This window comes from Hydra viridissima, unplaced genomic scaffold, assembly GCF_058129835.1.
Source record: "Hydra viridissima isolate aposymbiotic clone 2 unplaced genomic scaffold, HvirCarnegie_v1 scaffold_40, whole genome shotgun sequence".
Classification (NCBI taxonomy): Eukaryota; Metazoa; Cnidaria; class Hydrozoa; order Anthoathecata; family Hydridae; genus Hydra; species Hydra viridissima.
Genome location: NW_028324330.1, coordinates 50,591 through 119,943, shown reverse-complemented (window position 1 = coordinate 119,943; position 69,353 = coordinate 50,591). Strand labels below are relative to the sequence as shown.

The following is a 69,353-nucleotide window of genomic DNA, read 5'->3' as shown; positions in this document are numbered from 1 at the left end:
TTGCAAAGCGTCAGTTTGAATTGCAAAATGTCAGAACTGTATTTAAAACTTCAAAGCGTACAAACCTGTCTGTAAGTTTTCGAGATTCTTGTTTTCTACATCAGAACTATTTTTTTGTGATTGTTGAAAATCTTGCAGATGATAACTACTTGTGCAATCGTTTAAAGGTGAAATATACTAAAAGCTTTTATACCAGCCCAGCGGATTCCAAAATCTTTGACATTGGTTTTGTTGAGAAGTTTGACGAAGTGGCATTTACATCCAAAAGGGTTCTGGTTCTTAAGACTGAACTTGTAAGAGTAAAGAAGGTTTCAGTATTGCCTTTCAATAATGGTTTTGTATATTTTCCTCTTTTGCATGAATCAGAGCAAAAATAATTTTTTTTTTGTGCATTAGTTGTTGTTGTTACTTTGTTTGTTTTTTATTTGTTTAGTTTTCTTTGTTTTTTATTAGTTTAGTTTTTTTTTACATGTTTAGTTTTTAACTGCAGAATTAAAGTTTTTCAAAATCAATTTGCTTATTTTAGCACTATGCAACCCCCCTAACCAATTTCAACTTGCTCAATTTTTATTCTTCTTCAATATGGGAATTTAAGAATTAGGTTACGTTGTAATGTTTTTCATAACAACAGTTTATTGATCATTTTAGTATTTCAAAAATGTTTTAGAATAGATTTATAGTATTTCTGAATTACATTAACAGTTGCATTACTTGTGATCATAATAATCAATTTAATATTGTCCTTTGTTTGGAGCTGTTCTCATCTTAAAATTGTTTTCTTTAGATTGATTAACAAAACTTAGTAAAAAGGTTTGACGAAAGATGGAACCAGTACCAATGAAAAAGTGGGCTTGTGCGGTATGGCAAGAGAAGAGCAAAACAGAAATAGGAGTAATTTTAAGAAAATGGATTGATACAGAAAAAAAGGTTGTTTATTGGCCAAGTGGTGTAGATGTATTACAGGCTGAGAGATACAATCTTTCACCAAGTTCACACTGGAAGCAGTTTAGACTTATAAAAATGAAATGTGAGGATGGTAGGTCTTTTATCATTTTTTCAAGTTGCTATTGCTTTTATTGTATTTGTGCGAGTAAGATTTTAAATCAGCTATGTGTTTGTTTTGTTTTTTTGTTTTTGTTTTTGTTTTTAAAAAGTAAATGTCTACTTTTGTTAAAGATGACGTTGAAGTGTGTAAACTATCAGACTTGTCTGCTTCAGAAGATGAGCATGGTTTTGTTGTTGACAATACATTGACCTCAAATGAAACATTAGGTTAGAAACTGCACCCTTTGTTGGATTTTTTATAATAGGTTTACATCAAATGCATGTCATTTAATACAAATACATGGTTTTTTTGTTTGTTTTTTTTTCAGACATTCCATTGATACCAGCTTCTGCTCCTCACAAAACCAAATTAACAGCATTTCCAACTCCACCATCTTCTTTTGTCCCTTCGTCCTCAAAAGTCAGTGAATCATCGCAAAGTTTCAGAGAAGCAACACGCTCTCGGTCTAGATCCCCTGTGACCAACAGGTAATTTAACTGAGTTTTATCACATTGAACTCTGCATGATTAAACAATGCAGTGATGTGATATTTTATTTCATGTTAAGGACACCTCAACCTGTTGCATGCAGCTCCTCCCAAGGTTTTCCTCTTGAAACTGCACGTAAGGAAAATTGTTTTGACTAAAGCGGTTTATTTTAAATATGATTGAGCTTGAGAGTTGCAATAAAGAATTGTTTGGAACATGTTCTGTTCAGGTGACTTCTACTCAATATTTTTCAATTTATTCTAACAGAGTTTCAAAAAGCTGTTCTTAACAATTTGGGAGAGATTGCAGTATTCATGAATGAGCTACGCGAAAGGAGAGCTGTCCATAATGACACCAAACAAATCTCAGCTCTTTTGAGCTTAGAAGAGTTTGAGACAGTAGAAGAGCAACTGAAGGATGAAAACTACAGAAAAAATTTGGTAATTTCACCACTGTTGTTTTTTTAACAATTATTGGACAGAAAATCTACTTTTTTTTTAAAGATAGTTCCTAATTTGCAGTTGGTCTTTGTATACAGGTAGAACAGCTCTCTCAAATTGGGGGTGTAGATGTCAAAGATGCAACTTCAAAAATCATTGACAGAATGTTTTCTGTGAAACTGCAATGTAAAATGAACATGAAAGGGAGTGGCGGAAAGTTAGCATTAGAAAAGTCTGGGTTATGGAGAGTTGTAATTGGTAAATATGCTTTTGTGTGTGTGTGTGTGTGTGTGTGTGTGTGTGTGTGTGTGTGTGTGTGTGTGTGTTTGTGAGAAACATCTAGAAAATTAGCTAATGCAGTATTTTGTGGGTAAATTCTTTACAGAAGTTAAGAGGAACTGAAACTAGTTTAGATTTTTTGCTTTCTTTAATTGTTTATCTAATTTACTTAAAGATGCTGTGAAAATAACATTTCCTGCTATGAAAGAGTCCAGTATGAGAGAACGTGTAATGGTTAAGCTAAAGAATGCGCCAGGTCGAAAAGATGGTACAAAAAACCAATAAAAGGTTTACTTCGATCAATGGTCTGATGTTGGGAGAATTGTAATTGGTAGTTATACTTTTATTTAAGACTAAGAAACAACTGAAATGGTAGCTAATGCCATGCATAGTTTGTAATGTTTTTACCAAAGAAATAATGAACTGAATTATTTGTTCTTTTAAAATTGTTTTTAATTTTGTTTTTTTTATTATTGGATTTTTTTTTAATTGTTTATCATTTTTACTGTTTATTTTTAAACTCTTTTTTGTATTTATAATTGAAATGCTGCCTGCACAAACTGCATTAGTCACACTATTTTCATTTTGAGATGTAACCATTTTAAGATTACTTGTAATAAACTAAAATAAGTTCACTGCTTTGTTTATTTTTTAAACTTTCTTGTCAAGAAATTCACAAGTCTGTTTTGTTTTTCTAAAGATAGTAAAAAAGATATAAAAAGAGAAAATAACTTAAATTTTATTGTTTAAATATATAAAATAAATGGTTGATGAATTTAATAACTATAAAATCCATCATGCATTTTTTAATATGCAGAATTTCGTTGCAAGAACCAATAGTATTGATTGTTTATTTTAAAAAATAAATTATTAAACAAATACTTTTGTTCAAAAAAAAGAAAGGATAAGCACCAAAATATCATTTCTATATTTTAAGTATTAAAACTTTCAAAATGTTGAATTAAAAAGAAAAAAGAAAATATCTCACAGTTTATTTTTAAAGAACAAAACAAGGATAACTTTGCATGGATTCTTTTTGTTACAAGATTTCATTATATTAACCCATTCATATGGTTTGCTTATTTCTCCAATTTTTTCTTCTTTTTTCAATTCTTGCAAAGCATCAGTTAATAAGTGTTATGAAATAGGGTAATTAATTATTATTCTTTGAAAAGCTCCATTGTACAAAGGTTAACCAAACAATACAAAATATATATTTTGTTTTGACTGTAGCACTTCTAGGCAAACAGAGTTATCTTCTCGTTTCTATCATTCTTGTTTTCTTTAATATAATCATCTAAAAATGTTATTACTTCATTGGGTCCTTTATCTGCAGCATTTTCTACATTATAATAGAAGGTTGTTTTTTAAGAAACAAGGTTAATGATACCAAAATTGTGTACCCATGTGTCTTTTGTAATATACTCCACTAACATTAGTTGCTTACTTGTAGTTAGTTACTTTTTGATAATTCGTACATAATACAAGACTGCTGTTACTTTTTGATAATTCGTACATAATACAAGACTTGTTTGTCCAACTCATATTTTTTTGTTTCATCATAGAAAACCTGTGCTTTTCAGATATGCATATCATGTTGGAGTGTGAAGTTTTTTGCTAGAAGTATACCTCCTTTCAAAAGTTAGCATTAAAAAGAGTAATCTAAATATAAATTTGATAAAGTTATCATTAATTTATAACAAATTTGCTATTAACTTATACATTAAAAAGAATTTAAAATGCAACTTTATTACAACTTAGAGACTAAATTTAAAAAGCTAGACTAGACTAAACTGAAACATTATTAATTAATGATTTCTTTAAGGTAACTTAAAATATTACTTTAGTTTTATAATCATTACATGTAAACATACATTCAATATTTTTTTAATTGAAAATATGTCCTTAAAAATAGATGAACAAACTGAATTCCTAAATTGAAATTTTATTATATATCTATGAACTATTATATTTTACTTATTTACTTAAGTTAAAGTCATTTATAATGTATCTATAAGTAAATTAAACAGTAAATAGTATTTTCTATGCTAAAATGTTAGTCTTTTTTCAAACATATTTCAAGTAAGGGATGAAATAGTTTGTAATTTAATAAAATAAACAATAATACCATGAAATATCATATAGTTATAATGACTGCTAATGGTAGTTACAACTTCAACAAAACAAATGTATAGGCATTACAAACACTAAAGATTAATAATGAAAGATTAATCAATAGCATGCTACAATTATCACAAGTGTTGATCCTTTGTTTAAACTTATTAATACAGTAGTATTGTTCCTTTTACCAATTAAGAGTTTCCATTATAATAACTGTTAATCATTATAATTGTAGAACAGATTTTCTTCACATTTTTTTTTTTTTATCTTTTTATTTGTATTTCTGCACCAGTTTTCTTCAACTCTTTTTCTTCTTTTGGATGCCATGATAGCTTGCTTGTATTCGGCAAAAATATTAGATCTATTTGTCACTTGTAAAATCCCTTATTGAAATTGATTCTATTTTTTATGCAGCTCAGATATTTTTTTTGTTCAAAATAGCTGGTACACATGAAAGTTTATTAGTTCATTATTGAAGTGACATAGTTATCTCTGTTTTTTGTTTTTTGTTTTTGTTTTTTTAATGGACTTAAGGAGTTTTTGCTGGCAGCACTTCATTTGCTATTGTTTATTATTTTAATTGTTTATTGTTTTTGTTGCAATTTTATTTTCTTTTGTATTTGTTGTTGTTATTTATTATCTGTACTCTCAAAGAAGTTAAGTTTTGTTTATAATTGTTATTGTTTGGTATTTTTATCACATTTTAAAATTAACTAGTTTATATTTTTAAGTTCTTTTTCTTACTTATTATTGCTATTGCTTGTTAACTTCATTTTTTATTGCTTTTGATATAATTTTAAAATCTTTGTATTAATGTTTTTGTTTTTAATCATTATTGTTAAGTTTTAAAGTTTTTTTAAACTACTTCTTTATTAATTATTGTTGTTGTTCTTTTTATTATATTTCTATGTTTTTTTAATATTTATTGCTTATTGTATTTACTCTTTAATAACTCTTATTGAATTTAAAAATAAATTTTGACTACTTTATATTGCTAATATTTGAGATTTTTTTTTTATTGTAAAAACCTTTCTTGCTGTTTATTATTGTCATTGTTTATCATTTTTGTGATGCTTTTTTGTATTAATTACTATTGTTGTTTATTACTTTTATCACATTTTAAAGCTCTTGCTATTATTTATAGTTGCTGTTGTTTGTTAGTTTAATTATATTTGTATAGTTTTGATTTATATTTATAAGCTGCACTTGATTGTTCCGTTATTTTGTTAATACATAGAGCTGCTGCAATTTTTTTATTTTTGTAGCAACAAAGCGCTGTTTTCAACTCCTCATTCAAATCAACAATCCCTTTCATCCAGATTATCCTCTCTCCTCCTCCCCTGCCTCCTTGCCAAAAATGAGGCCAGAATGATACATTTATTTTTCTCCTATGGAGCAAGATCCACAACATTCTGACACTTTTTTATTATCTTAATTATTGTTTTATCTTAAAGTTTTTTTGTTTTTTTGTTTTCTATCTTTTATTACTTATCACTTCTCATTGCTAATGTTTTTATCAAGCTTAAATTTTTTTTTTTTAGTTGTTCTTCTATATTATTTTCATCATCTGTTTAAGTTTTTAAAGTGTCATTTTTTTAAAATTTCTGTTCCTTTATTCACATAGGCAAGTGCTATGCTTTTTTTTTTTTTTTTTTTTTTTTCAATCACCTAGATGCTAGTCTCAACTCCTAAATCAAATCAATAATCCCTCTCATCCAGATTAATCCCTCTCCTCCATCTCTGCCTTCATGTAAGGCTGGAAAGATACATTTATTTTCATTCTATGGACACGAGATCCACAACATTCTGACATTTTTTTGTTATCATTATTATTGTTTTAACTTTTTTTTTTTACCATTTATCTTTTATTATTGTTAATAATTTCATCAAGCTTTAAATTTTTCTCTATAATTTTTAGTTTTTCTTCTGTATTATTTTCATAATCTGTTTCAGTTTTTAAAACTTCATTTATTTATTTATTTATTTTCTTTTATGTTTTTTTTTTTTTTTTTTTCAGGCAGGGTTTTTATTGTAGTTGTTGTTGTTGTTATTGCTGTGGTTGTTGTTGTTGTTGTTGTTGTTATGGTTGTTGGTGTTGTGGTTGTTGTTGTTGCTGTTGCTGTTGTTGTTGATGAGGTTAGTTAAGATTTCTATTATATTTTGCAACAACTTTAACTATTGTTGTTGTTTATTATCTTTGTTACACTTTTAAGTTAATGTTGTTATAATAAAAAATTCCTTTTATCCCTTATCACTTTTGTAATTGATTATTACTTTTATTGTTTATTGCTTTTGTTAAACTTTTTAAATTCTTTGTATTAGTGTTGTTGTTGTTGGGTGTTTTTATTGTGTTTAAAAATGCTTTTTATTATTCAATCTTAAAACTATTAACTATCTTTAAATATAGTTGTTTAGTTTTTTTTTTATTATAGGTTTGAATTGTTCTTACTTACTAAAAATGTTTACGTATTTTTGCAGATGCTGTAAAAGTTTACGTTATTAAAAGAGTCGTTATTGCACGTTCGAGCATTAGTTAAGCTAAAGAATTTATCAATCCGAAAAGATGTTATGAACTGTATTTGAGCGCATTACTTTGAGGAGTTTAATACGAATGTGGTTCGAACAAGTAGAAACTCCTAAAATTTTAACAATTCGTACTTATATTTTTCAGCCACTGTATTTGTAGGATAGAAGTAATATTTCTTGTTAATGTTTTAAATAAGTATGCTTGATATTTGTGCTTTTGCATTTCCATTTAAAAGTTTTATTTAAGAAACTCTATAATCTAACTGATATAAGAACAAATAAAGTTCCGTGTTAGTCCTATTTTTCTACTAATAATGAATAGTTAAAATAACACATTTCTCTTTGAATTTTAGTATGTATTACGGTTGTAAACTATTTGCATTTGAAAAATAAACATGTATGACATGAATAAATATGCGTTTTACTATTATTTTCCAAATAGATGATAACATTTACAAAGAATGTATTTTATGAAATATTCCTATGCATTAACTATTATTAACTTTATATTATTGAAGGACATTTAATTATAAAATTTATTATAAAAGTCCTTTCCGTAATATTGAGTTAATAATAGTTATGAAAAGAGATCATAAAGAAAAAGGTTACAGAAAAGCTAAGAAAAAGAGCTCTAAAAGACGCAATATCAAGACCTCTTTAAGAAAACTTTCCGTAAGCGTCTTATCGTCTCACGTTTTAGACGTCTACGGAGACGTTTTCAAAACCAAAAATATGCCTATAAAAAACATCTTTTAGACGTCTTTGTGCCGGCTGGGTTACCACTGAATTGCTTGATGCCCTTGGGCCTTTTTTTGCTCAGCCTGACAGGATACAACAAAATATGGCCAAGGGATGCAAGAGGAGTCGGTGAAAGCCTCGAATTTGGCCACATTCGGCCCAAATTTCGACGTTTTGTATGGAAATTGAGCCAAAAACGGGGTTTTGTCGCCGAATCCGGTACTTGCCAGCCTCTCTGTTGGTTGTCTTTGTCATTTTCGTGCTCAGCCTGATAGGTTACAACAGAATATGTCCAAAGGCTCCAAGAAATCTCGGTGAAAGGCTCCAATTTGACGAAATAATCACAGAATTGACATTACAAGCAAATTCTAAGCATTTCTGTGCATTTGTCGCAAAATTCGGTACTTACCACTGAATTGCTTGATGCCCTTGGGCCTTTTTTTGCTCAGCCTGACAGGATACAACAAAATATGGCCAAGGGATGCAAGAGGAGTCGGTGAAAGCCTCGAATTTGGCCACATTTGGCCCAAATTTCGACGTTTTGTATGGAAATTGAGCCAAAAACGGGGTTTTGTCGCCGAATCCGGTACTTGCCAGCCTCTCTGTTGGTTGTCTTTGTCATTTTCGTGCTCAGCCTGATAGGTTACAACAGAATATGTCCAAAGGCTCCAAGAAATCTCGGTGAAAGGCTCCAATTTGACGAAATAATCACAGAATTGACATTACAAGCAAATTCTAAGCATTTCTGTGCATTTGTCGCAAAATTCGGTACTTACCACTGAATTGCTTGATGCCCTTGGGCCTTTTTTTGCTCAGCCTGACAGGATACAACAAAATATGGCCAAGGGATGCAAGAGGAGTCGGTGAAAGCCTCGAATTTGGCCACATTTGGCCCAAATTTCGACGTTTTGTATGGAAATTGAGCCAAAAACGGGGTTTTGTCGCCGAATCCGGTACTTGCCAGCCTCTCTGTTGGTTGTCTTTGTCATTTTCGTGCTCAGCCTGATAGGTTACAACAGAATATGTCCAAAGGCTCCAAGAAATCTCGGTGAAAGGCTCCAATTTGACGAAATAATCACAGAATTGACATTACAAGCAAATTCTAAGCATTTCTGTGCATTTGTCGCAAAATTCGGTACTTCCCTGCCGGCACAAGCGCATTTTAGACTACTTAAAGACGTCTCCATTTGGTCTCCGTAAAGACGGGTATTTTATTTGCGTTTTTTATACGTTTTTAAGATATCTTATTTTTGGCTCTGAGAATGATATGAGCTTAATTGCTTTGAATGATGTTTTACTTGGGCTTGGTTTTTTTTCTTTGTGTACAAGTTCATTAATTTTGTATTTCTTTTCTGTTTTATCTTCTCATTAGTTTTATATATTTTTAACCTACGATATTTTTCGTTTGCATAATCATTAGGTAGGTTTAGTCAACAACTCTTTATGTAATAATGAAATGGATATCATTGCTGTTGATTTTGTATTATAAATAGAGAATAATTAGTTGGAACTAAAGAATTCAACTTAATCACAGCGCAAAAGTTCTTAGGGGCAATTGAAAGTGAAATAAATCTTGTATATTCACTCTTGAGAATGTTTTTGATTTAGCGTCTAAAAATTTGAAGTAAACTTAGCCTTTGGGATCTTTTATATAGCAAAGAGGAAAGGAGGGGCAGGGGGAGGGGAGGGAGAGGAAGGGGATAAGGATGAGCAGTAGTAATTTTTTTTATATGAGATAAACATAAATATTAACCTAAATTAATGAACAACATAAATAAAACTCACTGAAATATTTTTTAATTCAAAGCATCATATGTTTACAAAATTATAATTTCACCTGATAGTTATATTACCTATAATTATAATTTCACCTGCTTTACAGTCTGAAACACATAATTGTTATTTTCTTATAATGATGAGAAAATGTTACTAAACCAAACAAATAATTCCATTTAAATTTTGTTTCAAAATAAGAAAAAAATCAGAAAACAACAACACAACTAAATGAAACTTTTTTTAAACTATAAAATATATTTACAACTAGATCATTTAATGCAGATTCTTTGCCAGATGATGTTGCGACAGTGGTACATAAATTTTTTAAAAAAATATTGCACAGTATTATACAATTATGTTCAACCATATCCATTAAATAACAGTCTGATATCATCATAATTACTTAAAGTTTTTCTGCAAACATGATCTTTAACTATTTGAAAAGTTAGAACAAAGAAATTGGCAAGAATTAGCTGATAGAAATTTAATCCACCCTAATCCAAACAAAAACAAAAAGAAACAAACAAAACAAAGCAAAAACAAGTATATTTAAAGATAATCAATAATTACAACATTGAATAATAAAAAAGCATTCTAAAACACAATAAAAACAACAAATAACATCAATACTAACACAAACAATTTAAAAAGTTTAACAAAAGCAATAACCATAAAAGTAATAATCAATTACAAAAATGGTAAGTGATTATTTTTACAAATACAAAAATAATTTACAAATTTACAGTTACAAAAATGATAAGATAAAAAGGATAAAGAAAATTGATATTATAACCATGTTAACTTAAAAGTATAACAAAGATAATAAACAACAACAATAATTAAAAATATATCAAAGTGAAATAGAAACCTTAACTAAGAACAACAGCAACAAAAGCCCTGTAACAACAAAAAAAGCATAGTAACTGTATATTTGAAGAAGGAAAAAAAAAAAAAAAAAAAAAATTAATGATAAATTAAATTTTAAATACTGAAACAAATGATGAAAATCATACAGAAGAACAAGTAAAAATATCAAAAACAGAAAATTTAAATCTTGATAAAAATATTAGAAATAGTAAGTAACAAATAACAAAAATAAAAAGAACTTTAAGATATAACAATAATGAAGATACTAAGAAAATGTCAGAATGTTGTGGATCTCGGCCTTATATCTCTTGATGATGAACAATATGCCAAATAAGCACATCACTATGTCTGATGTTTAAATTTTATCTCCAATTATTTTTTGTCCAATAACCAAATTATGTTGCAAAATTACCTTTTTTTTTTATTGTCCATTTTCAAGGAACATAAAAGTCAAGTATCTTATCAAACTTTGACCAGGTTTCAACAGTTATCATTAGATTGATTGTTAAAATAGAAACATTACGCTTAACTCCATTATGAAATGTCTCAAAGTGAAGATTTTCATAAACTCATCATATTATGTATTTCTAATGCCACTTAAAGATATTATGGTAGTTCTTTGAGTTGGACCAGCAGTTGGAATCTGAGATAAGGGTACTCCCAGCCAAGGAAATGGAGCTTTTTTTGGTCGATGTTTTCCTCCACATACTGTAACTGTTTCAAATTTTGGAGGCCAGTGTAACTCACAGATAACAGTGCTATTGCTAACAACTGAATTAGAGATTGGAATGGCTTTTATCCGTTTTTCACGCTCAACACTGTAATTTAAAATATGATGCACTGATACACTTTACTAGCTTCACTCGATACATCTATTTTGTTCATTTTGATAATTATTGTGACAGGCATACACACAACAGTTTTTTTGGCACGATATAAAAACTTAATCTGAAATTAAAAATCTATGTATATCACTTGCTTTAAACGAATTCTAAAACTCCACGCTAAAATTATCCAAGTTCGTTTGCATTACATCATGCAACAGCAATTCACAACATATCATAAACAACATTGCATTTTCTCTTTTAAAACAAATCTAAACCGTAAAAAAATAGGCCTGCACAAAAAATTCTAGTTGCACGACGAATAGGCCTGTTGTAAGAGGGGTGAGGGGGAGCGAGAGGGGTAAAGAAAGAGAGAGAGAGAGATAGTAAAATTTTTGCAAGATAAAACCCCCTCCCCTTTGGTCACGTGAATGTCAAAAATTCCTAGGTTTGTGCGGATCCAGCGTCTATAGAATGAAATTGGTACATTCACGTGGGCCGTTTCCTGGTGTGTTATTGGCTAAGGCAAACAATGAGCTTGGAAGTTCGCCTCTGCCACAAATGTCTATCCTCCCACAAGAGGTTTGTCCTAATGAGCCAATTATGGGAAATACACCTACGTTAACTGGTCTTGAAAATAGACATAAAAAGGGCTTCTGTGATACAAGTTTCAAAATCTGCAAATGCCAGGAGTAAACTGAGTAAGTTTTTGTTTTGATTTTTCGAGTTGTTTGGCTGTTTTACAGAGTTACTTTAGCTAGCTTGAATAACCGGGGGACAATAATTTTCTTTGACGTGCTAGTTTTACTTTGCAAAATTTTATTTTTTTATGTTTTATCGATTTTCTCACGGTGTTTGTGTTTTTTTTATGAAGACGATTTGGAAATGTTGTGTTACTATTTAATAAGATAGAATTTTTAAAATTGATAAATAAGAATGCTTCCTGCAGATCTTGAGCTTTTGCCTTCTCCCTCCCCGGTTTCTTATATAGTTGTTGTTTTTTTTTAGTCTTAAATGAAAAAAAGTTTCAAAATCTGCAAGTATCAGGAGGAAACTGTGTAAGTTTTTTGTTTTGCTTTTTTGAGTAAGTTTTTGTTTGGCTGTTTTACAGAGTTGCTTTAGCTAGCTTGAATGACCGGGGGACAAAATTGTTATTAGACATGCTGGCATCTCTTTGCAAAATTTATGTTAGTTACGGTTTATCAATTTTCTCATGATGTTCGTGTTTGTTTTATGAAAATGATTCGGTAATGTTGTGTTGCGTATTTAATGAAAGAGAGTTTTTAAATATAACGAATAAGAATGCCTTCTGCAGGTCTAGAGCTTTTACCATCTCTTCCTCCCCGGCTTTTTTGTAAGTTTAAAGTTTGCCTTGCGGACGCAATGTATACAAGATTTTGATACAAGTTTGTTTGTTGTTGTTTTTTTACTTTTACTATCATCATTATGTTTATAGCACTGAAATGAACGAAAGAGCAAGAGTATACAGTAAAAAGTATAGGAGAATCCAGTCCGAGATTACCAAGATGCTAACTTTGACTGAACCTTCTAGTGGTGATGTTGCAGTACCAGACAAACATGATCTTCACGTTGATGACGTTTTAGCTTGCAGCGAAATTGTTAGCGATGGTTGCAGTGCTGATCGATCGAAGACATCACCTCTAAACATCGAATTAGCTAGGTGGGCAGTTAAGCACAATGTATCTCGTGAGTCCTTCAATGATCTGCTTTCAGTTCTCAATAGACATGGTTATGAGCATTTACAAAAGGATGCTAGAACGTTGCTAAAGACTCCCAGACGAATCTGTACTCAAGAAATCTGCGGTGGCTCCTATGCTTATTTTGGAATTCAGGAAGGTTTGATTCAATGTTTAAAAGAAATGGATGTGATTGATGTTACTGAGATTAAGTTAAATGTCAGCATAGACGGTTTGCCTTTGTTTAAATCATCGCTTGTACAAATGTGGCCTATTTTGGGCATGTTTCACTCTAATGTTTTCATTGTTGCACTATACTGTGGGAAATCTAAGCCCCATCCTGTAGATGATTTTTTGAAGGACTTTGTTCTAGAAGTCAAGCACCTCTGTGTAGCTGGTATAACCTTCAACAAAACAAACTTAAAGTTTGGTCTTGGTGTTTTTATCTGTGATGCTCCAGCTAGAGCGTTTTTGAAACAAGTTGTTGGACACACCTCAAAGCACGCTTGTGAGCGTTGTGAGATTGTTGGTGAGTATGTTGCTCATCGCGTGGTGTTCAAGCCCCAAAGTTCATATCTGTTAAGGTCTGATGCTTGTTTTGATCAGCTGTTGTATTTAAATGGTCATCAAGTTGGTGTATCCCCTCTCTCAAGTTTAGGTGCATCTTTGATCAATGACTTTGTTTTAGATTACATGCATTTAGTTTGTCTAGGAGCAACAAAAAGAATTTTGACTTTTTTAGTTCAGGGTCCAAGAGTATGCAGGCTGTCAAACTTTTTAATAAGCGATGTTTCTAACAGACTGTTATCTTTAAATGGCAAGTTACCTTCTGACTTTGCTCGCCAACCACGCTCATTGTCTGAGCTAGACAGATGGAAAGCCACAGAATTCAGGCAGTTTTTACTTTATACTGGTCCTCTGGTGTTGAAAGCTGTGCTTCAAAGCGACATGTATCAACATTTTCTTTTGCTGCATGTTTCTATTTCTATTTTGTTGAGTTCTAATAGTGAGTTCAGGCGTCATTACTTATCTTATGCTAGGGACTTGCTTAACTGTTTTGTAGAAAACGCTGCAACTTTTTATGGTGAAACCTTTGTGGTTTATAACATTCACAGTTTGGTTCATCTCTCAGATGATGTTGAAAATCAAGACTGTTCACTCAATGAAATGTCCGCTTTCCCTTTTGAAAATTTCCTGCAAACATTGAAGAAACAAGTTCGAAACTGCAACAACCCAATATCACAAGTTGCAAAGCGTCAGTTTGAATTGCAAAATGTCAGAACTGTATTTAAAACTTCAAAGCGTACAAACCTGTCTGTAAGTTTTCGAGATTCTTGTTTTCTACATCAGAACTATTTTTTTGTGATTGTTGAAAATCTTGCAGATGATAACTACTTGTGCAATCGTTTAAAGGTGAAATATACTAAAAGCTTTTATACCAGCCCAGCGGATTCCAAAATCTTTGACATTGGTTTTGTTGAGAAGTTTGACGAAGTGGCATTTACATCCAAAAGGGTTCTGGTTCTTAAGACTGAACTTGTAAGAGTAAAGAAGGTTTCAGTATTGCCTTTCAATAATGGTTTTGTATATTTTCCTCTTTTGCATGAATCAGAGCAAAAATAATTTTTTTTTTGTGCATTAGTTGTTGTTGTTACTTTGTTTGTTTTTTATTTGTTTAGTTTTCTTTGTTTTTTATTAGTTTAGTTTTTTTTTACATGTTTAGTTTTTAACTGCAGAATTAAAGTTTTTCAAAATCAATTTGCTTATTTTAGCACTATGCAACCCCCCTAACCAATTTCAACTTGCTCAATTTTTATTCTTCTTCAATATGGGAATTTAAGAATTAGGTTACGTTGTAATGTTTTTCATAACAACAGTTTATTGATCATTTTAGTATTTCAAAAATGTTTTAGAATAGATTTATAGTATTTCTGAATTACATTAACAGTTGCATTACTTGTGATCATAATAATCAATTTAATATTGTCCTTTGTTTGGAGCTGTTCTCATCTTAAAATTGTTTTCTTTAGATTGATTAACAAAACTTAGTAAAAAGGTTTGACGAAAGATGGAACCAGTACCAATGAAAAAGTGGGCTTGTGCGGTATGGCAAGAGAAGAGCAAAACAGAAATAGGAGTAATTTTAAGAAAATGGATTGATACAGAAAAAAAGGTTGTTTATTGGCCAAGTGGTGTAGATGTATTACAGGCTGAGAGATACAATCTTTCACCAAGTTCACACTGGAAGCAGTTTAGACTTATAAAAATGAAATGTGAGGATGGTAGGTCTTTTATCATTTTTTCAAGTTGCTATTGCTTTTATTGTATTTGTGCGAGTAAGATTTTAAATCAGCTATGTGTTTGTTTTGTTTTTTTGTTTTTGTTTTTGTTTTTAAAAAGTAAATGTCTACTTTTGTTAAAGATGACGTTGAAGTGTGTAAACTATCAGACTTGTCTGCTTCAGAAGATGAGCATGGTTTTGTTGTTGACAATACATTGACCTCAAATGAAACATTAGGTTAGAAACTGCACCCTTTGTTGGATTTTTTATAATAGGTTTACATCAAATGCATGTCATTTAATACAAATACATGGTTTTTTTGTTTGTTTTTTTTTCAGACATTCCATTGATACCAGCTTCTGCTCCTCACAAAACCAAATTAACAGCATTTCCAACTCCACCATCTTCTTTTGTCCCTTCGTCCTCAAAAGTCAGTGAATCATCGCAAAGTTTCAGAGAAGCAACACGCTCTCGGTCTAGATCCCCTGTGACCAACAGGTAATTTAACTGAGTTTTATCACATTGAACTCTGCATGATTAAACAATGCAGTGATGTGATATTTTATTTCATGTTAAGGACACCTCAACCTGTTGCATGCAGCTCCTCCCAAGGTTTTCCTCTTGAAACTGCACGTAAGGAAAATTGTTTTGACTAAAGCGGTTTATTTTAAATATGATTGAGCTTGAGAGTTGCAATAAAGAATTGTTTGGAACATGTTCTGTTCAGGTGACTTCTACTCAATATTTTTCAATTTATTCTAACAGAGTTTCAAAAAGCTGTTCTTAACAATTTGGGAGAGATTGCAGTATTCATGAATGAGCTACGCGAAAGGAGAGCTGTCCATAATGACACCAAACAAATCTCAGCTCTTTTGAGCTTAGAAGAGTTTGAGACAGTAGAAGAGCAACTGAAGGATGAAAACTACAGAAAAAATTTGGTAATTTCACCACTGTTGTTTTTTTAACAATTATTGGACAGAAAATCTACTTTTTTTTTAAAGATAGTTCCTAATTTGCAGTTGGTCTTTGTATACAGGTAGAACAGCTCTCTCAAATTGGGGGTGTAGATGTCAAAGATGCAACTTCAAAAATCATTGACAGAATGTTTTCTGTGAAACTGCAATGTAAAATGAACATGAAAGGGAGTGGCGGAAAGTTAGCATTAGAAAAGTCTGGGTTATGGAGAGTTGTAATTGGTAAATATGCTTTTGTGTGTGTGTGTGTGTGTGTGTGTGTGTGTGTGTGTGTGTGTGTGTGTGTGTGTTTGTGAGAAACATCTAGAAAATTAGCTAATGCAGTATTTTGTGGGTAAATTCTTTACAGAAGTTAAGAGGAACTGAAACTAGTTTAGATTTTTTGCTTTCTTTAATTGTTTATCTAATTTACTTAAAGATGCTGTGAAAATAACATTTCCTGCTATGAAAGAGTCCAGTATGAGAGAACGTGTAATGGTTAAGCTAAAGAATGCGCCAGGTCGAAAAGATGGTACAAAAAACCAATAAAAGGTTTACTTCGATCAATGGTCTGATGTTGGGAGAATTGTAATTGGTAGTTATACTTTTATTTAAGACTAAGAAACAACTGAAATGGTAGCTAATGCCATGCATAGTTTGTAATGTTTTTACCAAAGAAATAATGAACTGAATTATTTGTTCTTTTAAAATTGTTTTTAATTTTGTTTTTTTTATTATTGGATTTTTTTTTAATTGTTTATCATTTTTACTGTTTATTTTTAAACTCTTTTTTGTATTTATAATTGAAATGCTGCCTGCACAAACTGCATTAGTCACACTATTTTCATTTTGAGATGTAACCATTTTAAGATTACTTGTAATAAACTAAAATAAGTTCACTGCTTTGTTTATTTTTTAAACTTTCTTGTCAAGAAATTCACAAGTCTGTTTTGTTTTTCTAAAGATAGTAAAAAAGATATAAAAAGAGAAAATAACTTAAATTTTATTGTTTAAATATATAAAATAAATGGTTGATGAATTTAATAACTATAAAATCCATCATGCATTTTTTAATATGCAGAATTTCGTTGCAAGAACCAATAGTATTGATTGTTTATTTTAAAAAATAAATTATTAAACAAATACTTTTGTTCAAAAAAAAGAAAGGATAAGCACCAAAATATCATTTCTATATTTTAAGTATTAAAACTTTCAAAATGTTGAATTAAAAAGAAAAAAGAAAATATCTCACAGTTTATTTTTAAAGAACAAAACAAGGATAACTTTGCATGGATTCTTTTTGTTACAAGATTTCATTATATTAACCCATTCATATGGTTTGCTTATTTCTCCAATTTTTTCTTCTTTTTTCAATTCTTGCAAAGCATCAGTTAATAAGTGTTATGAAATAGGGTAATTAATTATTATTCTTTGAAAAGCTCCATTGTACAAAGGTTAACCAAACAATACAAAATATATATTTTGTTTTGACTGTAGCACTTCTAGGCAAACAGAGTTATCTTCTCGTTTCTATCATTCTTGTTTTCTTTAATATAATCATCTAAAAATGTTATTACTTCATTGGGTCCTTTATCTGCAGCATTTTCTACATTATAATAGAAGGTTGTTTTTTAAGAAACAAGGTTAATGATACCAAAATTGTGTACCCATGTGTCTTTTGTAATATACTCCACTAACATTAGTTGCTTACTTGTAGTTAGTTACTTTTTGATAATTCGTACATAATACAAGACTGCTGTTACTTTTTGATAATTCGTACATAATACAAGACTTGTTTGTCCAACTCATATTTTTTTGTTTCATCATAGAAAACCTGTGCTTTTCAGATATGCATATCATGTTGGAGTGTGAAGTTTTTTGCTAGAAGTATACCTCCTTTCAAAAGTTAGCATTAAAAAGAGTAATCTAAATATAAATTTGATAAAGTTATCATTAATTTATAACAAATTTGCTATTAACTTATACATTAAAAAGAATTTAAAATGCAACTTTATTACAACTTAGAGACTAAATTTAAAAAGCTAGACTAGACTAAACTGAAACATTATTAATTAATGATTTCTTTAAGGTAACTTAAAATATTACTTTAGTTTTATAATCATTACATGTAAACATACATTCAATATTTTTTTAATTGAAAATATGTCCTTAAAAATAGATGAACAAACTGAATTCCTAAATTGAAATTTTATTATATATCTATGAACTATTATATTTTACTTATTTACTTAAGTTAAAGTCATTTATAATGTATCTATAAGTAAATTAAACAGTAAATAGTATTTTCTATGCTAAAATGTTAGTCTTTTTTCAAACATATTTCAAGTAAGGGATGAAATAGTTTGTAATTTAATAAAATAAACAATAATACCATGAAATATCATATAGTTATAATGACTGCTAATGGTAGTTACAACTTCAACAAAACAAATGTATAGGCATTACAAACACTAAAGATTAATAATGAAAGATTAATCAATAGCATGCTACAATTATCACAAGTGTTGATCCTTTGTTTAAACTTATTAATACAGTAGTATTGTTCCTTTTACCAATTAAGAGTTTCCATTATAATAACTGTTAATCATTATAATTGTAGAACAGATTTTCTTCACATTTTTTTTTTTTTATCTTTTTATTTGTATTTCTGCACCAGTTTTCTTCAACTCTTTTTCTTCTTTTGGATGCCATGATAGCTTGCTTGTATTCGGCAAAAATATTAGATCTATTTGTCACTTGTAAAATCCCTTATTGAAATTGATTCTATTTTTTATGCAGCTCAGATATTTTTTTTGTTCAAAATAGCTGGTACACATGAAAGTTTATTAGTTCATTATTGAAGTGACATAGTTATCTCTGTTTTTTGTTTTTTGTTTTTGTTTTTTTAATGGACTTAAGGAGTTTTTGCTGGCAGCACTTCATTTGCTATTGTTTATTATTTTAATTGTTTATTGTTTTTGTTGCAATTTTATTTTCTTTTGTATTTGTTGTTGTTATTTATTATCTGTACTCTCAAAGAAGTTAAGTTTTGTTTATAATTGTTATTGTTTGGTATTTTTATCACATTTTAAAATTAACTAGTTTATATTTTTAAGTTCTTTTTCTTACTTATTATTGCTATTGCTTGTTAACTTCATTTTTTATTGCTTTTGATATAATTTTAAAATCTTTGTATTAATGTTTTTGTTTTTAATCATTATTGTTAAGTTTTAAAGTTTTTTTAAACTACTTCTTTATTAATTATTGTTGTTGTTCTTTTTATTATATTTCTATGTTTTTTTAATATTTATTGCTTATTGTATTTACTCTTTAATAACTCTTATTGAATTTAAAAATAAATTTTGACTACTTTATATTGCTAATATTTGAGATTTTTTTTTTATTGTAAAAACCTTTCTTGCTGTTTATTATTGTCATTGTTTATCATTTTTGTGATGCTTTTTTGTATTAATTACTATTGTTGTTTATTACTTTTATCACATTTTAAAGCTCTTGCTATTATTTATAGTTGCTGTTGTTTGTTAGTTTAATTATATTTGTATAGTTTTGATTTATATTTATAAGCTGCACTTGATTGTTCCGTTATTTTGTTAATACATAGAGCTGCTGCAATTTTTTTATTTTTGTAGCAACAAAGCGCTGTTTTCAACTCCTCATTCAAATCAACAATCCCTTTCATCCAGATTATCCTCTCTCCTCCTCCCCTGCCTCCTTGCCAAAAATGAGGCCAGAATGATACATTTATTTTTCTCCTATGGAGCAAGATCCACAACATTCTGACACTTTTTTATTATCTTAATTATTGTTTTATCTTAAAGTTTTTTTGTTTTTTTGTTTTCTATCTTTTATTACTTATCACTTCTCATTGCTAATGTTTTTATCAAGCTTAAATTTTTTTTTTTTAGTTGTTCTTCTATATTATTTTCATCATCTGTTTAAGTTTTTAAAGTGTCATTTTTTTAAAATTTCTGTTCCTTTATTCACATAGGCAAGTGCTATGCTTTTTTTTTTTTTTTTTTTTTTTTCAATCACCTAGATGCTAGTCTCAACTCCTAAATCAAATCAATAATCCCTCTCATCCAGATTAATCCCTCTCCTCCATCTCTGCCTTCATGTAAGGCTGGAAAGATACATTTATTTTCATTCTATGGACACGAGATCCACAACATTCTGACATTTTTTTGTTATCATTATTATTGTTTTAACTTTTTTTTTTTACCATTTATCTTTTATTATTGTTAATAATTTCATCAAGCTTTAAATTTTTCTCTATAATTTTTAGTTTTTCTTCTGTATTATTTTCATAATCTGTTTCAGTTTTTAAAACTTCATTTATTTATTTATTTATTTTCTTTTATGTTTTTTTTTTTTTTTTTTTCAGGCAGGGTTTTTATTGTAGTTGTTGTTGTTGTTATTGCTGTGGTTGTTGTTGTTGTTGTTGTTGTTATGGTTGTTGGTGTTGTGGTTGTTGTTGTTGCTGTTGCTGTTGTTGTTGATGAGGTTAGTTAAGATTTCTATTATATTTTGCAACAACTTTAACTATTGTTGTTGTTTATTATCTTTGTTACACTTTTAAGTTAATGTTGTTATAATAAAAAATTCCTTTTATCCCTTATCACTTTTGTAATTGATTATTACTTTTATTGTTTATTGCTTTTGTTAAACTTTTTAAATTCTTTGTATTAGTGTTGTTGTTGTTGGGTGTTTTTATTGTGTTTAAAAATGCTTTTTATTATTCAATCTTAAAACTATTAACTATCTTTAAATATAGTTGTTTAGTTTTTTTTTTATTATAGGTTTGAATTGTTCTTACTTACTAAAAATGTTTACGTATTTTTGCAGATGCTGTAAAAGTTTACGTTATTAAAAGAGTCGTTATTGCACGTTCGAGCATTAGTTAAGCTAAAGAATTTATCAATCCGAAAAGATGTTATGAACTGTATTTGAGCGCATTACTTTGAGGAGTTTAATACGAATGTGGTTCGAACAAGTAGAAACTCCTAAAATTTTAACAATTCGTACTTATATTTTTCAGCCACTGTATTTGTAGGATAGAAGTAATATTTCTTGTTAATGTTTTAAATAAGTATGCTTGATATTTGTGCTTTTGCATTTCCATTTAAAAGTTTTATTTAAGAAACTCTATAATCTAACTGATATAAGAACAAATAAAGTTCCGTGTTAGTCCTATTTTTCTACTAATAATGAATAGTTAAAATAACACATTTCTCTTTGAATTTTAGTATGTATTACGGTTGTAAACTATTTGCATTTGAAAAATAAACATGTATGACATGAATAAATATGCGTTTTACTATTATTTTCCAAATAGATGATAACATTTACAAAGAATGTATTTTATGAAATATTCCTATGCATTAACTATTATTAACTTTATATTATTGAAGGACATTTAATTATAAAATTTATTATAAAAGTCCTTTCCGTAATATTGAGTTAATAATAGTTATGAAAAGAGATCATAAAGAAAAAGGTTACAGAAAAGCTAAGAAAAAGAGCTCTAAAAGACGCAATATCAAGACCTCTTTAAGAAAACTTTCCGTAAGCGTCTTATCGTCTCACGTTTTAGACGTCTACGGAGACGTTTTCAAAACCAAAAATATGCCTATAAAAAACATCTTTTAGACGTCTTTGTGCCGGCTGGGTTACCACTGAATTGCTTGATGCCCTTGGGCCTTTTTTTGCTCAGCCTGACAGGATACAACAAAATATGGCCAAGGGATGCAAGAGGAGTCGGTGAAAGCCTCGAATTTGGCCACATTCGGCCCAAATTTCGACGTTTTGTATGGAAATTGAGCCAAAAACGGGGTTTTGTCGCCGAATCCGGTACTTGCCAGCCTCTCTGTTGGTTGTCTTTGTCATTTTCGTGCTCAGCCTGATAGGTTACAACAGAATATGTCCAAAGGCTCCAAGAAATCTCGGTGAAAGGCTCCAATTTGACGAAATAATCACAGAATTGACATTACAAGCAAATTCTAAGCATTTCTGTGCATTTGTCGCAAAATTCGGTACTTACCACTGAATTGCTTGATGCCCTTGGGCCTTTTTTTGCTCAGCCTGACAGGATACAACAAAATATGGCCAAGGGATGCAAGAGGAGTCGGTGAAAGCCTCGAATTTGGCCACATTTGGCCCAAATTTCGACGTTTTGTATGGAAATTGAGCCAAAAACGGGGTTTTGTCGCCGAATCCGGTACTTGCCAGCCTCTCTGTTGGTTGTCTTTGTCATTTTCGTGCTCAGCCTGATAGGTTACAACAGAATATGTCCAAAGGCTCCAAGAAATCTCGGTGAAAGGCTCCAATTTGACGAAATAATCACAGAATTGACATTACAAGCAAATTCTAAGCATTTCTGTGCATTTGTCGCAAAATTCGGTACTTACCACTGAATTGCTTGATGCCCTTGGGCCTTTTTTTGCTCAGCCTGACAGGATACAACAAAATATGGCCAAGGGATGCAAGAGGAGTCGGTGAAAGCCTCGAATTTGGCCACATTTGGCCCAAATTTCGACGTTTTGTATGGAAATTGAGCCAAAAACGGGGTTTTGTCGCCGAATCCGGTACTTGCCAGCCTCTCTGTTGGTTGTCTTTGTCATTTTCGTGCTCAGCCTGATAGGTTACAACAGAATATGTCCAAAGGCTCCAAGAAATCTCGGTGAAAGGCTCCAATTTGACGAAATAATCACAGAATTGACATTACAAGCAAATTCTAAGCATTTCTGTGCATTTGTCGCAAAATTCGGTACTTACCACTGAATTGCTTGATGCCCTTGGGCCTTTTTTTGCTCAGCCTGACAGGATACAACAAAATATGGCCAAGGGATGCAAGAGGAGTCGGTGAAAGCCTCGAATTTGGCCACATTTGGCCCAAATTTCGACGTTTTGTATGGAAATTGAGCCAAAAACGGGGTTTTGTCGCCGAATCCGGTACTTGCCAGCCTCTCTGTTGGTTGTCTTTGTCATTTTCGTGCTCAGCCTGATAGGTTACAACAGAATATGTCCAAAGGCTCCAAGAAATCTCGGTGAAAGGCTCCAATTTGACGAAATAATCACAGAATTGACATTACAAGCAAATTCTAAGCATTTCTGTGCATTTGTCGCAAAATTCGGTACTTACCACTGAATTGCTTGATGCCCTTGGGCCTTTTTTTGCTCAGCCTGACAGGATACAACAAAATATGGCCAAGGGATGCAAGAGGAGTCGGTGAAAGCCTCGAATTTGGCCACATTTGGCCCAAATTTCGACGTTTTGTATGGAAATTGAGCCAAAAACGGGGTTTTGTCGCCGAATCCGGTACTTGCCAGCCTCTCTGTTGGTTGTCTTTGTCATTTTCGTGCTCAGCCTGATAGGTTACAACAGAATATGTCCAAAGGCTCCAAGAAATCTCGGTGAAAGGCTCCAATTTGACGAAATAATCACAGAATTGACATTACAAGCAAATTCTAAGCATTTCTGTGCATTTGTCGCAAAATTCGGTACTTACCACTGAATTGCTTGATGCCCTTGGGCCTTTTTTTGCTCAGCCTGACAGGATACAACAAAATATGGCCAAGGGATGCAAGAGGAGTCGGTGAAAGCCTCGAATTTGGCCACATTTGGCCCAAATTTCGACGTTTTGTATGGAAATTGAGCCAAAAACGGGGTTTTGTCGCCGAATCCGGTACTTGCCAGCCTCTCTGTTGGTTGTCTTTGTCATTTTCGTGCTCAGCCTGATAGGTTACAACAGAATATGTCCAAAGGCTCCAAGAAATCTCGGTGAAAGGCTCCAATTTGACGAAATAATCACAGAATTGACATTACAAGCAAATTCTAAGCATTTCTGTGCATTTGTCGCAAAATTCGGTACTTACCACTGAATTGCTTGATGCCCTTGGGCCTTTTTTTGCTCAGCCTGACAGGATACAACAAAATATGGCCAAGGGATGCAAGAGGAGTCGGTGAAAGCCTCGAATTTGGCCACATTTGGCCCAAATTTCGACGTTTTGTATGGAAATTGAGCCAAAAACGGGGTTTTGTCGCCGAATCCGGTACTTGCCAGCCTCTCTGTTGGTTGTCTTTGTCATTTTCGTGCTCAGCCTGATAGGTTACAACAGAATATGTCCAAAGGCTCCAAGAAATCTCGGTGAAAGGCTCCAATTTGACGAAATAATCACAGAATTGACATTACAAGCAAATTCTAAGCATTTCTGTGCATTTGTCGCAAAATTCGGTACTTACCACTGAATTGCTTGATGCCCTTGGGCCTTTTTTTGCTCAGCCTGACAGGATACAACAAAATATGGCCAAGGGATGCAAGAGGAGTCGGTGAAAGCCTCGAATTTGGCCACATTTGGCCCAAATTTCGACGTTTTGTATGGAAATTGAGCCAAAAACGGGGTTTTGTCGCCGAATCCGGTACTTGCCAGCCTCTCTGTTGGTTGTCTTTGTCATTTTCGTGCTCAGCCTGATAGGTTACAACAGAATATGTCCAAAGGCTCCAAGAAATCTCGGTGAAAGGCTCCAATTTGACGAAATAATCACAGAATTGACATTACAAGCAAATTCTAAGCATTTCTGTGCATTTGTCGCAAAATTCGGTACTTCCCTGCCGGCACAAGCGCATTTTAGACTACTTAAAGACGTCTCCATTTGGTCTCCGTAAAGACGGGTATTTTATTTGCGTTTTTTATACGTTTTTAAGATATCTTATTTTTGGCTCTGAGAATGATATGAGCTTAATTGCTTTGAATGATGTTTTACTTGGGCTTGGTTTTTTTTCTTTGTGTACAAGTTCATTAATTTTGTATTTCTTTTCTGTTTTATCTTCTCATTAGTTTTATATATTTTTAACCTACGATATTTTTCGTTTGCATAATCATTAGGTAGGTTTAGTCAACAACTCTTTATGTAATAATGAAATGGATATCATTGCTGTTGATTTTGTATTATAAATAGAGAATAATTAGTTGGAACTAAAGAATTCAACTTAATCACAGCGCAAAAGTTCTTAGGGGCAATTGAAAGTGAAATAAATCTTGTATATTCACTCTTGAGAATGTTTTTGATTTAGCGTCTAAAAATTTGAAGTAAACTTAGCCTTTGGGATCTTTTATATAGCAAAGAGGAAAGGAGGGGCAGGGGGAGGGGAGGGAGAGGAAGGGGATAAGGATGAGCAGTAGTAATTTTTTTTATATGAGATAAACATAAATATTAACCTAAATTAATGAACAACATAAATAAAACTCACTGAAATATTTTTTAATTCAAAGCATCATATGTTTACAAAATTATAATTTCACCTGATAGTTATATTACCTATAATTATAATTTCACCTGCTTTACAGTCTGAAACACATAATTGTTATTTTCTTATAATGATGAGAAAATGTTACTAAACCAAACAAATAATTCCATTTAAATTTTGTTTCAAAATAAGAAAAAAATCAGAAAACAACAACACAACTAAATGAAACTTTTTTTAAACTATAAAATATATTTACAACTAGATCATTTAATGCAGATTCTTTGCCAGATGATGTTGCGACAGTGGTACATAAATTTTTTAAAAAAATATTGCACAGTATTATACAATTATGTTCAACCATATCCATTAAATAACAGTCTGATATCATCATAATTACTTAAAGTTTTTCTGCAAACATGATCTTTAACTATTTGAAAAGTTAGAACAAAGAAATTGGCAAGAATTAGCTGATAGAAATTTAATCCACCCTAATCCAAACAAAAACAAAAAGAAACAAACAAAACAAAGCAAAAACAAGTATATTTAAAGATAATCAATAATTACAACATTGAATAATAAAAAAGCATTCTAAAACACAATAAAAACAACAAATAACATCAATACTAACACAAACAATTTAAAAAGTTTAACAAAAGCAATAACCATAAAAGTAATAATCAATTACAAAAATGGTAAGTGATTATTTTTACAAATACAAAAATAATTTACAAATTTACAGTTACAAAAATGATAAGATAAAAAGGATAAAGAAAATTGATATTATAACCATGTTAACTTAAAAGTATAACAAAGATAATAAACAACAACAATAATTAAAAATATATCAAAGTGAAATAGAAACCTTAACTAAGAACAACAGCAACAAAAGCCCTGTAACAACAAAAAAAGCATAGTAACTGTATATTTGAAGAAGGAAAAAAAAAAAAAAAAAAAAAATTAATGATAAATTAAATTTTAAATACTGAAACAAATGATGAAAATCATACAGAAGAACAAGTAAAAATATCAAAAACAGAAAATTTAAATCTTGATAAAAATATTAGAAATAGTAAGTAACAAATAACAAAAATAAAAAGAACTTTAAGATATAACAATAATGAAGATACTAAGAAAATGTCAGAATGTTGTGGATCTCGGCCTTATATCTCTTGATGATGAACAATATGCCAAATAAGCACATCACTATGTCTGATGTTTAAATTTTATCTCCAATTATTTTTTGTCCAATAACCAAATTATGTTGCAAAATTACCTTTTTTTTTTATTGTCCATTTTCAAGGAACATAAAAGTCAAGTATCTTATCAAACTTTGACCAGGTTTCAACAGTTATCATTAGATTGATTGTTAAAATAGAAACATTACGCTTAACTCCATTATGAAATGTCTCAAAGTGAAGATTTTCATAAACTCATCATATTATGTATTTCTAATGCCACTTAAAGATATTATGGTAGTTCTTTGAGTTGGACCAGCAGTTGGAATCTGAGATAAGGGTACTCCCAGCCAAGGAAATGGAGCTTTTTTTGGTCGATGTTTTCCTCCACATACTGTAACTGTTTCAAATTTTGGAGGCCAGTGTAACTCACAGATAACAGTGCTATTGCTAACAACTGAATTAGAGATTGGAATGGCTTTTATCCGTTTTTCACGCTCAACACTGTAATTTAAAATATGATGCACTGATACACTTTACTAGCTTCACTCGATACATCTATTTTGTTCATTTTGATAATTATTGTGACAGGCATACACACAACAGTTTTTTTGGCACGATATAAAAACTTAATCTGAAATTAAAAATCTATGTATATCACTTGCTTTAAACGAATTCTAAAACTCCACGCTAAAATTATCCAAGTTCGTTTGCATTACATCATGCAACAGCAATTCACAACATATCATAAACAACATTGCATTTTCTCTTTTAAAACAAATCTAAACCGTAAAAAAATAGGCCTGCACAAAAAATTCTAGTTGCACGACGAATAGGCCTGTTGTAAGAGGGGTGAGGGGGAGCGAGAGGGGTAAAGAAAGAGAGAGAGAGAGATAGTAAAATTTTTGCAAGATAAAACCCCCTCCCCTTTGGTCACGTGAATGTCAAAAATTCCTAGGTTTGTGCGGATCCAGCGTCTATAGAATGAAATTGGTACATTCACGTGGGCCGTTTCCTGGTGTGTTATTGGCTAAGGCAAACAATGAGCTTGGAAGTTCGCCTCTGCCACAAATGTCTATCCTCCCACAAGAGGTTTGTCCTAATGAGCCAATTATGGGAAATACACCTACGTTAACTGGTCTTGAAAATAGACATAAAAAGGGCTTCTGTGATACAAGTTTCAAAATCTGCAAATGCCAGGAGTAAACTGAGTAAGTTTTTGTTTTGATTTTTCGAGTTGTTTGGCTGTTTTACAGAGTTACTTTAGCTAGCTTGAATAACCGGGGGACAATAATTTTCTTTGACGTGCTAGTTTTACTTTGCAAAATTTTATTTTTTTATGTTTTATCGATTTTCTCACGGTGTTTGTGTTTTTTTTATGAAGACGATTTGGAAATGTTGTGTTACTATTTAATAAGATAGAATTTTTAAAATTGATAAATAAGAATGCTTCCTGCAGATCTTGAGCTTTTGCCTTCTCCCTCCCCGGTTTCTTATATAGTTGTTGTTTTTTTTTAGTCTTAAATGAAAAAAAGTTTCAAAATCTGCAAGTATCAGGAGGAAACTGTGTAAGTTTTTTGTTTTGCTTTTTTGAGTAAGTTTTTGTTTGGCTGTTTTACAGAGTTGCTTTAGCTAGCTTGAATGACCGGGGGACAAAATTGTTATTAGACATGCTGGCATCTCTTTGCAAAATTTATGTTAGTTACGGTTTATCAATTTTCTCATGATGTTCGTGTTTGTTTTATGAAAATGATTCGGTAATGTTGTGTTGCGTATTTAATGAAAGAGAGTTTTTAAATATAACGAATAAGAATGCCTTCTGCAGGTCTAGAGCTTTTACCATCTCTTCCTCCCCGGCTTTTTTGTAAGTTTAAAGTTTGCCTTGCGGACGCAATGTATACAAGATTTTGATACAAGTTTGTTTGTTGTTGTTTTTTTACTTTTACTATCATCATTATGTTTATAGCACTGAAATGAACGAAAGAGCAAGAGTATACAGTAAAAAGTATAGGAGAATCCAGTCCGAGATTACCAAGATGCTAACTTTGACTGAACCTTCTAGTGGTGATGTTGCAGTACCAGACAAACATGATCTTCACGTTGATGACGTTTTAGCTTGCAGCGAAATTGTTAGCGATGGTTGCAGTGCTGATCGATCGAAGACATCACCTCTAAACATCGAATTAGCTAGGTGGGCAGTTAAGCACAATGTATCTCGTGAGTCCTTCAATGATCTGCTTTCAGTTCTCAATAGACATGGTTATGAGCATTTACAAAAGGATGCTAGAACGTTGCTAAAGACTCCCAGACGAATCTGTACTCAAGAAATCTGCGGTGGCTCCTATGCTTATTTTGGAATTCAGGAAGGTTTGATTCAATGTTTAAAAGAAATGGATGTGATTGATGTTACTGAGATTAAGTTAAATGTCAGCATAGACGGTTTGCCTTTGTTTAAATCATCGCTTGTACAAATGTGGCCTATTTTGGGCATGTTTCACTCTAATGTTTTCATTGTTGCACTATACTGTGGGAAATCTAAGCCCCATCCTGTAGATGATTTTTTGAAGGACTTTGTTCTAGAAGTCAAGCACCTCTGTGTAGCTGGTATAACCTTCAACAAAACAAACTTAAAGTTTGGTCTTGGTGTTTTTATCTGTGATGCTCCAGCTAGAGCGTTTTTGAAACAAGTTGTTGGACACACCTCAAAGCACGCTTGTGAGCGTTGTGAGATTGTTGGTGAGTATGTTGCTCATCGCGTGGTGTTCAAGCCCCAAAGTTCATATCTGTTAAGGTCTGATGCTTGTTTTGATCAGCTGTTGTATTTAAATGGTCATCAAGTTGGTGTATCCCCTCTCTCAAGTTTAGGTGCATCTTTGATCAATGACTTTGTTTTAGATTACATGCATTTAGTTTGTCTAGGAGCAACAAAAAGAATTTTGACTTTTTTAGTTCAGGGTCCAAGAGTATGCAGGCTGTCAAACTTTTTAATAAGCGATGTTTCTAACAGACTGTTATCTTTAAATGGCAAGTTACCTTCTGACTTTGCTCGCCAACCACGCTCATTGTCTGAGCTAGACAGATGGAAAGCCACAGAATTCAGGCAGTTTTTACTTTATACTGGTCCTCTGGTGTTGAAAGCTGTGCTTCAAAGCGACATGTATCAACATTTTCTTTTGCTGCATGTTTCTATTTCTATTTTGTTGAGTTCTAATAGTGAGTTCAGGCGTCATTACTTATCTTATGCTAGGGACTTGCTTAACTGTTTTGTAGAAAACGCTGCAACTTTTTATGGTGAAACCTTTGTGGTTTATAACATTCACAGTTTGGTTCATCTCTCAGATGATGTTGAAAATCAAGACTGTTCACTCAATGAAATGTCCGCTTTCCCTTTTGAAAATTTCCTGCAAACATTGAAGAAACAAGTTCGAAACTGCAACAACCCAATATCACAAGTTGCAAAGCGTCAGTTTGAATTGCAAAATGTCAGAACTGTATTTAAAACTTCAAAGCGTACAAACCTGTCTGTAAGTTTTCGAGATTCTTGTTTTCTACATCAGAACTATTTTTTTGTGATTGTTGAAAATCTTGCAGATGATAACTACTTGTGCAATCGTTTAAAGGTGAAATATACTAAAAGCTTTTATACCAGCCCAGCGGATTCCAAAATCTTTGACATTGGTTTTGTTGAGAAGTTTGACGAAGTGGCATTTACATCCAAAAGGGTTCTGGTTCTTAAGACTGAACTTGTAAGAGTAAAGAAGGTTTCAGTATTGCCTTTCAATAATGGTTTTGTATATTTTCCTCTTTTGCATGAATCAGAGCAAAAATAATTTTTTTTTTGTGCATTAGTTGTTGTTGTTACTTTGTTTGTTTTTTATTTGTTTAGTTTTCTTTGTTTTTTATTAGTTTAGTTTTTTTTTACATGTTTAGTTTTTAACTGCAGAATTAAAGTTTTTCAAAATCAATTTGCTTATTTTAGCACTATGCAACCCCCCTAACCAATTTCAACTTGCTCAATTTTTATTCTTCTTCAATATGGGAATTTAAGAATTAGGTTACGTTGTAATGTTTTTCATAACAACAGTTTATTGATCATTTTAGTATTTCAAAAATGTTTTAGAATAGATTTATAGTATTTCTGAATTACATTAACAGTTGCATTACTTGTGATCATAATAATCAATTTAATATTGTCCTTTGTTTGGAGCTGTTCTCATCTTAAAATTGTTTTCTTTAGATTGATTAACAAAACTTAGTAAAAAGGTTTGACGAAAGATGGAACCAGTACCAATGAAAAAGTGGGCTTGTGCGGTATGGCAAGAGAAGAGCAAAACAGAAATAGGAGTAATTTTAAGAAAATGGATTGATACAGAAAAAAAGGTTGTTTATTGGCCAAGTGGTGTAGATGTATTACAGGCTGAGAGATACAATCTTTCACCAAGTTCACACTGGAAGCAGTTTAGACTTATAAAAATGAAATGTGAGGATGGTAGGTCTTTTATCATTTTTTCAAGTTGCTATTGCTTTTATTGTATTTGTGCGAGTAAGATTTTAAATCAGCTATGTGTTTGTTTTGTTTTTTTGTTTTTGTTTTTGTTTTTAAAAAGTAAATGTCTACTTTTGTTAAAGATGACGTTGAAGTGTGTAAACTATCAGACTTGTCTGCTTCAGAAGATGAGCATGGTTTTGTTGTTGACAATACATTGACCTCAAATGAAACATTAGGTTAGAAACTGCACCCTTTGTTGGATTTTTTATAATAGGTTTACATCAAATGCATGTCATTTAATACAAATACATGGTTTTTTTGTTTGTTTTTTTTTCAGACATTCCATTGATACCAGCTTCTGCTCCTCACAAAACCAAATTAACAGCATTTCCAACTCCACCATCTTCTTTTGTCCCTTCGTCCTCAAAAGTCAGTGAATCATCGCAAAGTTTCAGAGAAGCAACACGCTCTCGGTCTAGATCCCCTGTGACCAACAGGTAATTTAACTGAGTTTTATCACATTGAACTCTGCATGATTAAACAATGCAGTGATGTGATATTTTATTTCATGTTAAGGACACCTCAACCTGTTGCATGCAGCTCCTCCCAAGGTTTTCCTCTTGAAACTGCACGTAAGGAAAATTGTTTTGACTAAAGCGGTTTATTTTAAATATGATTGAGCTTGAGAGTTGCAATAAAGAATTGTTTGGAACATGTTCTGTTCAGGTGACTTCTACTCAATATTTTTCAATTTATTCTAACAGAGTTTCAAAAAGCTGTTCTTAACAATTTGGGAGAGATTGCAGTATTCATGAATGAGCTACGCGAAAGGAGAGCTGTCCATAATGACACCAAACAAATCTCAGCTCTTTTGAGCTTAGAAGAGTTTGAGACAGTAGAAGAGCAACTGAAGGATGAAAACTACAGAAAAAATTTGGTAATTTCACCACTGTTGTTTTTTTAACAATTATTGGACAGAAAATCTACTTTTTTTTTAAAGATAGTTCCTAATTTGCAGTTGGTCTTTGTATACAGGTAGAACAGCTCTCTCAAATTGGGGGTGTAGATGTCAAAGATGCAACTTCAAAAATCATTGACAGAATGTTTTCTGTGAAACTGCAATGTAAAATGAACATGAAAGGGAGTGGCGGAAAGTTAGCATTAGAAAAGTCTGGGTTATGGAGAGTTGTAATTGGTAAATATGCTTTGTGTGTGTGTGTGTGTGTGTGTGTGTGTGTGTGTGTGTGTGTGTGTGTGTGTGTGTTTGTGAGAAACATCTAGAAAATTAGCTAATGCAGTATTTTGTGGGTAAATTCTTTACAGAAGTTAAGAGGAACTGAAACTAGTTTAGATTTTTTGCTTTCTTTAATTGTTTATCTAATTTACTTAAAGATGCTGTGAAAATAACATTTCCTGCTATGAAAGAGTCCAGTATGAGAGAACGTGTAATGGTTAAGCTAAAGAATGCGCCAGGTCGAAAAGATGGTACAAAAAACCAATAAAAGGTTTACTTCGATCAATGGTCTGATGTTGGGAGAATTGTAATTGGTAGTTATACTTTTATTTAAGACTAAGAAACAACTGAAATGGTAGCTAATGCCATGCATAGTTTGTAATGTTTTTACCAAAGAAATAATGAACTGAATTATTTGTTCTTTTAAAATTGTTTTTAATTTTGTTTTTTTTATTATTGGATTTTTTTTTAATTGTTTATCATTTTTACTGTTTATTTTTAAACTCTTTTTTGTATTTATAATTGAAATGCTGCCTGCACAAACTGCATTAGTCACACTATTTTCATTTTGAGATGTAACCATTTTAAGATTACTTGTAATAAACTAAAATAAGTTCACTGCTTTGTTTATTTTTTAAACTTTCTTGTCAAGAAATTCACAAGTCTGTTTTGTTTTTCTAAAGATAGTAAAAAAGATATAAAAAGAGAAAATAACTTAAATTTTATTGTTTAAATATATAAAATAAATGGTTGATGAATTTAATAACTATAAAATCCATCATGCATTTTTTAATATGCAGAATTTCGTTGCAAGAACCAATAGTATTGATTGTTTATTTTAAAAAATAAATTATTAAACAAATACTTTTGTTCAAAAAAAAGAAAGGATAAGCACCAAAATATCATTTCTATATTTTAAGTATTAAAACTTTCAAAATGTTGAATTAAAAAGAAAAAAGAAAATATCTCACAGTTTATTTTTAAAGAACAAAACAAGGATAACTTTGCATGGATTCTTTTTGTTACAAGATTTCATTATATTAACCCATTCATATGGTTTGCTTATTTCTCCAATTTTTTCTTCTTTTTTCAATTCTTGCAAAGCATCAGTTAATAAGTGTTATGAAATAGGGTAATTAATTATTATTCTTTGAAAAGCTCCATTGTACAAAGGTTAACCAAACAATACAAAATATATATTTTGTTTTGACTGTAGCACTTCTAGGCAAACAGAGTTATCTTCTCGTTTCTATCATTCTTGTTTTCTTTAATATAATCATCTAAAAATGTTATTACTTCATTGGGTCCTTTATCTGCAGCATTTTCTACATTATAATAGAAGGTTGTTTTTTAAGAAACAAGGTTAATGATACCAAAATTGTGTACCCATGTGTCTTTTGTAATATACTCCACTAACATTAGTTGCTTACTTGTAGTTAGTTACTTTTTGATAATTCGTACATAATACAAGACTGCTGTTACTTTTTGATAATTCGTACATAATACAAGACTTGTTTGTCCAACTCATATTTTTTTGTTTCATCATAGAAAACCTGTGCTTTTCAGATATGCATATCATGTTGGAGTGTGAAGTTTTTTGCTAGAAGTATACCTCCTTTCAAAAGTTAGCATTAAAAAGAGTAATCTAAATATAAATTTGATAAAGTTATCATTAATTTATAACAAATTTGCTATTAACTTATACATTAAAAAGAATTTAAAATGCAACTTTATTACAACTTAGAGACTAAATTTAAAAAGCTAGACTAGACTAAACTGAAACATTATTAATTAATGATTTCTTTAAGGTAACTTAAAATATTACTTTAGTTTTATAATCATTACATGTAAACATACATTCAATATTTTTTTAATTGAAAATATGTCCTTAAAAATAGATGAACAAACTGAATTCCTAAATTGAAATTTTATTATATATCTATGAACTATTATATTTTACTTATTTACTTAAGTTAAAGTCATTTATAATGTATCTATAAGTAAATTAAACAGTAAATAGTATTTTCTATGCTAAAATGTTAGTCTTTTTTCAAACATATTTCAAGTAAGGGATGAAATAGTTTGTAATTTAATAAAATAAACAATAATACCATGAAATATCATATAGTTATAATGACTGCTAATGGTAGTTACAACTTCAACAAAACAAATGTATAGGCATTACAAACACTAAAGATTAATAATGAAAGATTAATCAATAGCATGCTACAATTATCACAAGTGTTGATCCTTTGTTTAAACTTATTAATACAGTAGTATTGTTCCTTTTACCAATTAAGAGTTTCCATTATAATAACTGTTAATCATTATAATTGTAGAACAGATTTTCTTCACATTTTTTTTTTTTTATCTTTTTATTTGTATTTCTGCACCAGTTTTCTTCAACTCTTTTTCTTCTTTTGGATGCCATGATAGCTTGCTTGTATTCGGCAAAAATATTAGATCTATTTGTCACTTGTAAAATCCCTTATTGAAATTGATTCTATTTTTTATGCAGCTCAGATATTTTTTTTGTTCAAAATAGCTGGTACACATGAAAGTTTATTAGTTCATTATTGAAGTGACATAGTTATCTCTGTTTTTTGTTTTTTGTTTTTGTTTTTTTAATGGACTTAAGGAGTTTTTGCTGGCAGCACTTCATTTGCTATTGTTTATTATTTTAATTGTTTATTGTTTTTGTTGCAATTTTATTTTCTTTTGTATTTGTTGTTGTTATTTATTATCTGTACTCTCAAAGAAGTTAAGTTTTGTTTATAATTGTTATTGTTTGGTATTTTTATCACATTTTAAAATTAACTAGTTTATATTTTTAAGTTCTTTTTCTTACTTATTATTGCTATTGCTTGTTAACTTCATTTTTTATTGCTTTTGATATAATTTTAAAATCTTTGTATTAATGTTTTTGTTTTTAATCATTATTGTTAAGTTTTAAAGTTTTTTTAAACTACTTCTTTATTAATTATTGTTGTTGTTCTTTTTATTATATTTCTATGTTTTTTTAATATTTATTGCTTATTGTATTTACTCTTTAATAACTCTTATTGAATTTAAAAATAAATTTTGACTACTTTATATTGCTAATATTTGAGATTTTTTTTTTATTGTAAAAACCTTTCTTGCTGTTTATTATTGTCATTGTTTATCATTTTTGTGATGCTTTTTTGTATTAATTACTATTGTTGTTTATTACTTTTATCACATTTTAAAGCTCTTGCTATTATTTATAGTTGCTGTTGTTTGTTAGTTTAATTATATTTGTATAGTTTTGATTTATATTTATAAGCTGCACTTGATTGTTCCGTTATTTTGTTAATACATAGAGCTGCTGCAATTTTTTTATTTTTGTAGCAACAAAGCGCTGTTTTCAACTCCTCATTCAAATCAACAATCCCTTTCATCCAGATTATCCTCTCTCCTCCTCCCCTGCCTCCTTGCCAAAAATGAGGCCAGAATGATACATTTATTTTTCTCCTATGGAGCAAGATCCACAACATTCTGACACTTTTTTATTATCTTAATTATTGTTTTATCTTAAAGTTTTTTTGTTTTTTTGTTTTCTATCTTTTATTACTTATCACTTCTCATTGCTAATGTTTTTATCAAGCTTAAATTTTTTTTTTTTAGTTGTTCTTCTATATTATTTTCATCATCTGTTTAAGTTTTTAAAGTGTCATTTTTTTAAAATTTCTGTTCCTTTATTCACATAGGCAAGTGCTATGCTTTTTTTTTTTTTTTTTTTTTTTTCAATCACCTAGATGCTAGTCTCAACTCCTAAATCAAATCAATAATCCCTCTCATCCAGATTAATCCCTCTCCTCCATCTCTGCCTTCATGTAAGGCTGGAAAGATACATTTATTTTCATTCTATGGACACGAGATCCACAACATTCTGACATTTTTTTGTTATCATTATTATTGTTTTAACTTTTTTTTTTTACCATTTATCTTTTATTATTGTTAATAATTTCATCAAGCTTTAAATTTTTCTCTATAATTTTTAGTTTTTCTTCTGTATTATTTTCATAATCTGTTTCAGTTTTTAAAACTTCATTTATTTATTTATTTATTTTCTTTTATGTTTTTTTTTTTTTTTTTTTCAGGCAGGGTTTTTATTGTAGTTGTTGTTGTTGTTATTGCTGTGGTTGTTGTTGTTGTTGTTGTTGTTATGGTTGTTGGTGTTGTGGTTGTTGTTGTTGCTGTTGCTGTTGTTGTTGATGAGGTTAGTTAAGATTTCTATTATATTTTGCAACAACTTTAACTATTGTTGTTGTTTATTATCTTTGTTACACTTTTAAGTTAATGTTGTTATAATAAAAAATTCCTTTTATCCCTTATCACTTTTGTAATTGATTATTACTTTTATTGTTTATTGCTTTTGTTAAACTTTTTAAATTCTTTGTATTAGTGTTGTTGTTGTTGGGTGTTTTTATTGTGTTTAAAAATGCTTTTTATTATTCAATCTTAAAACTATTAACTATCTTTAAATATAGTTGTTTAGTTTTTTTTTTATTATAGGTTTGAATTGTTCTTACTTACTAAAAATGTTTACGTATTTTTGCAGATGCTGTAAAAGTTTACGTTATTAAAAGAGTCGTTATTGCACGTTCGAGCATTAGTTAAGCTAAAGAATTTATCAATCCGAAAAGATGTTATGAACTGTATTTGAGCGCATTACTTTGAGGAGTTTAATACGAATGTGGTTCGAACAAGTAGAAACTCCTAAAATTTTAACAATTCGTACTTATATTTTTCAGCCACTGTATTTGTAGGATAGAAGTAATATTTCTTGTTAATGTTTTAAATAAGTATGCTTGATATTTGTGCTTTTGCATTTCCATTTAAAAGTTTTATTTAAGAAACTCTATAATCTAACTGATATAAGAACAAATAAAGTTCCGTGTTAGTCCTATTTTTCTACTAATAATGAATAGTTAAAATAACACATTTCTCTTTGAATTTTAGTATGTATTACGGTTGTAAACTATTTGCATTTGAAAAATAAACATGTATGACATGAATAAATATGCGTTTTACTATTATTTTCCAAATAGATGATAACATTTACAAAGAATGTATTTTATGAAATATTCCTATGCATTAACTATTATTAACTTTATATTATTGAAGGACATTTAATTATAAAATTTATTATAAAAGTCCTTTCCGTAATATTGAGTTAATAATAGTTATGAAAAGAGATCATAAAGAAAAAGGTTACAGAAAAGCTAAGAAAAAGAGCTCTAAAAGACGCAATATCAAGACCTCTTTAAGAAAACTTTCCGTAAGCGTCTTATCGTCTCACGTTTTAGACGTCTACGGAGACGTTTTCAAAACCAAAAATATGCCTATAAAAAACATCTTTTAGACGTCTTTGTGCCGGCTGGGTTACCACTGAATTGCTTGATGCCCTTGGGCCTTTTTTTGCTCAGCCTGACAGGATACAACAAAATATGGCCAAGGGATGCAAGAGGAGTCGGTGAAAGCCTCGAATTTGGCCACATTCGGCCCAAATTTCGACGTTTTGTATGGAAATTGAGCCAAAAACGGGGTTTTGTCGCCGAATCCGGTACTTGCCAGCCTCTCTGTTGGTTGTCTTTGTCATTTTCGTGCTCAGCCTGATAGGTTACAACAGAATATGTCCAAAGGCTCCAAGAAATCTCGGTGAAAGGCTCCAATTTGACGAAATAATCACAGAATTGACATTACAAGCAAATTCTAAGCATTTCTGTGCATTTGTCGCAAAATTCGGTACTTACCACTGAATTGCTTGATGCCCTTGGGCCTTTTTTTGCTCAGCCTGACAGGATACAACAAAATATGGCCAAGGGATGCAAGAGGAGTCGGTGAAAGCCTCGAATTTGGCCACATTTGGCCCAAATTTCGACGTTTTGTATGGAAATTGAGCCAAAAACGGGGTTTTGTCGCCGAATCCGGTACTTGCCAGCCTCTCTGTTGGTTGTCTTTGTCATTTTCGTGCTCAGCCTGATAGGTTACAACAGAATATGTCCAAAGGCTCCAAGAAATCTCGGTGAAAGGCTCCAATTTGACGAAATAATCACAGAATTGACATTACAAGCAAATTCTAAGCATTTCTGTGCATTTGTCGCAAAATTCGGTACTTACCACTGAATTGCTTGATGCCCTTGGGCCTTTTTTTGCTCAGCCTGACAGGATACAACAAAATATGGCCAAGGGATGCAAGAGGAGTCGGTGAAAGCCTCGAATTTGGCCACATTTGGCCCAAATTTCGACGTTTTGTATGGAAATTGAGCCAAAAACGGGGTTTTGTCGCCGAATCCGGTACTTGCCAGCCTCTCTGTTGGTTGTCTTTGTCATTTTCGTGCTCAGCCTGATAGGTTACAACAGAATATGTCCAAAGGCTCCAAGAAATCTCGGTGAAAGGCTCCAATTTGACGAAATAATCACAGAATTGACATTACAAGCAAATTCTAAGCATTTCTGTGCATTTGTCGCAAAATTCGGTACTTACCACTGAATTGCTTGATGCCCTTGGGCCTTTTTTTGCTCAGCCTGACAGGATACAACAAAATATGGCCAAGGGATGCAAGAGGAGTCGGTGAAAGCCTCGAATTTGGCCACATTTGGCCCAAATTTCGACGTTTTGTATGGAAATTGAGCCAAAAACGGGGTTTTGTCGCCGAATCCGGTACTTGCCAGCCTCTCTGTTGGTTGTCTTTGTCATTTTCGTGCTCAGCCTGATAGGTTACAACAGAATATGTCCAAAGGCTCCAAGAAATCTCGGTGAAAGGCTCCAATTTGACGAAATAATCACAGAATTGACATTACAAGCAAATTCTAAGCATTTCTGTGCATTTGTCGCAAAATTCGGTACTTACCACTGAATTGCTTGATGCCCTTGGGCCTTTTTTTGCTCAGCCTGACAGGATACAACAAAATATGGCCAAGGGATGCAAGAGGAGTCGGTGAAAGCCTCGAATTTGGCCACATTTGGCCCAAATTTCGACGTTTTGTATGGAAATTGAGCCAAAAACGGGGTTTTGTCGCCGAATCCGGTACTTGCCAGCCTCTCTGTTGGTTGTCTTTGTCATTTTCGTGCTCAGCCTGATAGGTTACAACAGAATATGTCCAAAGGCTCCAAGAAATCTCGGTGAAAGGCTCCAATTTGACGAAATAATCACAGAATTGACATTACAAGCAAATTCTAAGCATTTCTGTGCATTTGTCGCAAAATTCGGTACTTACCACTGAATTGCTTGATGCCCTTGGGCCTTTTTTTGCTCAGCCTGACAGGATACAACAAAATATGGCCAAGGGATGCAAGAGGAGTCGGTGAAAGCCTCGAATTTGGCCACATTTGGCCCAAATTTCGACGTTTTGTATGGAAATTGAGCCAAAAACGGGGTTTTGTCGCCGAATCCGGTACTTGCCAGCCTCTCTGTTGGTTGTCTTTGTCATTTTCGTGCTCAGCCTGATAGGTTACAACAGAATATGTCCAAAGGCTCCAAGAAATCTCGGTGAAAGGCTCCAATTTGACGAAATAATCACAGAATTGACATTACAAGCAAATTCTAAGCATTTCTGTGCATTTGTCGCAAAATTCGGTACTTACCACTGAATTGCTTGATGCCCTTGGGCCTTTTTTTGCTCAGCCTGACAGGATACAACAAAATATGGCCAAGGGATGCAAGAGGAGTCGGTGAAAGCCTCGAATTTGGCCACATTTGGCCCAAATTTCGACGTTTTGTATGGAAATTGAGCCAAAAACGGGGTTTTGTCGCCGAATCCGGTACTTGCCAGCCTCTCTGTTGGTTGTCTTTGTCATTTTCGTGCTCAGCCTGATAGGTTACAACAGAATATGTCCAAAGGCTCCAAGAAATCTCGGTGAAAGGCTCCAATTTGACGAAATAATCACAGAATTGACATTACAAGCAAATTCTAAGCATTTCTGTGCATTTGTCGCAAAATTCGGTACTTACCACTGAATTGCTTGATGCCCTTGGGCCTTTTTTTGCTCAGCCTGACAGGATACAACAAAATATGGCCAAGGGATGCAAGAGGAGTCGGTGAAAGCCTCGAATTTGGCCACATTTGGCCCAAATTTCGACGTTTTGTATGGAAATTGAGCCAAAAACGGGGTTTTGTCGCCGAATCCGGTACTTGCCAGCCTCTCTGTTGGTTGTCTTTGTCATTTTCGTGCTCAGCCTGATAGGTTACAACAGAATATGTCCAAAGGCTCCAAGAAATCTCGGTGAAAGGCTCCAATTTGACGAAATAATCACAGAATTGACATTACAAGCAAATTCTAAGCATTTCTGTGCATTTGTCGCAAAATTCGGTACTTACCACTGAATTGCTTGATGCCCTTGGGCCTTTTTTTGCTCAGCCTGACAGGATACAACAAAATATGGCCAAGGGATGCAAGAGGAGTCGGTGAAAGCCTCGAATTTGGCCACATTTGGCCCAAATTTCGACGTTTTGTATGGAAATTGAGCCAAAAACGGGGTTTTGTCGCCAAATCCGGTACTTGCCAGCCTCTCTGTTGGTTGTCTTTGTCATTTTCGTGCTCAGCCTGATAGGTTACAACAGAATATGTCCAAAGGCTCCAAGAAATCTCGGTGAAAGGCTCCAATTTGACGAAATAATCACAGAATTGACATTACAAGCAAATTCTAAGCATTTCTGTGCATTTGTCGCAAAATTCGGTACTTACCACTGAATTGCTTGATGCCCTTGGGCCTTTTTTTGCTCAGCCTGACAGGATACAACAAAATATGGCCAAGGGATGCAAGAGGAGTCGGTGAAAGCCTCGAATTTGGCCACATTTGGCCCAAATTTCGACGTTTTGTATGGAAATTGAGCCAAAAACGGGGTTTTGTCGCCGAATCCGGTACTTGCCAGCCTCTCTGTTGGTTGTCTTTGTCATTTTCGTGCTCAGCCTGATAGGTTACAACAGAATATGTCCAAAGGCTCCAAGAAATCTCGGTGAAAGGCTCCAATTTGACGAAATAATCACAGAATTGACATTACAAGCAAATTCTAAGCATTTCTGTGCATTTGTCGCAAAATTCGGTACTTACCACTGAATTGCTTGATGCCCTTGGGCCTTTTTTTGCTCAGCCTGACAGGATACAACAAAATATGGCCAAGGGATGCAAGAGGAGTCGGTGAAAGCCTCGAATTTGGCCACATTTGGCCCAAATTTCGACGTTTTGTATGGAAATTGAGCCAAAAACGGGGTTTTGTCGCCGAATCCGGTACTTGCCAGCCTCTCTGTTGGTTGTCTTTGTCATTTTCGTGCTCAGCCTGATAGGTTACAACAGAATATGTCCAAAGGCTCCAAGAAATCTCGGTGAAAGGCTCCAATTTGACGAAATAATCACAGAATTGACATTACAAGCAAATTCTAAGCATTTCTGTGCATTTGTCGCAAAATTCGGTACTTACCACTGAATTGCTTGATGCCCTTGGGCCTTTTTTTGCTCAGCCTGACAGGATACAACAAAATATGGCCAAGGGATGCAAGAGGAGTCGGTGAAAGCCTCGAATTTGGCCACATTTGGCCCAAATTTCGACGTTTTGTATGGAAATTGAGCCAAAAACGGGGTTTTGTCGCCGAATCCGGTACTTGCCAGCCTCTCTGTTGGTTGTCTTTGTCATTTTCGTGCTCAGCCTGATAGGTTACAACAGAATATGTCCAAAGGCTCCAAGAAATCTCGGTGAAAGGCTCCAATTTGACGAAATAATCACAGAATTGACATTACAAGCAAATTCTAAGCATTTCTGTGCATTTGTCGCAAAATTCGGTACTTACCACTGAATTGCTTGATGCCCTTGGGCCTTTTTTTGCTCAGCCTGACAGGATACAACAAAATATGGCCAAGGGATGCAAGAGGAGTCGGTGAAAGCCTCGAATTTGGCCACATTTGGCCCAAATTTCGACGTTTTGTATGGAAATTGAGCCAAAAACGGGGTTTTGTCGCCGAATCCGGTACTTGCCAGCCTCTCTGTTGGTTGTCTTTGTCATTTTCGTGCTCAGCCTGATAGGTTACAACAGAATATGTCCAAAGGCTCCAAGAAATCTCGGTGAAAGGCTCCAATTTGACGAAATAATCACAGAATTGACATTACAAGCAAATTCTAAGCATTTCTGTGCATTTGTCGCAAAATTCGGTACTTACCACTGAATTGCTTGATGCCCTTGGGCCTTTTTTTGCTCAGCCTGACAGGATACAACAAAATATGGCCAAGGGATGCAAGAGGAGTCGGTGAAAGCCTCGAATTTGGCCACATTTGGCCCAAATTTCGACGTTTTGTATGGAAATTGAGCCAAAAACGGGGTTTTGTCGCCGAATCCGGTACTTGCCAGCCTCTCTGTTGGTTGTCTTTGTCATTTTCGTGCTCAGCCTGATAGGTTACAACAGAATATGTCCAAAGGCTCCAAGAAATCTCGGTGAAAGGCTCCAATTTGACGAAATAATCACAGAATTGACATTACAAGCAAATTCTAAGCATTTCTGTGCATTTGTCGCAAAATTCGGTACTTACCACTGAATTGCTTGATGCCCTTGGGCCTTTTTTTGCTCAGCCTGACAGGATACAACAAAATATGGCCAAGGGATGCAAGAGGAGTCGGTGAAAGCCTCGAATTTGGCCACATTTGGCCCAAATTTCGACGTTTTGTATGGAAATTGAGCCAAAAACGGGGTTTTGTCGCCGAATCCGGTACTTGCCAGCCTCTCTGTTGGTTGTCTTTGTCATTTTCGTGCTCAGCCTGATAGGTTACAACAGAATATGTCCAAAGGCTCCAAGAAATCTCGGTGAAAGGCTCCAATTTGACGAAATAATCACAGAATTGACATTACAAGCAAATTCTAAGCATTTCTGTGCATTTGTCGCAAAATTCGGTACTTACCACTGAATTGCTTGATGCCCTTGGGCCTTTTTTTGCTCAGCCTGACAGGATACAACAAAATATGGCCAAGGGATGCAAGAGGAGTCGGTGAAAGCCTCGAATTTGGCCACATTTGGCCCAAATTTCGACGTTTTGTATGGAAATTGAGCCAAAAACGGGGTTTTGTCGCCGAATCCGGTACTTGCCAGCCTCTCTGTTGGTTGTCTTTGTCATTTTCGTGCTCAGCCTGATAGGTTACAACAGAATATGTCCAAAGGCTCCAAGAAATCTCGGTGAAAGGCTCCAATTTGACGAAATAATCACAGAATTGACATTACAAGCAAATTCTAAGCATTTCTGTGCATTTGTCGCAAAATTCGGTACTTACCACTGAATTGCTTGATGCCCTTGGGCCTTTTTTTGCTCAGCCTGACAGGATACAACAAAATATGGCCAAGGGATGCAAGAGGAGTCGGTGAAAGCCTCGAATTTGGCCACATTTGGCCCAAATTTCGACGTTTTGTATGGAAATTGAGCCAAAAACGGGGTTTTGTCGCCGAATCCGGTACTTGCCAGCCTCTCTGTTGGTTGTCTTTGTCATTTTCGTGCTCAGCCTGATAGGTTACAACAGAATATGTCCAAAGGCTCCAAGAAATCTCGGTGAAAGGCTCCAATTTGACGAAATAATCACAGAATTGACATTACAAGCAAATTCTAAGCATTTCTGTGCATTTGTCGCAAAATTCGGTACTTACCACTGAATTGCTTGATGCCCTTGGGCCTTTTTTTGCTCAGCCTGACAGGATACAACAAAATATGGCCAAGGGATGCAAGAGGAGTCGGTGAAAGCCTCGAATTTGGCCACATTTGGCCCAAATTTCGACGTTTTGTATGGAAATTGAGCCAAAAACGGGGTTTTGTCGCCGAATCCGGTACTTGCCAGCCTCTCTGTTGGTTGTCTTTGTCATTTTCGTGCTCAGCCTGATAGGTTACAACAGAATATGTCCAAAGGCTCCAAGAAATCTCGGTGAAAGGCTCCAATTTGACGAAATAATCACAGAATTGACATTACAAGCAAATTCTAAGCATTTCTGTGCATTTGTCGCAAAATTCGGTACTTACCACTGAATTGCTTGATGCCCTTGGGCCTTTTTTTGCTCAGCCTGACAGGATACAACAAAATATGGCCAAGGGATGCAAGAGGAGTCGGTGAAAGCCTCGAATTTGGCCACATTTGGCCCAAATTTCGACGTTTTGTATGGAAATTGAGCCAAAAACGGGGTTTTGTCGCCGAATCCGGTACTTGCCAGCCTCTCTGTTGGTTGTCTTTGTCATTTTCGTGCTCAGCCTGATAGGTTACAACAGAATATGTCCAAAGGCTCCAAGAAATCTCGGTGAAAGGCTCCAATTTGACGAAATAATCACAGAATTGACATTACAAGCAAATTCTAAGCATTTCTGTGCATTTGTCGCAAAATTCGGTACTTACCACTGAATTGCTTGATGCCCTTGGGCCTTTTTTTGCTCAGCCTGACAGGATACAACAAAATATGGCCAAGGGATGCAAGAGGAGTCGGTGAAAGCCTCGAATTTGGCCACATTTGGCCCAAATTTCGACGTTTTGTATGGAAATTGAGCCAAAAACGGGGTTTTGTCGCCGAATCCGGTACTTGCCAGCCTCTCTGTTGGTTGTCTTTGTCATTTTCGTGCTCAGCCTGATAGGTTACAACAGAATATGTCCAAAGGCTCCAAGAAATCTCGGTGAAAGGCTCCAATTTGACGAAATAATCACAGAATTGACATTACAAGCAAATTCTAAGCATTTCTGTGCATTTGTCGCAAAATTCGGTACTTACCACTGAATTGCTTGATGCCCTTGGGCCTTTTTTTGCTCAGCCTGACAGGATACAACAAAATATGGCCAAGGGATGCAAGAGGAGTCGGTGAAAGCCTCGAATTTGGCCACATTTGGCCCAAATTTCGACGTTTTGTATGGAAATTGAGCCAAAAACGGGGTTTTGTCGCCGAATCCGGTACTTGCCAGCCTCTCTGTTGGTTGTCTTTGTCATTTTCGTGCTCAGCCTGATAGGTTACAACAGAATATGTCCAAAGGCTCCAAGAAATCTCGGTGAAAGGCTCCAATTTGACGAAATAATCACAGAATTGACATTACAAGCAAATTCTAAGCATTTCTGTGCATTTGTCGCAAAATTCGGTACTTACCACTGAATTGCTTGATGCCCTTGGGCCTTTTTTTGCTCAGCCTGACAGGATACAACAAAATATGGCCAAGGGATGCAAGAGGAGTCGGTGAAAGCCTCGAATTTGGCCACATTTGGCCCAAATTTCGACGTTTTGTATGGAAATTGAGCCAAAAACGGGGTTTTGTCGCCGAATCCGGTACTTGCCAGCCTCTCTGTTGGTTGTCTTTGTCATTTTCGTGCTCAGCCTGATAGGTTACAACAGAATATGTCCAAAGGCTCCAAGAAATCTCGGTGAAAGGCTCCAATTTGACGAAATAATCACAGAATTGACATTACAAGCAAATTCTAAGCATTTCTGTGCATTTGTCGCAAAATTCGGTACTTACCACTGAATTGCTTGATGCCCTTGGGCCTTTTTTTGCTCAGCCTGACAGGATACAACAAAATATGGCCAAGGGATGCAAGAGGAGTCGGTGAAAGCCTCGAATTTGGCCACATTTGGCCCAAATTTCGACGTTTTGTATGGAAATTGAGCCAAAAACGGGGTTTTGTCGCCGAATCCGGTACTTGCCACCCTCTCTGTTGGTTGTCTTTGTCATTTTCGTGCTCAGCCTGATAGGTTACAACAGAATATGTCCAAAGGCTCCAAGAAATCTCGGTGAAAGGCTCCAATTTGACGAAATAATCACAGAATTGACATTACAAGCAAATTCTAAGCATTTCTGTGCATTTGTCGCAAAATTCGGTACTTACCACTGAATTGCTTGATGCCCTTGGGCCTTTTTTTGCTCAGCCTGACAGGATACAACAAAATATGGCGAAGGGATGCAAGAGGAGTCGGTGAAAGCCTCGAATTTGGCCACATTTGGCCCAAATTTCGACGTTTTGTATGGAAATTGAGCCAAAAACGGGGTTTTGTCGCCGAATCCGGTACTTGCCAGCCTCTCTGTTGGTTGTCTTTGTCATTTTCGTGCTCAGCCTGATAGGTTACAACAGAATATGTCCAAAGGCTCCAAGAAATCTCGGTGAAAGGCTCCAATTTGACGAAATAATCACAGAATTGACATTACAAGCAAATTCTAAGCATTTCTGTGCATTTGTCGCAAAATTCGGTACTTACCACTGAATTGCTTGATGCCCTTGGGCCTTTTTTTGCTCAGCCTGACAGGATACAACAAAATATGGCCAAGGGATGCAAGAGGAGTCGGTGAAAGCCTCGAATTTGGCCACATTTGGCCCAAATTTCGACGTTTTGTATGGAAATTGAGCCAAAAACGGGGTTTTGTCGCCAAATCCGGTACTTGCCAGCCTCTCTGTTGGTTGTCTTTGTCATTTTCGTGCTCAGCCTGATAGGTTACAACAGAATATGTCCAAAGGCTCCAAGAAATCTCGGTGAAAGGCTCCAATTTGACGAAATAATCACAGAATTGACATTACAAGCAAATTCTAAGCATTTCTGTGCATTTGTCGCAAAATTCGGTACTTACCACTGAATTGCTTGATGCCCTTGGGCCTTTTTTTGCTCAGCCTGACAGGATACAACAAAATATGGCCAAGGGATGCAAGAGGAGTCGGTGAAAGCCTCGAATTTGGCCACATTTGGCCCAAATTTCGACGTTTTGTATGGAAATTGAGCCAAAAACGGGGTTTTGTCGCCGAATCCGGTACTTGCCAGCCTCTCTGTTGGTTGTCTTTGTCATTTTCGTGCTCAGCCTGATAGGTTACAACAGAATATGTCCAAAGGCTCCAAGAAATCTCGGTGAAAGGCTCCAATTTGACGAAATAATCACAGAATTGACATTACAAGCAAATTCTAAGCATTTCTGTGCATTTGTCGCAAAATTCGGTACTTACCACTGAATTGCTTGATGCCCTTGGGCCTTTTTTTGCTCAGCCTGACAGGATACAACAAAATATGGCCAAGGGATGCAAGAGGAGTCGGTGAAAGCCTCGAATTTGGCCACATTTGGCCCAAATTTCGACGTTTTGTATGGAAATTGAGCCAAAAACGGGGTTTTGTCGCCAAATCCGGTACTTGCCAGCCTCTCTGTTGGTTGTCTTTGTCATTTTCGTGCTCAGCCTGATAGGTTACAACAGAATATGTCCAAAGGCTCCAAGAAATCTCGGTGAAAGGCTCCAATTTGACGAAATAATCACAGAATTGACATTACAAGCAAATTCTAAGCATTTCTGTGCATTTGTCGCAAAATTCGGTACTTACCACTGAATTGCTTGATGCCCTTGGGCCTTTTTTTGCTCAGCCTGACAGGATACAACAAAATATGGCCAAGGGATGCAAGAGGAGTCGGTGAAAGCCTCGAATTTGGCCACATTTGGCCCAAATTTCGACGTTTTGTATGGAAATTGAGCCAAAAACGGGGTTTTGTCGCCGAATCCGGTACTTGCCAGCCTCTCTGTTGGTTGTCTTTGTCATTTTCGTGCTCAGCCTGATAGGTTACAACAGAATATGTCCAAAGGCTCCAAGAAATCTCGGTGAAAGGCTCCAATTTGACGAAATAATCACAGAATTGACATTACAAGCAAATTCTAAGCATTTCTGTGCATTTGTCGCAAAATTCGGTACTTACCACTGAATTGCTTGATGCCCTTGGGCCTTTTTTTGCTCAGCCTGACAGGATACAACAAAATATGGCCAAGGGATGCAAGAGGAGTCGGTGAAAGCCTCGAATTTGGCCACATTTGGCCCAAATTTCGACGTTTTGTATGGAAATTGAGCCAAAAACGGGGTTTTGTCGCCAAATCCGGTACTTGCCAGCCTCTCTGTTGGTTGTCTTTGTCATTTTCGTGCTCAGCCTGATAGGTTACAACAGAATATGTCCAAAGGCTCCAAGAATTCTCGGTGAAAGGCTCCAATTTGACGAAATAATCACAGAATTGACATTACAAGCAAATTCTAAGCATTTCTGTGCATTTGTCGCAAAATTCGGTACTTACCACTGAATTGCTTGATGCCCTTGGGCCTTTTTTTGCTCAGCCTGACAGGATACAACAAAATATGGCCAAGGGATGCAAGAGGAGTCGGTGAAAGCCTCGAATTTGGCCACATTTGGCCCAAATTTCGACGTTTTGTATGGAAATTGAGCCAAAAACGGGGTTTTGTCGCCGAATCCGGTACTTGCCAGCCTCTCTGTTGGTTGTCTTTGTCATTTTCGTGCTCAGCCTGATAGGTTACAACAGAATATGTCCAAAGGCTCCAAGAAATCTCGGTGAAAGGCTCCAATTTGACGAAATAATCACAGAATTGACATTACAAGCAAATTCTAAGCATTTCTGTGCATTTGTCGCAAAATTCGGTACTTACCACTGAATTGCTTGATGCCCTTGGGCCTTTTTTTGCTCAGCCTGACAGGATACAACAAAATATGGCCAAGGGATGCAAGAGGAGTCGGTGAAAGCCTCGAATTTGGCCACATTTGGCCCAAATTTCGACGTTTTGTATGGAAATTGAGCCAAAAACGGGGTTTTGTCGCCGAATCCGGTACTTGCCAGCCTCTCTGTTGGTTGTCTTTGTCATTTTCGTGCTCAGCCTGATAGGTTACAACAGAATATGTCCAAAGGCTCCAAGAAATCTCGGTGAAAGGCTCCAATTTGACGAAATAATCACAGAATTGACATTACAAGCAAATTCTAAGCATTTCTGTGCATTTGTCGCAAAATTCGGTACTTACCACTGAATTGCTTGATGCCCTTGGGCCTTTTTTTGCTCAGCCTGACAGGATACAACAAAATATGGCCAAGGGATGCAAGAGGAGTCGGTGAAAGCCTCGAATTTGGCCACATTTGGCCCAAATTTCGACGTTTTGTATGGAAATTGAGCCAAAAACGGGGTTTTGTCGCCAAATCCGGTACTTGCCAGCCTCTCTGTTGGTTGTCTTTGTCATTTTCGTGCTCAGCCTGATAGGTTACAACAGAATATGTCCAAAGGCTCCAAGAATTCTCGGTGAAAGGCTCCAATTTGACGAAATAATCACAGAATTGACATTACAAGCAAATTCTAAGCATTTCTGTGCATTTGTCGCAAAATTCGGTACTTACCACTGAATTGCTTGATGCCCTTGGGCCTTTTTTTGCTCAGCCTGACAGGATACAACAAAATATGGCCAAGGGATGCAAGAGGAGTCGGTGAAAGCCTCGAATTTGGCCACATTTGGCCCAAATTTCGACGTTTTGTATGGAAATTGAGCCAAAAACGGGGTTTTGTCGCCGAATCCGGTACTTGCCAGCCTCTCTGTTGGTTGTCTTTGTCATTTTCGTGCTCAGCCTGATAGGTTACAACAGAATATGTCCAAAGGCTCCAAGAAATCTCGGTGAAAGGCTCCAATTTGACGAAATAATCACAGAATTGACATTACAAGCAAATTCTAAGCATTTCTGTGCATTTGTCGCAAAATTCGGTACTTACCACTGAATTGCTTGATGCCCTTGGGCCTTTTTTTGCTCAGCCTGACAGGATACAACAAAATATGGCCAAGGGATGCAAGAGGAGTCGGTGAAAGCCTCGAATTTGGCCACATTTGGCCCAAATTTCGACGTTTTGTATGGAAATTGAGCCAAAAACGGGGTTTTGTCGCCGAATCCGGTACTTGCCAGCCTCTCTGTTGGTTGTCTTTGTCATTTTCGTGCTCAGCCTGATAGGTTACAACAGAATATGTCCAAAGGCTCCAAGAAATCTCGGTGAAAGGCTCCAATTTGACGAAATAATCACAGAATTGACATTACAAGCAAATTCTAAGCATTTCTGTGCATTTGTCGCAAAATTCGGTACTTACCACTGAATTGCTTGATGCCCTTGGGCCTTTTTTTGCTCAGCCTGACAGGATACAACAAAATATGGCCAAGGGATGCAAGAGGAGTCGGTGAAAGCCTCGAATTTGGCCACATTTGGCCCAAATTTCGACGTTTTGTATGGAAATTGAGCCAAAAACGGGGTTTTGTCGCCGAATCCGGTACTTGCCAGCCTCTCTGTTGGTTGTCTTTGTCATTTTCGTGCTCAGCCTGATAGGTTACAACAGAATATGTCCAAAGGCTCCAAGAAATCTCGGTGAAAGGCTCCAATTTGACGAAATAATCACAGAATTGACATTACAAGCAAATTCTAAGCATTTCTGTGCATTTGTCGCAAAATTCGGTACTTACCACTGAATTGCTTGATGCCCTTGGGCCTTTTTTTGCTCAGCCTGACAGGATACAACAAAATATGGCCAAGGGATGCAAGAGGAGTCGGTGAAAGCCTCGAATTTGGCCACATTTGGCCCAAATTTCGACGTTTTGTATGGAAATTGAGCCAAAAACGGGGTTTTGTCGCCAAATCCGGTACTTGCCAGCCTCTCTGTTGGTTGTCTTTGTCATTTTCGTGCTCAGCCTGATAGGTTACAACAGAATATGTCCAAAGGCTCCAAGAAATCTCGGTGAAAGGCTCCAATTTGACGAAATAATCACAGAATTGACATTACAAGCAAATTCTAAGCATTTCTGTGCATTTGTCGCAAAATTCGGTACTTACCACTGAATTGCTTGATGCCCTTGGGCCTTTTTTTGCTCAGCCTGACAGGATACAACAAAATATGGCCAAGGGATGCAAGAGGAGTCGGTGAAAGCCTCGAATTTGGCCACATTTGGCCCAAATTTCGACGTTTTGTATGGAAATTGAGCCAAAAACGGGGTTTTGTCGCCAAATCCGGTACTTGCCAGCCTCTCTGTTGGTTGTCTTTGTCATTTTCGTGCTCAGCCTGATAGGTTACAACAGAATATGTCCAAAGGCTCCAAGAAATCTCGGTGAAAGGCTCCAATTTGACGAAATAATCACAGAATTGACATTACAAGCAAATTCTAAGCATTTCTGTGCATTTGTCGCAAAATTCGGTACTTACCACTGAATTGCTTGATGCCCTTGGGCCTTTTTTTGCTCAGCCTGACAGGATACAACAAAATATGGCCAAGGGATGCAAGAGGAGTCGGTGAAAGCCTCGAATTTGGCCACATTTGGCCCAAATTTCGACGTTTTGTATGGAAATTGAGCCAAAAACGGGGTTTTGTCGCCGAATCCGGTACTTGCCAGCCTCTCTGTTGGTTGTCTTTGTCATTTTCGTGCTCAGCCTGATAGGTTACAACAGAATATGTCCAAAGGCTCCAAGAAATCTCGGTGAAAGGCTCCAATTTGACGAAATAATCACAGAATTGACATTACAAGCAAATTCTAAGCATTTCTGTGCATTTGTCGCAAAATTCGGTACTTACCACTGAATTGCTTGATGCCCTTGGGCCTTTTTTTGCTCAGCCTGACAGGATACAACAAAATATGGCCAAGGGATGCAAGAGGAGTCGGTGAAAGCCTCGAATTTGGCCACATTTGGCCCAAATTTCGACGTTTTGTATGGAAATTGAGCCAAAAACGGGGTTTTGTCGCCGAATCCGGTACTTGCCAGCCTCTCTGTTGGTTGTCTTTGTCATTTTCGTGCTCAGCCTGATAGGTTACAACAGAATATGTCCAAAGGCTCCAAGAAATCTCGGTGAAAGGCTCCAATTTGACGAAATAATCACAGAATTGACATTACAAGCAAATTCTAAGCATTTCTGTGCATTTGTCGCAAAATTCGGTACTTACCACTGAATTGCTTGATGCCCTTGGGCCTTTTTTTGCTCAGCCTGACAGGATACAACAAAATATGGCCAAGGGATGCAAGAGGAGTCGGTGAAAGCCTCGAATTTGGCCACATTTGGCCCAAATTTCGACGTTTTGTATGGAAATTGAGCCAAAAACGGGGTTTTGTCGCCGAATCCGGTACTTGCCAGCCTCTCTGTTGGTTGTCTTTGTCATTTTCGTGCTCAGCCTGATAGGTTACAACAGAATATGTCCAAAGGCTCCAAGAAATCTCGGTGAAAGGCTCCAATTTGACGAAATAATCACAGAATTGACATTACAAGCAAATTCTAAGCATTTCTGTGCATTTGTCGCAAAATTCGGTACTTACCACTGAATTGCTTGATGCCCTTGGGCCTTTTTTTGCTCAGCCTGACAGGATACAACAAAATATGGCCAAGGGATGCAAGAGGAGTCGGTGAAAGTCTCGAATTTGGCCACATTTGGCCCAAATTTCGACGTTTTGTATGGAAATTGAGCCAAAAACGGGGTTTTGTCGCCGAATCCGGTACTTGCCAGCCTCTCTGTTGGTTGTCTTTGTCATTTTCGTGCTCAGCCTGATAGGTTACAACAGAATATGTCCAAAGGCTCCAAGAAATCTCGGTGAAAGGCTCCAATTTGACGAAATAATCACAGAATTGACATTACAAGCAAATTCTAAGCATTTCTGTGCATTTGTCGCAAAATTCGGTACTTACCACTGAATTGCTTGATGCCCTTGGGCCTTTTTTTGCTCAGCCTGACAGGATACAACAAAATATGGCCAAGGGATGCAAGAGGAGTCGGTGAAAGCCTCGAATTTGGCCACATTTGGCCCAAATTTCGACGTTTTGTATGGAAATTGAGCCAAAAACGGGGTTTTGTCGCCGAATCCGGTACTTGCCAGCCTCTCTGTTGGTTGTCTTTGTCATTTTCGTGCTCAGCCTGATAGGTTACAACAGAATATGTCCAAAGGCTCCAAGAAATCTCGGTGAAAGGCTCCAATTTGACGAAATAATCACAGAATTGACATTACAAGCAAATTCTAAGCATTTCTGTGCATTTGTCGCAAAATTCGGTACTTACCACTGAATTGCTTGATGCCCTTGGGCCTTTTTTTGCTCAGCCTGACAGGATACAACAAAATATGGCCAAGGGATGCAAGAGGAGTCGGTGAAAGCCTCGAATTTGGCCACATTTGGCCCAAATTTCGACGTTTTGTATGGAAATTGAGCCAAAAACGGGGTTATGTCGCCGAATCCGGTACTTGCCAGCCTCTCTGTTGGTTGTCTTTGTCATTTTCGTGCTCAGCCTGATAGGTTACAACAGAATATGTCCAAAGGCTCCAAGAAATCTCGGTGAAAGGCTCCAATTTGACGAAATAATCACAGAATTGACATTACAAGCAAATTCTAAGCATTTCTGTGCATTTGTCGCAAAATTCGGTACTTACCACTGAATTGCTTGATGCCCTTGGGCCTTTTTTTGCTCAGCCTGACAGGATACAACAAAATATGGCCAAGGGATGCAAGAGGAGTCGGTGAAAACCTCGAATTTGGCCACATTTGGCCCAAATTTCGACGTTTTGTATGGAAATTGAGCCAAAAACGGGGTTTTGTCGCCGAATCCGGTACTTGCCACCCTCTCTGTTGGTTGTCTTTGTCATTTTCGTGCTCAGCCTGATAGGTTACAACAGAATATGTCCAAAGGCTCCAAGAAATCTCGGTGAAAGGCTCCAATTTGACGAAATAATCACAGAATTGACATTACAAGCAAATTCTAAGCATTTCTGTGCATTTGTCGCAAAATTCGGTACTTACCACTGAATTGCTTGATGCCCTTGGGCCTTTTTTTGCTCAGCCTGACAGGATACAACAAAATATGGCCAAGGGATGCAAGAGGAGTCGGTGAAAGCCTCGAATTTGGCCACATTTGGCCCAAATTTCGACGTTTTGTATGGAAATTGAGCCAAAAACGGGGTTTTGTCGCCAAATCCGGTACTTGCCAGCCTCTCTGTTGGTTGTCTTTGTCATTTTCGTGCTCAGCCTGATAGGTTACAACAGAATATGTCCAAAGGCTCCAAGAAATCTCGGTGAAAGGCTCCAATTTGACGAAATAATCACAGAATTGACATTACAAGCAAATTCTAAGCATTTCTGTGCATTTGTCGCAAAATTCGGTACTTACCACTGAATTGCTTGATGCCCTTGGGCCTTTTTTTGCTCAGCCTGACAGGATACAACAAAATATGGCCAAGGGATGCAAGAGGAGTCGGTGAAAGCCTCGAATTTGGCCACATTTGGCCCAAATTTCGACGTTTTGTATGGAAATTGAGCCAAAAACGGGGTTTTGTCGCCGAATCCGGTACTTGCCAGCCTCTCTGTTGGTTGTCTTTGTCATTTTCGTGCTCAGCCTGATAGGTTACAACAGAATATGTCCAAAGGCTCCAAGAAATCTCGGTGAAAGGCTCCAATTTGACGAAATAATCACAGAATTGACATTACAAGCAAATTCTAAGCATTTCTGTGCATTTGTCGCAAAATTCGGTACTTACCACTGAATTGCTTGATGCCCTTGGGCCTTTTTTTGCTCAGCCTGACAGGATACAACAAAATATGGCCAAGGGATGCAAGAGGAGTCGGTGAAAGCCTCGAATTTGGCCACATTTGGCCCAAATTTCGACGTTTTGTATGGAAATTGAGCCAAAAACGGGGTTTTGTCGCCGAATCCGGTACTTGCCAGCCTCTCTGTTGGTTGTCTTTGTCATTTTCGTGCTCAGCCTGATAGGTTACAACAGAATATGTCCAAAGGCTCCAAGAAATCTCGGTGAAAGGCTCCAATTTGACGAAATAATCACAGAATTGACATTACAAGCAAATTCTAAGCATTTCTGTGCATTTGTCGCAAAATTCGGTACTTACCACTGAATTGCTTGATGCCCTTGAGCCTTTTTTTGCTCAGCCTGACAGGATACAACAAAATATGGCCAAGGGATGCAAGAGGAGTCGGTGAAAGCCTCGAATTTGGCCACATTTGGCCCAAATTTCGACGTTTTGTATGGAAATTGAGCCAAAAACGGGGTTTTGTCGCCAAATGCGGTACTTGCCAGCCTCTCTGTTGGTTGTCTTTGTCATTTTCGTGCTCAGCCTGATAGGTTACAACAGAATATGTCCAAAGGCTCCAAGAAATCTCGGTGAAAGGCTCCAATTTGACGAAATAATCACAGAATTGACATTACAAGCAAATTCTAAGCATTTCTGTGCATTTGTCGCAAAATTCGGTACTTACCACTGAATTGCTTGATGCCCTTGGGCCTTTTTTTGCTCAGCCTGACAGGATACAACAAAATATGGCCAAGGGATGCAAGAGGAGTCGGTGAAAGCCTCGAATTTGGCCACATTTGGCCCAAATTTCGACGTTTTGTATGGAAATTGAGCCAAAAACGGGGTTTTGTCGCCAAATCCGGTACTTGCCAGCCTCTCTGTTGGTTGTCTTTGTCATTTTCGTGCTCAGCCTGATTGGTTACAACAGAATATGTCCAAAGGCTCCAAGAAATCTCGGTGAAAGGCTCCAATTTGACGAAATAATCACAGAATTGACATTACAAGCAAATTCTAAGCATTTCTGTGCATTTGTCGCAAAATTCGGTACTTACCACTGAATTGCTTGATGCCCTTGGGCCTTTTTTTGCTCAGCCTGACAGGATACAACAAAATATGGCCAAGGGATGCAAGAGGAGTCGGTGAAAGCCTCGAATTTGGCCACATTTGGCCCAAATTTCGACGTTTTGTATGGAAATTGAGCCAAAAACGGGGTTTTGTCGCCGAATCCGGTACTTGCCAGCCTCTCTGTTGGTTGTCTTTGTCATTTTCGTGCTCAGCCTGATAGGTTACAACAGAATATGTCCAAAGGCTCCAAGAAATCTCGGTGAAAGGCTCCAATTTGACGAAATAATCACAGAATTGACATTACAAGCAAATTCTAAGCATTTCTGTGCATTTGTCGCAAAATTCGGTACTTACCACTGAATTGCTTGATGCCCTTGGGCCTTTTTTTGCTCAGCCTGACAGGATACAACAAAATATGGCCAAGGGATGCAAGAGGAGTCGGTGAAAGCCTCGAATTTGGCCACATTTGGCCCAAATTTCGACGTTTTGTATGGAAATTGAGCCAAAAACGGGGTTTTGTCGCCGAATCCGGTACTTGCCAGCCTCTCTGTTGGTTGTCTTTGTCATTTTCGTGCTCAGCCTGATAGGTTACAACAGAATATGTCCAAAGGCTCCAAGAAATCTCGGTGAAAGGCTCCAATTTGACGAAATAATCACAGAATTGACATTACAAGCAAATTCTAAGCATTTCTGTGCATTTGTCGCAAAATTCGGTACTTACCACTGAATTGCTTGATGCCCTTGGGCCTTTTTTTGCTCAGCCTGACAGGATACAACAAAATATGGCCAAGGGATGCAAGAGGAGTCGGTGAAAGCCTCGAATTTGGCCACATTTGGCCCAAATTTCGACGTTTTGTATGGAAATTGAGCCAAAAACGGGGTTTTGTCGCCGAATCCGGTACTTGCCAGCCTCTCTGTTGGTTGTCTTTGTCATTTTCGTGCTCAGCCTGATAGGTTACAACAGAATATGTCCAAAGGCTCCAAGAAATCTCGGTGAAAGGCTCCAATTTGACGAAATAATCACAGAATTGACATTACAAGCAAATTCTAAGCATTTCTGTGCATTTGTCGCAAAATTCGGTACTTACCACTGAATTGCTTGATGCCCTTGGGCCTTTTTTTGCTCAGCCTGACAGGATACAACAAAATATGGCCAAGGGATGCAAGAGGAGTCGGTGAAAGCCTCGAATTTGGCCACATTTGGCCCAAATTTCGACGTTTTGTATGGAAATTGAGCCAAAAACGGGGTTTTGTCGCCGAATCCGGTACTTGCCAGCCTCTCTGTTGGTTGTCTTTGTCATTTTCGTGCTCAGCCTGATAGGTTACAACAGAATATGTCCAAAGGCTCCAAGAAATCTCGGTGAAAGGCTCCAATTTGACGAAATAATCACAGAATTGACATTACAAGCAAATTCTAAGCATTTCTGTGCATTTGTCGCAAAATTCGGTACTTACCACTGAATTGCTTGATGCCCTTGGGCCTTTTTTTGCTCAGCCTGACAGGATACAACAAAATATGGCCAAGGGATGCAAGAGGAGTCGGTGAAAGCCTCGAATTTGGCCACATTTGGCCCAAATTTCGACGTTTTGTATGGAAATTGAGCCAAAAACGGGGTTTTGTCGCCAAATGCGGTACTTGCCAGCCTCTCTGTTGGTTGTCTTTGTCATTTTCGTGCTCAGCCTGATAGGTTACAACAGAATATGTCCAAAGGCTCCAAGAAATCTCGGTGAAAGGCTCCAATTTGACGAAATAATCACAGAATTGACATTACAAGCAAATTCTAAGCATTTCTGTGCATTTGTCGCAAAATTCGGTACTTACCACTGAATTGCTTGATGCCCTTGGGCCTTTTTTTGCTCAGCCTGACAGGATACAACAAAATATGGCCAAGGGATGCAAGAGGAGTCGGTGAAAGCCTCGAATTTGGCCACATTTGGCCCAAATTTCGACGTTTTGTATGGAAATTGAGCCAAAAACGGGGTTTTGTCGCCGAATCCGGTACTTGCCAGCCTCTCTGTTGGTTGTCTTTGTCATTTTCGTGCTCAGCCTGATAGGTTACAACAGAATATGTCCAAAGGCTCCAAGAAATCTCGGTGAAAGGCTCCAATTTGACGAAATAATCACAGAATTGACATTACAAGCAAATTCTAAGCATTTCTGTGCATTTGTCGCAAAATTCGGTACTTACCACTGAATTGCTTGATGCCCTTGGGCCTTTTTTTGCTCAGCCTGACAGGATACAACAAAATATGGCCAAGGGATGCAAGAGGAGTCGGTGAAAGCCTCGAATTTGGCCACATTTGGCCCAAATTTCGACGTTTTGTATGGAAATTGAGCCAAAAACGGGGTTTTGTCGCCGAATCCGGTACTTGCCAGCCTCTCTGTTGGTTGTCTTTGTCATTTTCGTGCTCAGCCTGATAGGTTACAACAGAATATGTCCAAAGGCTCCAAGAAATCTCGGTGAAAGGCTCCAATTTGACGAAATAATCACAGAATTGACATTACAAGCAAATTCTAAGCATTTCTGTGCATTTGTCGCAAAATTCGGTACTTACCACTGAATTGCTTAATGCCCTTGGGCCTTTTTTTGCTCAGCCTGACAGGATACAACAAAATATGGCCAAGGGATGCAAGAGGAGTCGGTGAAAGCCTCGAATTTGGCCACATTTGGCCCAAATTTCGACGTTTTGTATGGAAATTGAGCCAAAAACGGGGTTTTGTCGCCGAATCCGGTACTTGCCAGCCTCTCTGTTGGTTGTCTTTGTCATTTTCGTGCTCAGCCTGATAGGTTACAACAGAATATGTCCAAAGGCTCCAAGAAATCTCGGTGAAAGGCTCCAATTTGACGAAATAATCACAGAATTGACATTACAAGCAAATTCTAAGCATTTCTGTGCATTTGTCGCAAAATTCGGTACTTACCACTGAATTGCTTGATGCCCTTGGGCCTTTTTTTGCTCAGCCTGACAGGATACAACAAAATATGGCCAAGGGATGCAAGAGGAGTCGGTGAAAGCCTCGAATTTGGCCACATTTGGCCCAAATTTCGACGTTTTGTATGGAAATTGAGCCAAAAACGGGGTTTTGTCGCCGAATCCGGTACTTGCCAGCCTCTCTGTTGGTTGTCTTTGTCATTTTCGTGCTCAGCCTGATAGGTTACAACAGAATATGTCCAAAGGCTCCAAGAAATCTCGGTGAAAGGCTCCAATTTGACGAAATAATCACAGAATTGACATTACAAGCAAATTCTAAGCATTTCTGTGCATTTGTCGCAAAATTCGGTACTTACCACTGAATTGCTTGATGCCCTTGGGCCTTTTTTTGCTCAGCCTGACAGGATACAACAAAATATGGCCAAGGGATGCAAGAGGAGTCGGTGAAAGCCTCGAATTTGGCCACATTTGGCCCAAATTTCGACGTTTTGTATGGAAATTGAGCCAAAAACGGGGTTTTGTCGCCGAATCCGGTACTTGCCAGCCTCTCTGTTGGTTGTCTTTGTCATTTTCGTGCTCAGCCTGATAGGTTACAACAGAATATGTCCAAAGGCTCCAAGAAATCTCGGTGAAAGGCTCCAATTTGACGAAATAATCACAGAATTGACATTACAAGCAAATTCTAAGCATTTCTGTGCATTTGTCGCAAAATTCGGTACTTACCACTGAATTGCTTGATGCCCTTGGGCCTTTTTTTGCTCAGCCTGACAGGATACAACAAAATATGGCCAAGGGATGCAAGAGGAGTCGGTGAAAGCCTCGAATTTGGCCACATTTGGCCCAAATTTCGACGTTTTGTATGGAAATTGAGCCAAAAACGGGGTTTTGTCGCCGAATCCGGTACTTGCCAGCCTCTCTGTTGGTTGTCTTTGTCATTTTCGTGCTCAGCCTGATAGGTTACAACAGAATATGTCCAAAGGCTCCAAGAAATCTCGGTGAAAGGCTCCAATTTGACGAAATAGTCACAGAATTGACATTACAAGCAAATTCTAAGCATTTCTGTGCATTTGTCGCAAAATTCGGTACTTACCACTGAATTGCTTGATGCCCTTGGGCCTTTTTTTGCTCAGCCTGACAGGATACAACAAAATATGGCCAAGGGATGCAAGAGGAGTCGGTGAAAGCCTCGAATTTGGCCACATTTGGCCCAAATTTCGACGTTTTGTATGGAAATTGAGCCAAAAACGGGGTTTTGTCGCCAAATCCGGTACTTGCCAGCCTGTCTGTTGGTTGTCTTTGTCATTTTCGTGCTCAGCCTGATAGGTTACAACAGAATATGTCCAAAGGCTCCAAGAAATCTCGGTGAAAGGCTCCAATTTGACGAAATAATCACAGAATTGACATTACAAGCAAATTCTAAGCATTTCTGTGCATTTGTCGCAAAATTCGGTACTTACCACTGAATTGCTTGATGCCCTTGGGCCTTTTTTTGCTCAGCCTGACAGGATACAACAAAATATGGCCAAGGGATGCAAGAGGAGTCGGTGAAAGCCTCGAATTTGGCCACATTTGGCCCAAATTTCGACGTTTTGTATGGAAATTGAGCCAAAAACGGGGTTTTGTCGCCGAATCCGGTACTTGCCAGCCTCTCTGTTGGTTGTCTTTGTCATTTTCGTGCTCAGCCTGATAGGTTACAACAGAATATGTCCAAAGGCTCCAAGAAATCTCGGTGAAAGGCTCCAATTTGACGAAATAATCACAGAATTGACATTACAAGCAAATTCTAAGCATTTCTGTGCATTTGTCGCAAAATTCGGTACTTACCACTGAATTGCTTGATGCCCTTGGGCCTTTTTTTGCTCAGCCTGACAGGATACAACAAAATATGGCCAAGGGATGCAAGAGGAGTCGGTGAAAGCCTCGAATTTGGCCACATTTGGCCCAAATTTCGACGTTTTGTATGGAAATTGAGCCAAAAACGGGGTTTTGTCGCCAAATCCGGTACTTGCCAGCCTGTCTGTTGGTTGTCTTTGTCATTTTCGTGCTCAGCCTGATAGGTTACAACAGAATATGTCCAAAGGCTCCAAGAAATCTCGGTGAAAGGCTCCAATTTGACGAAATAATCACAGAATTGACATTACAAGCAAATTCTAAGCATTTCTGTGCATTTGTCGCAAAATTCGGTACTTACCACTGAATTGCTTGATGCCCTTGGGCCTTTTTTTGCTCAGCCTGACAGGATACAACAAAATATGGCCAAGGGATGCAAGAGGAGTCGGTGAAAGCCTCGAATTTGGCCACATTTGGCCCAAATTTCGACGTTTTGTATGGAAATTGAGCCAAAAACGGGGTTTTGTCGCCGAATCCGGTACTTGCCAGCCTCTCTGTTGGTTGTCTTTGTCATTTTCGTGCTCAGCCTGATAGGTTACAACAGAATATGTCCAAAGGCTCCAAGAAATCTCGGTGAAAGGCTCCAATTTGACGAAATAATCACAGAATTGACATTACAAGCAAATTCTAAGCATTTCTGTGCATTTGTCGCAAAATTCGGTACTTACCACTGAATTGCTTGATGCCCTTGGGCCTTTTTTTGCTCAGCCTGACAGGATACAACAAAATATGGCCAAGGGATGCAAGAGGAGTCGGTGAAAGCCTCGAATTTGGCCACATTTGGCCCAAATTTCGACGTTTTGTATGGAAATTGAGCCAAAAACGGGGTTTTGTCGCCGAATCCGGTACTTGCCAGCCTCTCTGTTGGTTGTCTTTGTCATTTTCGTGCTCAGCCTGATAGGTTACAACAGAATATGTCCAAAGGCTCCAAGAAATCTCGGTGAAAGGCTCCAATTTGACGAAATAATCACAGAATTGACATTACAAGCAAATTCTAAGCATTTCTGTGCATTTGTCGCAAAATTCGGTACTTACCACTGAATTGCTTGATGCCCTTGGGCCTTTTTTTGCTCAGCCTGACAGGATACAACAAAATATGGCCAAGGGATGCAAGAGGAGTCGGTGAAAGCCTCGAATTTGGCCACATTTGGCCCAAATTTCGACGTTTTGTATGGAAATTGAGCCAAAAACGGGGTTTTGTCGCCGAATCCGGTACTTGCCAGCCTCTCTGTTGGTTGTCTTTGTCATTTTCGTGCTCAGCCTGATAGGTTACAACAGAATATGTCCAAAGGCTCCAAGAAATCTCGGTGAAAGGCTCCAATTTGACGAAATAATCACAGAATTGACATTACAAGCAAATTCTAAGCATTTCTGTGCATTTGTCGCAAAATTCGGTACTTACCACTGAATTGCTTGATGCCCTTGGGCCTTTTTTTGCTCAGCCTGACAGGATACAACAAAATATGGCCAAGGGATGCAAGAGGAGTCGGTGAAAGCCTCGAATTTGGCCACATTTGGCCCAAATTTCGACGTTTTGTATGGAAATTGAGCCAAAAACGGGGTTTTGTCGCCGAATCCGGTACTTGCCAGCCTCTCTGTTGGTTGTCTTTGTCATTTTCGTGCTCAGCCTGATAGGTTACAACAGAATATGTCCAAAGGCTCCAAGAAATCTCGGTGAAAGGCTCCAATTTGACGAAATAATCACAGAATTGACATTACAAGCAAATTCTAAGCATTTCTGTGCATTTGTCGCAAAATTCGGTACTTACCACTGAATTGCTTGATGCCCTTGGGCCTTTTTTTGCTCAGCCTGACAGGATACAACAAAATATGGCCAAGGGATGCAAGAGGAGTCGGTGAAAGCCTCGAATTTGGCCACATTTGGCCCAAATTTCGACGTTTTGTATGGAAATTGAGCCAAAAACGGGGTTTTGTCGCCGAATCCGGTACTTGCCAGCCTCTCTGTTGGTTGTCTTTGTCATTTTCGTGCTCAGCCTGATAGGTTACAACAGAATATGTCCAAAGGCTCCAAGAAATCTCGGTGAAAGGCTCCAATTTGACGAAATAATCACAGAATTGACATTACAAGCAAATTCTAAGCATTTCTGTGCATTTGTCGCAAAATTCGGTACTTACCACTGAATTGCTTGATGCCCTTGGGCCTTTTTTTGCTCAGCCTGACAGGATACAACAAAATATGGCCAAGGGATGCAAGAGGAGTCGGTGAAAGCCTCGAATTTGGCCACATTTGGCCCAAATTTCGACGTTTTGTATGGAAATTGAGCCAAAAACGGGGTTTTGTCGCCGAATCCGGTACTTGCCAGCCTCTCTGTTGGTTGTCTTTGTCATTTTCGTGCTCAGCCTGATAGGTTACAACAGAATATGTCCAAAGGCTCCAAGAAATCTCGGTGAAAGGCTCCAATTTGACGAAATAATCACAGAATTGACATTACAAGCAAATTCTAAGCATTTCTGTGCATTTGTCGCAAAATTCGGTACTTACCACTGAATTGCTTGATGCCCTTGGGCCTTTTTTTGCTCAGCCTGACAGGATACAACAAAATATGGCCAAGGGATGCAAGAGGAGTCGGTGAAAGCCTCGAATTTGGCCACATTTGGCCCAAATTTCGACGTTTTGTATGGAAATTGAGCCAAAAACGGGGTTTTGTCGCCGAATCCGGTACTTGCCAGCCTCTCTGTTGGTTGTCTTTGTCATTTTCGTGCTCAGCCTGATAGGTTACAACAGAATATGTCCAAAGGCTCCAAGAAATCTCGGTGAAAGGCTCCAATTTGACGAAATAATCACAGAATTGACATTACAAGCAAATTCTAAGCATTTCTGTGCATTTGTCGCAAAATTCGGTACTTACCACTGAATTGCTTGATGCCCTTGGGCCTTTTTTTGCTCAGCCTGACAGGATACAACAAAATATGGCCAAGGGATGCAAGAGGAGTCGGTGAAAGCCTCGAATTTGGCCACATTTGGCCCAAATTTCGACGTTTTGTATGGAAATTGAGCCAAAAACGGGGTTTTGTCGCCGAATCCGGTACTTGCCAGCCTCTCTGTTGGTTGTCTTTGTCATTTTCGTGCTCAGCCTGATAGGTTACAACAGAATATGTCCAAAGGCTCCAAGAAATCTCGGTGAAAGGCTCCAATTTGACGAAATAATCACAGAATTGACATTACAAGCAAATTCTAAGCATTTCTGTGCATTTGTCGCAAAATTCGGTACTTACCACTGAATTGCTTGATGCCCTTGGGCCTTTTTTTGCTCAGCCTGACAGGATACAACAAAATATGGCCAAGGGATGCAAGAGGAGTCGGTGAAAGCCTCGAATTTGGCCACATTTGGCCCAAATTTCGACGTTTTGTATGGAAATTGAGCCAAAAACGGGGTTTTGTCGCCGAATCCGGTACTTGCCAGCCTCTCTGTTGGTTGTCTTTGTCATTTTCGTGCTCAGCCTGATAGGTTACAACAGAATATGTCCAAAGGCTCCAAGAAATCTCGGTGAAAGGCTCCAATTTGACGAAATAATCACAGAATTGACATTACAAGCAAATTCTAAGCATTTCTGTGCATTTGTCGCAAAATTCGGTACTTACCACTGAATTGCTTGATGCCCTTGGGCCTTTTTTTGCTCAGCCTGACAGGATACAACAAAATATGGCCAAGGGATGCAAGAGGAGTCGGTGAAAGCCTCGAATTTGGCCACATTTGGCCCAAATTTCGACGTTTTGTATGGAAATTGAGCCAAAAACGGGGTTTTGTCGCCGAATCCGGTACTTGCCAGCCTCTCTGTTGGTTGTCTTTGTCATTTTCGTGCTCAGCCTGATAGGTTACAACAGAATATGTCCAAAGGCTCCAAGAAATCTCGGTGAAAGGCTCCAATTTGACGAAATAATCACAGAATTGACATTACAAGCAAATTCTAAGCATTTCTGTGCATTTGTCGCAAAATTCGGTACTTACCACTGAATTGCTTGATGCCCTTGGGCCTTTTTTTGCTCAGCCTGACAGGATACAACAAAATATGGCCAAGGGATGCAAGAGGAGTCGGTGAAAGCCTCGAATTTGGCCACATTTGGCCCAAATTTCGACGTTTTGTATGGAAATTGAGCCAAAAACGGGGTTTTGTCGCCGAATCCGGTACTTGCCAGCCTCTCTGTTGGTTGTCTTTGTCATTTTCGTGCTCAGCCTGATAGGTTACAACAGAATATGTCCAAAGGCTCCAAGAAATCTCGGTGAAAGGCTCCAATTTGACGAAATAATCACAGAATTGACATTACAAGCAAATTCTAAGCATTTCTGTGCATTTGTCGCAAAATTCGGTACTTACCACTGAATTGCTTGATGCCCTTGGGCCTTTTTTTGCTCAGCCTGACAGGATACAACAAAATATGGCCAAGGGATGCAAGAGGAGTCGGTGAAAGCCTCGAATTTGGCCACATTTGGCCCAAATTTCGACGTTTTGTATGGAAATTGAGCCAAAAACGGGGTTTTGTCGCCGAATCCGGTACTTGCCAGCCTCTCTGTTGGTTGTCTTTGTCATTTTCGTGCTCAGCCTGATAGGTTACAACAGAATATGTCCAAAGGCTCCAAGAAATCTCGGTGAAAGGCTCCAATTTGACGAAATAATCACAGAATTGACATTACAAGCAAATTCTAAGCATTTCTGTGCATTTGTCGCAAAATTCGGTACTTACCACTGAATTGCTTGATGCCCTTGGGCCTTTTTTTGCTCAGCCTGACAGGATACAACAAAATATGGCCAAGGGATGCAAGAGGAGTCGGTGAAAGCCTCGAATTTGGCCACATTTGGCCCAAATTTCGACGTTTTGTATGGAAATTGAGCCAAAAACGGGGTTTTGTCGCCGAATCCGGTACTTGCCAGCCTCTCTGTTGGTTGTCTTTGTCATTTTCGTGCTCAGCCTGATAGGTTACAACAGAATATGTCCAAAGGCTCCAAGAAATCTCGGTGAAAGGCTCCAATTTGACGAAATAATCACAGAATTGACATTACAAGCAAATTCTAAGCATTTCTGTGCATTTGTCGCAAAATTCGGTACTTACCACTGAATTGCTTGATGCCCTTGGGCCTTTTTTTGCTCAGCCTGACAGGATACAACAAAATATGGCCAAGGGATGCAAGAGGAGTCGGTGAAAGCCTCGAATTTGGCCACATTTGGCCCAAATTTCGACGTTTTGTATGGAAATTGAGCCAAAAACGGGGTTTTGTCGCCGAATCCGGTACTTGCCAGCCTCTCTGTTGGTTGTCTTTGTCATTTTCGTGCTCAGCCTGATAGGTTACAACAGAATATGTCCAAAGGCTCCAAGAAATCTCGGTGAAAGGCTCCAATTTGACGAAATAATCACAGAATTGACATTACAAGCAAATTCTAAGCATTTCTGTGCATTTGTCGCAAAATTCGGTACTTACCACTGAATTGCTTGATGCCCTTGGGCCTTTTTTTGCTCAGCCTGACAGGATACAACAAAATATGGCCAAGGGATGCAAGAGGAGTCGGTGAAAGCCTCGAATTTGGCCACATTTGGCCCAAATTTCGACGTTTTGTATGGAAATTGAGCCAAAAACGGGGTTTTGTCGCCGAATCCGGTACTTGCCAGCCTCTCTGTTGGTTGTCTTTGTCATTTTCGTGCTCAGCCTGATAGGTTACAACAGAATATGTCCAAAGGCTCCGAGAAATCTCGGTGAAAGGCTCCAATTTGACGAAATAATCACAGAATTGACATTACAAGCAAATTCTAAGCATTTCTGTGCATTTGTCGCAAAATTCGGTACTTACCACTGAATTGCTTGATGCCCTTGGGCCTTTTTTTGCTCAGCCTGACAGGATACAACAAAATATGGCCAAGGGATGCAAGAGGAGTCGGTGAAAGCCTCGAATTTGGCCACATTTGGCCCAAATTTCGACGTTTTGTATGGAAATTGAGCCAAAAACGGGGTTTTGTCGCCGAATCCGGTACTTGCCAGCCTCTCTGTTGGTTGTCTTTGTCATTTTCGTGCTCAGCCTGATAGGTTACAACAGAATATGTCCAAAGGCTCCAAGAAATCTCGGTGAAAGGCTCCAATTTGACGAAATAATCACAGAATTGACATTACAAGCAAATTCTAAGCATTTCTGTGCATTTGTCGCAAAATTCGGTACTTACCACTGAATTGCTTGATGCCCTTGGGCCTTTTTTTGCTCAGCCTGACAGGATACAACAAAATATGGCCAAGGGATGCAAGAGGAGTCGGTGAAAGCCTCGAATTTGGCCACATTTGGCCCAAATTTCGACGTTTTGTATGGAAATTGAGCCAAAAACGGGGTTTTGTCGCCGAATCCGGTACTTGCCAGCCTCTCTGTTGGTTGTCTTTGTCATTTTCGTGCTCAGCCTGATAGGTTACAACAGAATATGTCCAAAGGCTCCGAGAAATCTCGGTGAAAGGCTCCAATTTGACGAAATAATCACAGAATTGACATTACAAGCAAATTCTAAGCATTTCTGTGCATTTGTCGCAAAATTCGGTACTTACCACTGAATTGCTTGATGCCCTTGGGCCTTTTTTTGCTCAGCCTGACAGGATACAACAAAATATGGCCAAGGGATGCAAGAGGAGTCGGTGAAAGCCTCGAATTTGGCCACATTTGGCCCAAATTTCGACGTTTTGTATGGAAATTGAGCCAAAAACGGGGTTTTGTCGCCGAATCCGGTACTTGCCAGCCTCTCTGTTGGTTGTCTTTGTCATTTTCGTGCTCAGCCTGATAGGTTACAACAGAATATGTCCAAAGGCTCCAAGAAATCTCGGTGAAAGGCTCCAATTTGACGAAATAATCACAGAATTGACATTACAAGCAAATTCTAAGCATTTCTGTGCATTTGTCGCAAAATTCGGTACTTACCACTGAATTGCTTGATGCCCTTGGGCCTTTTTTTGCTCAGCCTGACAGGATACAACAAAATATGGCCAAGGGATGCAAGAGGAGTCGGTGAAAGCCTCGAATTTGGCCACATTTGGCCCAAATTTCGACGTTTTGTATGGAAATTGAGCCAAAAACGGGGTTTTGTCGCCGAATCCGGTACTTGCCAGCCTCTCTGTTGGTTGTCTTTGTCATTTTCGTGCTCAGCCTGATAGGTTACAACAGAATATGTCCAAAGGCTCCAAGAAATCTCGGTGAAAGGCTCCAATTTGACGAAATAATCACAGAATTGACATTACAAGCAAATTCTAAGCATTTCTGTGCATTTGTCGCAAAATTCGGTACTTACCACTGAATTGCTTGATGCCCTTGGGCCTTTTTTTGCTCAGCCTGACAGGATACAACAAAATATGGCCAAGGGATGCAAGAGGAGTCGGTGAAAGCCTCGAATTTGGCCACATTTGGCCCAAATTTCGACGTTTTGTATGGAAATTGAGCCAAAAACGGGGTTTTGTCGCCGAATCCGGTACTTGCCAGCCTCTCTGTTGGTTGTCTTTGTCATTTTCGTGCTCAGCCTGATAGGTTACAACAGAATATGTCCAAAGGCTCCAAGAAATCTCGGTGAAAGGCTCCAATTTGACGAAATAATCACAGAATTGACATTACAAGCAAATTCTAAGCATTTCTGTGCATTTGTCGCAAAATTCGGTACTTACCACTGAATTGCTTGATGCCCTTGGGCCTTTTTTTGCTCAGCCTGACAGGATACAACAAAATATGGCCAAGGGATGCAAGAGGAGTCGGTGAAAGCCTCGAATTTGGCCACATTTGGCCCAAATTTCGACGTTTTGTATGGAAATTGAGCCAAAAACGGGGTTTTGTCGCCGAATCCGGTACTTGCCAGCCTCTCTGTTGGTTGTCTTTGTCATTTTCGTGCTCAGCCTGATAGGTTACAACAGAATATGTCCAAAGGCTCCAAGAAATCTCGGTGAAAGGCTCCAATTTGACGAAATAATCACAGAATTGACATTACAAGCAAATTCTAAGCATTTCTGTGCATTTGTCGCAAAATTCGGTACTTACCACTGAATTGCTTGATGCCCTTGGGCCTTTTTTTGCTCAGCCTGACAGGATACAACAAAATATGGCCAAGGGATGCAAGAGGAGTCGGTGAAAGCCTCGAATTTGGCCACATTTGGCCCAAATTTCGACGTTTTGTATGGAAATTGAGCCAAAAACGGGGTTTTGTCGCCGAATCCGGTACTTGCCAGCCTCTCTGTTGGTTGTCTTTGTCATTTTCGTGCTCAGCCTGATAGGTTACAACAGAATATGTCCAAAGGCTCCAAGAAATCTCGGTGAAAGGCTCCAATTTGACGAAATAATCACAGAATTGACATTACAAGCAAATTCTAAGCATTTCTGTGCATTTGTCGCAAAATTCGGTACTTACCACTGAATTGCTTGATGCCCTTGGGCCTTTTTTTGCTCAGCCTGACAGGATACAACAAAATATGGCCAAGGGATGCAAGAGGAGTCGGTGAAAGCCTCGAATTTGGCCACATTTGGCCCAAATTTCGACGTTTTGTATGGAAATTGAGCCAAAAACGGGGTTTTGTCGCCGAATCCGGTACTTGCCAGCCTCTCTGTTGGTTGTCTTTGTCATTTTCGTGCTCAGCCTGATAGGTTACAACAGAATATGTCCAAAGGCTCCAAGAAATCTCGGTGAAAGGCTCCAATTTGACGAAATAATCACAGAATTGACATTACAAGCAAATTCTAAGCATTTCTGTGCATTTGTCGCAAAATTCGGTACTTACCACTGAATTGCTTGATGCCCTTGGGCCTTTTTTTGCTCAGCCTGACAGGATACAACAAAATATGGCCAAGGGATGCAAGAGGAGTCGGTGAAAGCCTCGAATTTGGCCACATTTGGCCCAAATTTCGACGTTTTGTATGGAAATTGAGCCAAAAACGGGGTTTTGTCGCCGAATCCGGTACT

The 69,353-nt window shown here is 36.5% G+C and overlaps 5 protein-coding genes across 17 annotated transcripts; all 5 read left to right on the top strand.

Annotated features, from left to right (window-relative positions):
• The first annotated feature begins 16 nt into the window (after positions 1-16).
• Positions 17-7,312, top strand: LOC149876089 (uncharacterized). 3 transcript variants are annotated; one of them, XM_090075741.1, is made up of 8 exons: positions 17-1,036; positions 1,177-1,272; positions 1,374-1,533; positions 1,613-1,668; positions 1,801-1,973; positions 2,072-2,231; positions 2,428-2,583; positions 6,852-7,312. In XM_090075741.1, the coding sequence occupies exons 1-7, from the start codon at positions 823-825 to the stop codon at positions 2,535-2,537; spliced, it is 969 nt and encodes a 322-aa protein (XP_089931867.1). In that variant the 5' UTR covers positions 17-822; the 3' UTR covers positions 2,538-2,583; positions 6,852-7,312. The 3 variants fall into 3 exon arrangements, with proteins under 3 accessions (XP_089931867.1, XP_089931866.1, XP_089931865.1); XM_090075740.1 differs by lacking the exon at positions 6,852-7,312 and adding an exon at positions 6,391-6,514; XM_090075739.1 differs by lacking the exon at positions 6,852-7,312 and having other exon boundaries at positions 2,428-3,232.
• A 4,136-nt stretch (positions 7,313-11,448) lies between these two features.
• Positions 11,449-14,439, top strand: LOC149876088 (uncharacterized). 3 transcript variants are annotated; one of them, XM_090075726.1, is made up of 3 exons: positions 11,449-11,805; positions 12,113-12,162; positions 12,561-14,439. In XM_090075726.1, exons 2-3 carry the CDS (start codon positions 12,119-12,121, stop codon positions 14,422-14,424), a joined length of 1,908 nt encoding a protein of 635 aa, XP_089931852.1. In that variant the 5' UTR covers positions 11,449-11,805; positions 12,113-12,118; the 3' UTR covers positions 14,425-14,439. The 3 variants fall into 3 exon arrangements, with proteins under 3 accessions (XP_089931852.1, XP_089931853.1, XP_089931851.1); XM_090075727.1 differs by having other exon boundaries at positions 11,699-12,162; XM_090075725.1 differs by lacking the exons at positions 11,449-11,805; positions 12,113-12,162 and adding an exon at positions 12,174-12,458.
• Positions 13,920-21,359, top strand: LOC149876087 (uncharacterized). Of its 4 annotated transcripts, none has more exons than XM_090075731.1 (8): positions 13,920-14,648; positions 14,832-15,083; positions 15,224-15,319; positions 15,421-15,580; positions 15,660-15,715; positions 15,848-16,020; positions 16,119-16,278; positions 16,475-17,279. In XM_090075731.1, the coding sequence occupies exons 2-8, from the start codon at positions 14,870-14,872 to the stop codon at positions 16,582-16,584; spliced, it is 969 nt and encodes a 322-aa protein (XP_089931857.1). In that variant the 5' UTR covers positions 13,920-14,648; positions 14,832-14,869; the 3' UTR covers positions 16,585-17,279. The 4 variants fall into 4 exon arrangements, with proteins under 4 accessions (XP_089931857.1, XP_089931856.1, XP_089931855.1 ...); XM_090075730.1 differs by lacking the exon at positions 13,920-14,648 and adding an exon at positions 20,899-21,359 and having other exon boundaries at positions 14,744-15,083; positions 16,475-16,630; XM_090075729.1 differs by lacking the exon at positions 13,920-14,648 and adding an exon at positions 20,438-20,561 and having other exon boundaries at positions 14,744-15,083; positions 16,475-16,630.
• Positions 21,360-27,330: 5,971 nt separating this feature from the next.
• Positions 27,331-30,321, top strand: LOC149876086 (uncharacterized). 3 transcript variants are annotated; one of them, XM_090075733.1, is made up of 3 exons: positions 27,331-27,687; positions 27,995-28,044; positions 28,443-30,321. In XM_090075733.1, exons 2-3 carry the CDS (start codon positions 28,001-28,003, stop codon positions 30,304-30,306), a joined length of 1,908 nt encoding a protein of 635 aa, XP_089931859.1. In that variant the 5' UTR covers positions 27,331-27,687; positions 27,995-28,000; the 3' UTR covers positions 30,307-30,321. The 3 variants fall into 3 exon arrangements, with proteins under 3 accessions (XP_089931859.1, XP_089931860.1, XP_089931858.1); XM_090075734.1 differs by having other exon boundaries at positions 27,581-28,044; XM_090075732.1 differs by lacking the exons at positions 27,331-27,687; positions 27,995-28,044 and adding an exon at positions 28,056-28,340.
• On the top strand, positions 29,802-37,242 carry LOC149876085 (uncharacterized). 4 transcript variants are annotated; one of them, XM_090075738.1, is made up of 8 exons: positions 29,802-30,530; positions 30,714-30,965; positions 31,106-31,201; positions 31,303-31,462; positions 31,542-31,597; positions 31,730-31,902; positions 32,001-32,160; positions 32,358-33,162. In XM_090075738.1, exons 2-8 carry the CDS (start codon positions 30,752-30,754, stop codon positions 32,465-32,467), a joined length of 969 nt encoding a protein of 322 aa, XP_089931864.1. In that variant the 5' UTR covers positions 29,802-30,530; positions 30,714-30,751; the 3' UTR covers positions 32,468-33,162. The 4 variants fall into 4 exon arrangements, with proteins under 4 accessions (XP_089931864.1, XP_089931863.1, XP_089931862.1 ...); XM_090075737.1 differs by lacking the exon at positions 29,802-30,530 and adding an exon at positions 36,782-37,242 and having other exon boundaries at positions 30,626-30,965; positions 32,358-32,513; XM_090075736.1 differs by lacking the exon at positions 29,802-30,530 and adding an exon at positions 36,321-36,444 and having other exon boundaries at positions 30,626-30,965; positions 32,358-32,513.
• The last annotated feature ends 32,111 nt before the right edge of the window (positions 37,243-69,353 follow it).

What these genes read in the sequence shown, in the direction of transcription:
- LOC149876085 (XM_090075737.1), top strand. Translation starts at nt 30,752, where the DNA reads ATGGAACCAGTACCAATGAAAAAGTGGGCTTGTGCGGTATGGCAAGAG. An exon ending in GACCTCAAATGAAACATTAG is followed by an intron (nt 31,202 to 31,302) that starts GTTAGAAACTGC and finishes TTTTTTTTTCAG; the next exon opens with ACATTCCATTGATACCAGCT. An exon ending in AGATCCCCTGTGACCAACAG is followed by an intron (nt 31,463 to 31,541) that starts GTAATTTAACTG and finishes TTTCATGTTAAG; the next exon opens with GACACCTCAACCTGTTGCAT.
- LOC149876089 (XM_090075741.1), top strand. Translation starts at nt 823, where the DNA reads ATGGAACCAGTACCAATGAAAAAGTGGGCTTGTGCGGTATGGCAAGAG. An exon ending in AAAAATGAAATGTGAGGATG is followed by an intron (nt 1,037 to 1,176) that starts GTAGGTCTTTTA and finishes CTTTTGTTAAAG; the next exon opens with ATGACGTTGAAGTGTGTAAA. An exon ending in GACCTCAAATGAAACATTAG is followed by an intron (nt 1,273 to 1,373) that starts GTTAGAAACTGC and finishes TTTTTTTTTCAG; the next exon opens with ACATTCCATTGATACCAGCT.
- LOC149876088 (XM_090075725.1), top strand. Translation starts at nt 12,355, where the DNA reads ATGTTGTGTTGCGTATTTAATGAAAGAGAGTTTTTAAATATAACGAAT. An exon ending in TCTTCCTCCCCGGCTTTTTT is followed by an intron (nt 12,459 to 12,560) that starts GTAAGTTTAAAG and finishes TTATGTTTATAG; the next exon opens with CACTGAAATGAACGAAAGAG.
- LOC149876086 (XM_090075732.1), top strand. Translation starts at nt 28,237, where the DNA reads ATGTTGTGTTGCGTATTTAATGAAAGAGAGTTTTTAAATATAACGAAT. An exon ending in TCTTCCTCCCCGGCTTTTTT is followed by an intron (nt 28,341 to 28,442) that starts GTAAGTTTAAAG and finishes TTATGTTTATAG; the next exon opens with CACTGAAATGAACGAAAGAG.
- LOC149876087 (XM_090075730.1), top strand. Translation starts at nt 14,870, where the DNA reads ATGGAACCAGTACCAATGAAAAAGTGGGCTTGTGCGGTATGGCAAGAG. An exon ending in AGATCCCCTGTGACCAACAG is followed by an intron (nt 15,581 to 15,659) that starts GTAATTTAACTG and finishes TTTCATGTTAAG; the next exon opens with GACACCTCAACCTGTTGCAT. An exon ending in GTTATGGAGAGTTGTAATTG is followed by an intron (nt 16,279 to 16,474) that starts GTAAATATGCTT and finishes ATTTACTTAAAG; the next exon opens with ATGCTGTGAAAATAACATTT.